Source organism: Nicotiana attenuata, unplaced genomic scaffold (genome assembly GCF_001879085.1).
Source record: "Nicotiana attenuata strain UT unplaced genomic scaffold, NIATTr2, whole genome shotgun sequence".
Lineage (NCBI taxonomy): Eukaryota > Viridiplantae > Streptophyta > Magnoliopsida > Solanales > Solanaceae > Nicotiana > Nicotiana attenuata.
The window spans coordinates 112,967-185,055 of NW_017671363.1; the positions used below are offsets into that span (position 1 = coordinate 112,967).

At 42.3% G+C, this 72,089-nt stretch overlaps 5 protein-coding genes across 6 annotated transcripts in view; 2 read left to right on the top strand and 3 right to left on the bottom strand.

Moving 5' to 3' along the window:
* Nucleotides 1-25,717: 25,717 nt before the first annotated feature.
* LOC109207801 lies at nucleotides 25,718-26,961 on the bottom strand. Its single transcript, XM_019370791.1, has 5 exons — nucleotides 26,791-26,961; nucleotides 26,604-26,732; nucleotides 26,286-26,495; nucleotides 25,971-26,168; nucleotides 25,718-25,750 (listed from the first exon to the last, which is right to left on the bottom strand). The coding sequence occupies exons 1-5, from the start codon at nucleotides 26,959-26,961 to the stop codon at nucleotides 25,718-25,720; spliced, it is 741 nt and encodes a 246-aa protein (XP_019226336.1).
* A 59-nt stretch (nucleotides 26,962-27,020) lies between these two features.
* Nucleotides 27,021-27,831, bottom strand: LOC109207802. The gene is made up of 2 exons (XM_019370792.1): nucleotides 27,704-27,831; nucleotides 27,021-27,561 (listed from the first exon to the last, which is right to left on the bottom strand). Exons 1-2 carry the CDS (start codon nucleotides 27,829-27,831, stop codon nucleotides 27,021-27,023), a joined length of 669 nt encoding a protein of 222 aa, XP_019226337.1.
* Nucleotides 27,832-27,869: 38 nt separating this feature from the next.
* On the bottom strand, nucleotides 27,870-28,292 carry LOC109207803. The gene has a single exon (XM_019370794.1). It carries the CDS (start codon nucleotides 28,290-28,292, stop codon nucleotides 27,870-27,872), a length of 423 nt encoding a protein of 140 aa, XP_019226339.1.
* A 39,871-nt stretch (nucleotides 28,293-68,163) lies between these two features.
* On the top strand, nucleotides 68,164-70,884 carry LOC109207805 (homeobox-leucine zipper protein HOX11-like). Of its 2 annotated transcripts, none has more exons than XM_019370796.1 (4): nucleotides 68,164-68,488; nucleotides 69,064-69,395; nucleotides 70,135-70,214; nucleotides 70,339-70,884. In XM_019370796.1, the coding sequence occupies exons 1-4, from the start codon at nucleotides 68,245-68,247 to the stop codon at nucleotides 70,667-70,669; spliced, it is 987 nt and encodes a 328-aa protein (XP_019226341.1). In that variant the 5' UTR covers nucleotides 68,164-68,244; the 3' UTR covers nucleotides 70,670-70,884. The 2 variants fall into 2 exon arrangements, with proteins under 2 accessions (XP_019226341.1, XP_019226342.1); XM_019370797.1 differs by having other exon boundaries at nucleotides 69,067-69,395.
* A 638-nt stretch (nucleotides 70,885-71,522) lies between these two features.
* The window catches only part of LOC109207804, a 4,760-nt gene continuing 4,193 nt past the window's right edge, over nucleotides 71,523-72,089 (top strand). The window contains exon 1 of the mRNA XM_019370795.1: nucleotides 71,523-71,528. Coding sequence (XP_019226340.1) covers nucleotides 71,523-71,528 — 6 coding nt within the window. The remainder of the gene's footprint in view (nucleotides 71,529-72,089) is intronic.

Genomic DNA, 72,089 nt, shown 5'->3' on the forward strand with positions numbered 1-72,089 from the left:
GCTCTTACCATGGCGAACTTGCTCTTATAAATTAGTCTAAGCATGCTTTATCCCGTACCCTCTTCCCTTATTTTAATTTTTAACTATCTGTTTTTTCTAAGCATTCACTGCTCTTTATTCTTGAAACTGACTAGTCGTTTTGTTTCCTTTTTGTAACTGTTTTTAAATTTTTTAAATGCTGTATTTATTTTTCCTACGTGCAAATACTTGACTACATGTTATTAATTGCTGCATAAATCATGCTCCGCATCATATTCCACTTGTGCGTCTCAAATCCTATAGCAACGGTTTAATGAGTGGTTGCGCTCTTCCTACTTAATACCCTTAAATCCGGAAAGGCTTATTTGCGATAAAACCAGTCGATCAGCGGTGTAGTCGATGGTTTCGTGCCTTCCCCACGAGTTGTCCGCTCGAGGGTACCAATCTAGAACCCCATAAAAACCTTACTCTGGTCGAAATTGTGCATGCATCATGGTCAAACCTAGTCGGATCAGTTATGTTGTCCGCATAATGATCCTTTAAGATAAGTCTTATCCAAAGTCCATCGAGTTTTCCATAATCCCAACGGACACAACCACGTTATGTGCATTAATTTGGAGAACTAAATGCCGATATGTTGATCACAAATGTATAAATAGTCGAGTCTGGTGGGGGTAAGGTCTAACCTTTTGTTTTACAGGAAATGAAGCACGAGGTCCCCAGATTCGGTATGGTTTGCAACATCCCATCCCTACTGTTAGATTGGTGGGAGGACCTTTCCTCAAGTGACAAGAAACATGGGAGGAAGTACCTGGGTAACTGCCCTCCTTGCTGTATATTGAGCCAAACAACAAACTGATCGAAGCTGCCACCTTATTTTGGAATAGTGAGAGGGTAGTGTTTCATTTCGGCGACATAGAAATGACACCACTTTTGGAGGAAATTGGAGGGCTTGCGGGTTTAGCTTGGGACAGTCCTGGGCTATTGGTACCAGAAAACCGTACGGGCAGGGGATTTTTGAAGATGATGGGGTTGAAGAAGAATGTCGACTTGAAGGAATCTTATGTACCTTTCGAATACTTGTACGAGAGGTATGGCCATAGAAAATCTTTCCGCACCTACCATGATGAGATCTCGCTCACTTCTCTGGGTCATATCCACCGCAGGGTATTTGTATCCATGGTGTGTTTCCTAGGCCTGATGGTGTTCCCAATGAAAAAAGGAAGAATTCACACTAGGTTGGCTATGGTTGCAAAAACTTTGATGGAAGGGATTAATGGACAGGCATATACCATAGTTCCCATGATCGTAGCCGACATCTATAGGGCTCTGGAGCATTGTCAAAGAGGGGTAAATCATTTCGAGGGTTGCAACTTATTGCTGCAATTATGGTTGTTGGAGCATTTCCAAAGGGGTCACTATCGCCAAGAATTTCCGCGGAGGGCCTGGAACGACCACATTTCTTTCCATCATCCCAAGCAGATGACTTATATTCCAGATAGATTTGCTCAGCCGGAAAGCGCTAAGGAATGGGTAGAGTTCTTCGGCAATCTAACCGAGGAACAGGTGCAGTGGATGGTTGAATGGTTCCCCACGGACGAGTTTATTATCAGATCCAGGGATGCTCCGCACTTGGTGTTGATCGGGTTGAGAGGGATATACCCATATGTCCCTATGCGAGCTATGAGGCAAGCAGGCCGAAAGCAGGTCGTACCAAGGGTTGTCAAGATGAGTCACTTCAGGGCAGACTTTCAAGACAACGACGTCCCCTATAAGGGCCAGGCTCAGCACATGTGGCACTGCAAGATTATCGTGGAGAAAAACATCGTCGAGCCAGACAGGTATCACGCAAGGTACGAGCCCCTCTACCCAGCATGGTTGGAGGATAGCTTGAAAGGAATGGTGACACCAGGGACCAATCGAGAGAACAGAATCATAGATGAGGAAGCTGAAGCTCAGGTTAAGTACAACAGGCTGCGCAAGAGGGTCCACGACTCTGAGAATGAACACCGACAAATACATGAGAGGAATGTAAGGTTGATCGAGGAGTGGAAAGAGATGGCAGTCACTTCCAACAGGAAACTAGAATATCTGGAGTGGGGAATAGTGGAGCTGGAAGGTAAGGTCATCAAGAGGATTGAAAATTGCCAGAACGCTGAAGGACCTGAAGGAGGACACTTGGCCAGAGCCTACTTGCTGCTGGTGCTGCGCGAGCTGGGAAATCTCTATGATGGAGTCCGAAAAATTGAATCTGGGGAAGGTCCTTCTGGGACCAAATAGGCTAGGTTTATTTCTTGCTTTTTCTGAAATGTAATAAGGCCAAGTGCCAGTAGTGACTCATTTTTTTATCATTATTTTTAGTGTCGTTTAGGGGATTCGTCTATTTTTACGTTATGAAATGAAGCATTTATTGGCATTAAAAGTTCTCCTAATCTACTTGTCGTTGGCCTACCTCGGGCACAACGAGGCTCCCAAATTAGGACGCGAATCTATATCTCCGTATTATATGTTTAAATACTGCAAATATTTCAGGATCCTCACTGACTTGTTACCTTTTTGTTACCGACCTCATCGGCATATCACACCAGATCCGGAGGCCCTCCACCTCCTCCTCCTCCAAGCAACACAAAGGGCAAAGGAAAGGCAAAGATGGATGATTTAAGTGGTATCCGAAAGGAAAATATTGAGAATGCGGAAACCTCTGATGGTCGTAGCACTCCGGCCCCAAATGATCTGGTTTTAAGGCTGGAGCAAAAGATATTGGAACTGCAAGGAGAACCTGAGCAAGTTCGCAACCTGGCAAACCTGTCGCTTACCCTGAATGTCCCTGACATCAACCAACAGAACGCCAAGAACCCAGCACCTCCTCAAAGCACACAAAGTCCTCCCGCACCAAATCAATACGCAACTCCACCCCAGAATTTCAATCCATTGCCAGCTCCACCGCAATAACACCATCAACCAATTCATTACCCACCAGCTACCACTTACCACACTCCCCAAAACACACCACCACTCATTCCTGATCCACAGAACTCCACCAATGACCACCACTACACCCACCAAAGCAACCCCATCTATGTGGAAACCACACCTCATCCTACCCAACCAATCTCCTGTACACCGAAAACTTCCGAAAAGGATTTGCTCATCAAAAACATGGTTGAAGAACTCAAGAAGTTGACTAGCCGAGTTCAAGGTGTTGAGGGAGACAGAGGAATAGAGGGTTTGAACTATGAGGACTTGTGCATACAGCCGGATGTCGAACTGCCAGAGGGGTACAAACCTCCCAAGTTCGAAATGTTCGATGGTACAGGTGATCCCAGGGTTCATCTCAGAACTTATTGTGACAAACTTTTCGGGGTCAGGAAAGATGAAAAAATCCGAATGAAGCTCTTTATGAGGAGCCTTACTGGGGACGCCTTGTCCTGGTATCCCAAGAAGTGATCTAATTGGGTAAGCATGGCGTCGGATTTTCATGGACCGGTTCAGGTTCAACACAGAGACGCACCGGATGTCTTCTACATTCAGAATCTTGAGAAGAAACCTACTGATACATTCCGTGAATATGCTACTCGTTGGAGGTCGGAAGCGGCCAAGGTCAGGCCATCCTTGGACGAAGAACAGATGAATAAATTCTTCGTCAGGGCACAGGACCCGCAACATTATGAGAGGCTGATGGTTATCAAAAATCACAAATTCTCTAACATCATCAAACTCGGAGAAAGGATTGAAGAAGGGATCAAGAGAGGAATGGTAACAAACTTTAAGGCTTTGCAGGCCACGAATAAAGCACTACAGTTAGGTGGCATATCGAAGAAGAGAGATGTTGGGGCAGTAATTGTAGCCCAGGGCCCAAAATCCCCGCTCGTCTATCAAACACCTCCACCCACATACCAAACACCTCCACCCACGTACCAAGCATCACCGCCCACATATCAACCCTCATCTCCCAAATACTTCCAACCAGCCTCTGTCCATCACACCTATAACTCCCAACCATCCCACTTCCAATCACCGCCAGCCCGTCAAAATTATCCGAGACCACGACCCAACTTTGACCGCAAGCCACCCAGATAGTACACCGCCATTGCTGAGCCCATTGACCAATTATATAAAAGGTTGAAAGTCGCCGGTTATGTCACTCATGTTCCTGTTGTGGCGTTAGAAAATCCATCCCAGTGGGTCAATCCGAACAAGACTTGTGCGTACCATTCCGGTATGAAAGGGCACACAACTTCTAAGTGCCGAACATTGAAGGATAATATCCAAACACTAATTGACAACAAGGTCATACAAGCAAAGGAGGCCGCACCTAAAGTCCGCAACAATCCCCTCCCTGATCACAGAGGTGATGGTATACATGTGATAGAGACAAATGAAGAATGGGACCCTGAGGAGTCGATCGGGCTTATTCGGGAAGGCGATGACTCTAAGGTCGCAGTCACACTCACCCCTATTGTGGTTCAGACTCAGGCACCAATCGAGGTTGAGGTAACTGCATCAGATCCATTCGAGGTAGAAGTGGCGCCGCCTGCAGCCACCTCTGCTCCATTTGAAGTAGAAGTGGTCACACCCTTCAGTGTGACAGTATCCGCCAAAACCCCGATTAAACTTAAAAGCAATACCCTGGGATTATGTCACCGAGGCTCGGCGGAAAGGGAAGGCCAAGGTAAAGGAATCTGACGTGGCACAGGGAATGACTAGGACCGGAAGAGTCTATACACCTAAACACCTAGGAGGTTCAAGTAAGGAGGCCACTGCTAGGCAACCTATCATTGAGACTGGGCCAGATGACCTGTGAAGGAAAGTACAGGCAAAGGAGTATTCTGTTGTTGACCACCTGAACAAAGCCCCTGCTCAGATATCTATCCTATCACTGTTGCAGAATTCTGAGGCGCACAAGAACGCCTTAATTAAAGTGTTAAGCGAGGCCTACTTACCCAATAACATCACCGGCGGAGAAATGGCAAACATGGTTAGGCAAGTACTAGAAAGCCATAAAATCATCTTCCACGAGGATAAGCTACCACCCGAAGGGCGGAATCACAATCAAGCATTGCATATTACGGTGCAATTTGAAGACAAGTTCATTGCCAGGGTCTTGGTTGATGGAGGTTCAAGCCGAAACATCTGTCCATTGGACACTCTGAAAAGGTTGGACAAAGGTTTCCACGAGATAAGGGTAGGAAGCATGAATGTGAAAGCTTTCGATGGGTCCCAGAGGGCCACGATCGGGGAAATCAGACTTTGCTTGCAGATGGGGCCAACTTGGTTCGACGTTGAATTCCAAGTGCTTGACATACCGGCCTCATACAACCTTCTGTTGGGCCGACCATGGATCCATGCTGCGGGAGTCGTGCCTTCCACGCTACATCATGTCGTGAAGTTTGAATGGAACCACCAAGAGGTAATCATTCATGGAGATAGAAGTAACCCCATCTACACTAGTCAGACCATCCCGGCCATTGGACATAGAAGAAGGCTAGGACGGTAAAACTACCATCACATCGAACGCGTCAATGTTGTCGAAAAGGACAAGTGGTGGAGTAACAAGATAGAAAGCATATTAGCATGGTCTGGTTATGAACCCGGCAAAGGATTGAGAAAGAACCTCCAAGGTATCACCAAACCAATACAACTGAAGAATCATGGTACTACCTTTGGGCTCGGATACCAGTACACATGGCAAGAGTACAGAAACTGGTCGCCTCCATGGCGCGGGCCATATTACCCACTTGAGCAGCCAGTGCCACGTCTGGAACAAGCTTTTCACCAAGCTGACACAATATGGGGGACCGCGAAAGAAGAAGCGCTAGTAGGATTGAGGAATTTGTCCTTGGAGGATGAAGACATGGATTGCAGTGCCATAATTGTGGAGGAGGAAGAAGAAGTCCTCACTATTCAGACTATGGAGAAGGGAGTCGTTCTCAGGAACTGGACAGCCACACCATCCCGAGCACACCGGGTCCCTGGGTAGCTTGGAAAAAATATACTTCTATAAGCCATTCTAGGCATTTAGGATTTCCCGTAATTTTGTTTTAAGTTTTATTTGTTTTCCAAAATGAATGCTCGATTCATCGAGCCGTACTTTGTCTGGATAACTTTTCAAGTTTTAATCAAATGAATTTGCTCTTTATTATTCACTATTATCTTTACATTTTTCTTTTCTACGGCATTATTATTACTTTTTCTGATGAACCGGTGACTGTGACATGTAATGAGGCAATGCAACATGAGGATAGTGATTCAGAGGAAGAAGACGAGATACTCGAGGAAATTGTCAGGGAGGTTGAAAATTTTGAGAATAAGCCTAAGTCCAACCTGGACGAAACAGAAGCACTAAATTTGGGAGACACCGAGACCATCAAGGAGACCCGCATCAGCATTCACTTATCATCAATAGAGAAGGAAGAGTACATTCATTTCCTAAAGGAGTATGAGGACATTTTCGCATGGTCATATGATGACATGACCGGTTTGAGCACTTCCATAGTGGCTCACAAACTGCCTACTAATCCCATGTGTCCATTAGTCAAGCAGAAACTCAGAAAGTTCAAACCAGACATGAGTTTGAAAATCAAGGAGGAAGTTACCAAGCAGATCAAAGCCAAGGTTCTTAGGGTGGTTGAGTACCCAACTTGGTTAGCTAACATTGTGCCAGTTCCGAAGAAGGATGGGAAGGTCAGAGTATGTGTTGACTACCGGGATTTAAACAGAGCAAGCCCCAAGGATGACTTCCCACTGCCGAATATACATATTTTGATCGACAACTGCGCCAAGCATGAACTCCAATCCTTTGTAGATTTCTTCGCGGGTTATCACCAGAACTGGATGGATGAAGAAGATGCAGAGAACACAGCTTTTATTACACCATGGGGTGTATATTGTTACAAGATGATGCCATTCGATTTGAAGAACGTTGGGGCCACTTACATGAGAGCCATGACAACCATCTTCCATGATACGATACACAAAGAGATAGAGGTATATGTGGACGACGTCATTATCAAATCCAAGAGGGCCGCATATCCCATAGCAGACTTGAGGAAGTTCTTTGACAGACTAAGGAGGTACAACTTGAAACTGAACCCGCAAAGTGTGCATTCGGGGTTCCCGCAGGAAAGTTATTGGGATTCATCATCAGTCGTCGATAGATCGAGCTGGATCCGTCTAAAGTCACAGCTATTCAGGAGTTACCACCACCTAAGAGCAAAAAGGATGTGATGAGCTTCCTAGGACGGCTCAACTACATCAGTCGATTCATAGCACAGTCGACAGTCATATGTGAACCATCTTCAAGATGCTGAGGAAAGACGCCAAAACTAGCTGGACAGAGGATTGTTAGAAAGCTTTTGATAAGATCAAGAAGTACCTGTCCACACCACCAGTCCTGGTCCCGCCAGAACCAGGATGACCTTTGCTACTCTATCTGTCTATATTGGATGGAGACTTCGGATGTGTTCTAGCACAACATGACGAGACAGGAAGGAAGGAGTAGGCCATATACTACTTGAGCAAGAAGTTCACACCTTATGAAGCACGGTACTCTCTACTTGAACGCACTTTTTGTGCTTTGACCTGGACGGCTCAGAAATTAAGGCATTACTTCTGTGCCTACACTACATACCTCATATCCAGGATGGATCCCCTGAAGTACATATTTCAGAAGCCCATGCCTACTGGGAAGTTGGCTAAATGGCAAATACTATTGAGTGAATTCGATATCGTCTATATAACTCAAAAGGTGGTCAAGGACAAGCATTGGCAGATCATCTTGTTGAAAATCCGGTAGGAGGAGCATACAAACCTTTGAAAACATATTTTCCTGACGAAGAAGTGTCGTTCGTAGGAGAAGACATTACCGAATCATACGATGGTTGGAGGATGTTCTTTGACGGAGCCGCAAATTTCAAAGGAGTAGGCATTGGAGCAGTTTTTGTATCAGAAACGGGTCAGCATTATCATGTATCTGCTAAACTCAGATTTCCTTGCACCAACAACATGGCAGAGTATGAAGCCTGCATACTAGGGCTCAACATGGCAGTCGACATGAACATTCAGGAGCTGTTGGTAGTCGGTGATTCAGATTTGCTTGTGCACCAGATACAATGAGAATGGGCCACCAAGAATTCCAAGATATTGCCGTATCTGCACCATGTGCAGGAATTGAGAAAGAGGTTTACAAAGATAGAATTCCGACATGTGCCCAGAATTCAGAACGAGTTTGTTGACGCATTGGCCACTTTGTCATCCATGATACAACATCCAGATATGAACTACATTTATCCCATTCCGGTAAGGATCCACAATCAGCCGGCATATTGTGCTAATGTCGAGGAAGAAGCAGATGGAAAGCCTTAGTTCCACAACATCAAAAGAATACTTATCACAAGGAGAGTACCCGGAGCATGCAAATCACACTCAGAAACGCACACTCCGGAGACTGTCCAATCACTTCTTCCACAGTGGAGGAAACTTGTACAGAAGAACTCCTGATTTGGGTCTACTAAGGTGTGTCGACGTGAAGGAAGCTTCTAAGCTACTTGAGGATGTACATGACGGGACCTGTGGCCCACACATGAATGGTGTCGTCTTGGCAAAGAAGATACTCAAAGCTGGTTATTTTTGGATGACCATGGAGACAGATTGCATCCAGTATGTCCGCAAATGCTTTCAATGTCAAGTGCATGCCGATAAGATAAAAGTGCCACCGAACGAGCTCAATGCAACAAGCTCACCTTGGCCATTCGCCGCTCGGGGAATGGATGTTATTGGTCCGATTTAACCCACTACTTCAAACAGACACAGGTTTATTCTGGTAGACATTGATTACTTCACAAAATGGGTAGAAGCTGCATCTTACAAAGCTGTAACCAAGAATGTCATCGCAGATTTTGTCAAGGATCGTATTGTCTGCCGATTCGGAGTTCCCGAGTCCATTATTACTGACAATGCAGCCAATCTCAACAGTGATCTGATGAAGGCTATATGTGAAGCTTTCAAAATCAGGCATAAGAATTCCACAGCCTATAGACCTCAGATGAATGGAGCCGTAGAAGCCGCCAACAAAAACATCAAGAAGATACTAAGGAAAATGGTAGAGAACCACAAACAATGGCACGAGAAGTTACCCTTTGCCCAGTTGGGGTACCGCACAACGGTTCGCACATCAACCGGGGCAACTCCCTACATATTGGTTTATGATACCAAGGCTGTCATCCCAGCCGAGGTGGAGATTCCTTCTTTGAGAATCATACAGGAAGCCAAACTCAGCGATGCAGAGTGGATTAGAAGTCGCTATGAGCAATTGGCCCTTATAGATGGAAAGAGGATGAATGCAGTACGTCACGGCCAGCTTTATTAGAATATAATGACCAGAGCTTTCAACAAAAGGGTCAAACCAAGACAGTTTGCACCAAGACAGCTGGTATTGAAGAAAATCTTCCCTCATCAAGACGAGGCCAAAGGGAAATTCTCTCCCAACTGGCAAGGTCCGTACATGGTCCATAGGGTGCTGACAGGAGGAGCACTCATACTTGCAGAAATGGACGGAGAAGTCTGGCCAAAACATATCAATTCAGACGCAGTCAAAAGATACTATGCTTAGATTATTTTACATTTCTTCATCTGATGTATTGAACTACGCTTGACCCGATTCCCGTTTAAGAGGGGATACGTAGGCAGCCTTATGGGTTCGGTCATATCATAATAAAATTTTCATTTCCCCCAAGATCAGAAACTGGGGCAGAATTTTGAGGAGGACCCTCAAAATTCTGGAGCAGGTCCAGCCAGCGCTAACATGTATCAGATAGTCAGAAATCAGTTAGGAAATTAGGGCAGAATTTTGAGGAGGACCCTCAAAATTCCAATATGAGAGAGTTGCAATGCCTCTAAAATGTGTTACAGTTGCTAGTTAATCTAAAATAATGTGATATTTCACCGTGTTTTAAGTAATAACTCTATTTTTCAATAATTGCATATTTTCGAAAACTCTATTTCCGTTACAGTCAGGTATCACCCAAGGGAACTCAAAAGGCTTTCAGAACGGAGCAAAGCAAAGCCAGCCAATAGAAGCACGAACCAACCTTCCCCCCACAAAACTTACAATTTTTCTTTGAACGCAGGCACATCTGACGTAACGATAACACCCGTGTAGCAAGATCGCTATCAATCACACAACATATCTCCAGCTAAGACATCTACCCTTATTTGCTTCTTTCTTTTTGCATGAGACTAATCCCTGTCCCGTATATTTGCATGAGGCAAATCCCTGCCTCCATATTTGCATAAGTCTAATCCCTGACTCCCTATTTGCATGAGTCTAATCCCTGACTCCCTATTTGCATGAGTCTAATCCTTGACTCCATACCTGCATGAGGCTAATACTTGCCTCCCCATTTGCATGAGTCTAATCCTTGACTCCATGAGGATTATCCCTGCCTCCATATTTGCATAAGGCTAATCCCTGCCTCCCCATTTGCATGAGTCTAATCTTTAACTCCCTGTTTGCATGAGTCTAAGCCTTGACTCCACGAGGCTGATCCCTGCCTCCATACTTGCATGAGTCTAATCCCTGACTCCCCATTTGCATGAGTCTAATCTTTGACTCCATGAGGCTAATCCCTGCCTCCACACTTGCATGAGTCTAATCCCTGACTCCATGAGGCTAATCCATGCCTCCATACTTGCATGAGGCTAATCCTTGCCTCCCCATCTGCATGGGACTAAGCAATGTCCCTCTTTGCACAAATATTGCTCTATTTTAGTACTATTCATTTAATTTTCGATCGGGCTAAGCTCTACCATCCATTTCACAAGACTAAGCCTTGTCTTGTTAACATCATACTATTACATATCATGGGCTAGAATATCGCCAATCTATCCAAAGGCGTCATAGTCTAAAGGCATCATCCTCATAGCCGGAAGACACCATGCCATGGCCTGAGGATCTCTCAAAATTGCATATCATTATTCAAAGGCGTCATGGTTCAGAGGCACCATTTTCATGGCCCGAGAACGTCATTTCATGGCCTGCGAATCCCTCACTAAATAATTCATGGCCCAGGATATCATTTTCTAAGGACGTCATCTCTAACCGTCCGAAGACAACTCTCATGGTCCAACGGGAGCTTGCATCATGTTTAAATTAATGCATACTATGCGCTTGTATTGCTTCTATCTGCAGGTAACCCGGCAAGCAACGGCTATCCTAGTAGGAGCGATCCCGCTCCAGTCCTCCCGACCATATCAAACCTAACCTCTTCCATAAAACCGTTCAACTATCCAGCCCTAGATGTTGCGTCCGTCCTTGAAATGACTTCATCGGTATACTTCGCCGACGAATCCGGAACTACACATGGCCTGATTCCTGTAAAACCAGGGATATGTAGGCAGCTCAAGAGCAGGGTGCAGCCCAATCACTCGAACCGTTTTGCTCGGTCAAAATTGGCCATCATTTCTTTACCCGAAAACTCTTTCATCCTTCCCGGATAACGAGGGGCAGCTGTTGACACCCAATTTTTCCCTATATTTTTTATATGCATAAATACCTTCAAAATAGCATATACATGCATATATAAGCACGTACAAGGGTTTTACAATTTTTCCCATGATTTTAGGAATTTAAGTTGATTTGTTTTCTTCCCTTTTATTCATAAAATCCGAATAATTATTTCCCATATTATTGTTATGATAATTTAGTCATTTAATTTCTATATTTATGCCAAATATGGTTAATATATTTTTTATATTACAACCCTCGAAGTGTTTGGCCCCTTGTTGACACTTTTCTAGGGCTCGGTATATTTCTGCAATGATCATCAGCACAAAACTGAATGGTTCTCCGTCAATTCCTTCCATTAGAGTTTTGGTGACCATAGCTAGCCTGGTATGGATTCTTGCTTTCTTCATTGGAAACACTATCATCCCCGAGAAACAGAACATGAAGACAAAGACCCTTTGATGAATATGCCCCAATGACGTAAGGGCGAACTCTTCAGGATAAGTACGGTAAAATTTGCTGTGACCGTACCTCTCGTACAAGTAGTCAACGGGAATGTATGACTCCTTCAAACATGTCAAGTCTGGATTTTTCTTTAGACCCATCATCTTGAGAAAACCTCTACCCTTGCGATTTTCCGGCATCAATAAACCCAGAGTTTCCCACGGTATACCAGCCAGTCCTCCTATTTCTTCGAGCAGGGGTGTCATCTCAATGTCTCCGAAACGGAACACAGACCTATCAGAATCCCAGAATAGGGTGGTAGCTTCTATGATTTTGCTGTTGGGTTGAATTCCCAAGAGAGAAGGTACGTTTACTAGGTATTTCCAGACAAGAGTCTGATCGCTGGAATGAAGATCCTTCCACCAGCTTAGCAGTTGGGGTGGATGTGGGTGACCATGCAGAATTTGGGGACTTCGTGCCTCATATTTCTGCAAGACAAAAAGGTTAGGCCCTTACCCCCACCAGACTCGACTATTTAGTATAAACAATTAGCATAAAAGCATTTTAGTTCTCCAAATAAATGCACAAAACATGGTAGTGTCCGTTCGGATTTGGGGAAAACCCAGTGGACTTTGGACAAGGCTATCTTAAAGAGTCATTATGCGGACAACATAACCGACTCGGCTAGGTTTGACCATGATGCATGAACAATTAAACAGAGTAAGGTTTCTATGGGGTATTAAACTGGTACCCTTGAGCGGACAACTCAAGAGGGAAAGGCGCGGAACCGTCAACTACACCGTTGATCGACTGGTTTTACCGCAAATATGCCTTTGCCGAATTTAGGGGGTGATAATATTGGAAGGGCGCAACCACTCATTATAAGCGTTGCTATGGTATTTTGTTTGGCACGAGTGGAATATGATGTTGAAAACATGCTTATGCAATAATTAGAACAAGTTGTCATGTATTTTCACGTTACAAAAGCAATAATTACAACAATTCCTTGTAATTTAAAAACAGTAGTAAAGGAAAGCAGTAAAGAAATAAAGGAAAGAAACAAAGAAACAAGTCAGTTTTTGCAGTAGGAGAAGGAATTAAATGCTTAAATGGATTAATCAAATGAAGACACGTAAGAAATGTAAAGTCACAGTGATAGCTTGAAATGGTAAAAGCTTAAAACATTATCCCGAGCTGAGTCGCCATGCTGTCGATGCCCCCTTTTCCTCGCAAAATCGGGTTTATGACATTTGGGAGGACAACTCGTTCCCTTTTGGGAATTGGGTTTAAGAGACGTGAAGAGTCGCCACCTAATGATTAATGTGCATTAGGACACTAAGAAGGGTTTTGTTTGGATAACCAGAGATTGGGTAAGGGCTTGAAATTATTCCAAGGGGAAGGTGTTAGGCCCCCTTCAGAATCCACTAGTAAGGTTCCCGGCCAAGCTATTGTTGTGACTTTAGGGTACAAATAATATATAGACAAATAAGGCCTCAAATAAGAGGGGATTTTCACATAAAGGTTAAAAATAGATGGAGTGAAAAGAAACGAAAGAAAAGCTGAACTTTGAGAGAAAAAATAGTTTGAGAAATTTGAAAATAAACAATGAAATAAACAAGTAAAAGAGAGGGGGGTCCTAGGTTTATAAATAATATGGATCACCCCACACAACACCCGGTAACCACTTATACACGTGGTGTTATCGCGTGGTCATCATATCCATATCTACCCTTTCCCACCCCGTTAAGGTATTAAACGCGGAATGGTCTCGTTTCACTTATTGCATGCTATTACCCGCCCCAATCCTAGTCCTGGAGGCATTTGGGACTACTAATCCTAAAGGGAAAGGGTATGAGATTTTATAGTTTTAAAAAGACAAAATTCTAGGGCGACAATCAAAACACATAGAGCAAATATGGGAAAGGCATTCAAACACACAAGGCTCAAACAGACCTCCTTAGATCAGAGAAAGCATATAGTTTAGCATGTCTTGCACGTACTGATTAGGGTCTGATTAAACTTAAAAGTTAAAGCAGGCTGATTTATCACATATTTTCAGATAAGAAGTCCGAGTTAGACCTGCCCGCTGGTTGTAATTAATAAAGACTGTTGCAGTTTATAACTTTTACCCTAAGGCTTGCCTAAGTGATAGACGAAAACCTATAGGCATGATGTCTACAGATTTCAAAAATAAGAAAATGAACTGATTACATGCTGATTTAAAGGGAAGTTGCTCGTTAAAAATGAATTTTAAGAAAACACGAGTTCTGTTGTTGGTAACGCATTATTACTGCTAAATTTAGACTCATAAGCGAGTGAGGCTATTCAGATTTTAATTAGAACCCCTATAGGCATGCTTTCTATGTGTTTGCCAACTTAGAACATTGTTATAGACATAGAAGAGTGCAGAAATCCTATGACATGATATCTAGGTGTTGCATTGTTTTACTTAAGGCCTATAAACACGTTTGCCTAGCGAAAAGCGGGTATGCAAGAATCAGAAAAGACCTATAGGCATATTCTCTACGTGTGTGTGTAGAAGCTATAGTCATAATATCTACATGAAAGTGCAGAATCCCTATAGTCATGGTATCTAAATGAGAATGTAGAGTTTCTTATAGACATGATAGCTAAATGAGATGCAGAAATAGTATAGGCATGATAACTACATGAAAATGCATAAGTCTTATAGGCATGGTCAGTATATGAAAGTGCAGAAATCTTATAGGCATGGTAACTATATGAAAGTGCAGAAATCTTATAGGCATGGTAACTCTATGAAAAACAATGAAATTAGAGATTCCTATAGGCAAGTTATCTACCCTTTTCATGCATAGTCACCCCTCCCTTTTCACTAAACATCCCCGCAGGTTTATCACAAAGTTATTACAGCCCAGAATGGAATAAGAAAAGCAAAATTACATCAGAAATTAAAAGTACAACCAAGGGGAGCCTAATTCAGGCTCCTTGTCTGAAACATGAGATGAACCAACACCAAAGATCCGATTTCAAAAGCCTTTCTCTCATTTGGGGTGTATCAGAGTTCCCTAAGAGCCTCATGTGGACTCCGGGCAGTGCCCACAACTGTGTAAAGCATGCAATTGAGGGTAAATACATAAAGGTTATTTAAGGACAAGGTCTCTGAAATGCACGGTTGTACAATTTAAGGAAAGAAAATCAATTAACAGCCAAGAAATCACAAGGTCTGAGATTTTGTATGAATGAACCAAGTAAGAAAGATGGAAAAGGTTTTCACTTAAGGAAAATCAATAAACAATCAATTAGACCTATTAAAAAGGAATTCTGAGTCAATCACTAGTTTGAAAACCTCTTTGAAGAAAGATTTATCACACATATAAAGCATACAGACACGTTTAAACATGAAAGAATTGTCATGCCAATCAGTAGAAGAGTCTAGTATAGAAGAAATTTAAAAGTTCAGAGTTGTATGTAAGAAAGAAGTTCAAACTTAGTTCAAAAACTCAAAAATTAGTCTGAGAGAGTCAAGGGTTCTAAAATAGAACCCTAGTTCAATCACATGACCAAACCTCGGCAGAACCCCAGAATTCTAGGGTTTCCACCTTGAATCAAATACAGAGATGAGGAAGCAAGTAGTCGAAACAGGCTTAGGGGTTTCTTTCAGAAACTCATGAGAACACATGCAAACACAGTAGAAAGAGTAGAAGAAACATGCTTAAGAAAGTTTTTTCTCAGAAAAAACCTAAACAAGGATCAGTAGAAAGAAAATATCAAAGAACACAGTAGAAAGGTATAGTATAGCAGAACATAGTACAAGAAATACCAGAACATAGTAGAAAGCCCATGAGAACATAATATGGAAAACATGGTAGAAGAAACACAAGCGTGGAGCATATAGAACACAGTAGAGAACATTCAAGAACGGAGTATAAAACTCAGTAAAAGACCACACAAGAACATGATAAAAGAAAAAGCACAAGAACACAGTAGAAAGCATGCGAGAACATGATATAGGAAACACATTGAGATAAACATGTGACAGCAGGGTATAGAGACACAGTAAGAAAACGAAATATTAGAAAGCACAGAAGAACATGTGTGGTAGAAAGGAAACATATGAGCACAGTAGAGACAAATACACACAAAAAAGGGAAAAGAAAAGTCGGAGAAACATTTTAAGCATTTCAGAAAACCCTAAATCGAAAAAGAATCGATTTTGAAAGTAATTTTTGAAAGAAAGTTGGGGAAACCGTTTGAAAACTCAAATAGAGCATGGATACACAACAGATCTAAGAAAAATCGGAGAAAACCTCGAATAGTTAGGGTTTCAGGAGAACCCTAAAATGAGAAAGGCTTTGAAAAGGTCCGATCTGAGTCGGAGAAGATCAGAATCAGGCTTAGAAGACCAGGATACGCCGGAGCAAAGTAGGAGATGGTCGTAGAACCTTGGATCGGTGGAGATCTGAACGAACACATTCGAGGTCAGACCTCGAACCTTCGAGTACCAAGCGTATAAGAGAAAAGGGAGGTGAGTTTAAGCCTCCCATAGCCTGAGAAGCCATGGATTCCGGTGGTTTCGAGGTTGGAGACGGTAGGAGACGATTAGGGTTTTGAGAACATTCGAGAGAGTTTGAGAGAGTGGGGTGTTTAGAGGCGGCTGATAGATGAGGAATGAGGGTATTAGGGTAGTCGTTTGGAATAAAAAAGGCAAGAATGAATAGGGGCCGTTGATCTCAGAGATCAACGGCTAGGATAAGAGGGGATCTGGGTCGGGTAGGTTTTAGTTGGGTCAGGGGCGGGTTAAATCGAAATTGGGTTAGCCCTTTTACGATTGAAATTGGGTTTTAATTGGGGGTTGGTTTGGGCTATAATTGAAATGAAACAGGGCTAGCTTTTAAATAGCCAGTTTTTCCCTTTTTATTTTATAAAAAATAGTAAGATAATTTCTGGAAACAAATTAAAGGTACTAAATTAATTAATAATATATAAATATTAAAATAAAAATACTGGAACCAATTTCATAATTATAAAATGCTATTAAATCTCAAAATAGGCTAAAATTGCAATTGTATGCAATTTAGCTTTAAAATTACTAAATAAATTTGTAAAAATGCGCAAAAATTACCTTAGCTATATTTTGGTACATATATAAGGATAAAATAAGTGAATCACCAAAAATGATATTCTTGGGAATAACCATTGGTTTTGTACTGTTAAAATAGGGCAATAAATTGGTTTAAAAATCTTTAAAAATTTGGAAAAATAATAAAACACTTGGACATGCTTATATATGCATATATATACTATTTTGAATGTATTTTGCATATAAAAAATATACAGGGAAAAATTGGGTATCAACACCGTCCCCTTCTCAAGTCATCTCCGGTGACTACCTTTCAACTCCTAAGCCTCCAATGGCTCCTCCATTGCCTTGCTCATCTTCTCTGAGGCCTTCACCAGCCCTGGGCCACGCCGACTTGTATCTAGGGTTGTTGTTTTGGCTGTTCATGGCTTCTTCGGTGTGATTTTGAGCCAAATCACACTATATTTGTTACGATCTTTGAGATTCTAAACAGGTTTTTCCGTTTCTATTTGGGTTTCCTTTGGAACCCTAACTTTCGTTTGTATTTCTTAGATCTGTGCTATTTTTTTCAATGATTCGAGTCTGTTCTTTCTATGTTTTACACCGTTCTCAAACCTCTTTTGCAAAAATCATCGATTGCGAATTGTTTTACTTTCTTTTAAAAGTTAGGGTTTTCGGAACTTTTTCTACACTCTGTTTAAATCAATTCTTCATGTTTAAACCTCTATCCTTTGCATATCTCAACTGATTCTGTGTTTTTCTCCTTTTTCAACTCGTCTATGTTGAAAACCCTAATTTCTTAGTCTTAACCTTGGGTTTCTGAGTGTCGTTTTGATAATATGTTCAGTTAATCTGTATGTTCCTATGATTTTGTGATTTTTGCCCTATGTTTGCTTGTTAGGCTTCCTAATTGTCGTTATCCTTGCCTATTGTGTGATTTTTGCTCACCGATGTTTCTGATTCTTCACTTCTCCTACCTGTATCATGCTTAGCCTACTAATTCAGACAATGTTCTACATGAATCCCTAATTTTATATGTGATTCTTGTCCTACCCGACCTCTTAGGGTTCTGATTTTTGCTTACCATGTGCTTGTTCTTATAGAGTGGTGCTAAATCAGTGTTATCTTCTATTCTTTCATCCTTGAATCTTTGCGATTGATCTTTCACTGATTCTGCATGTTATTTCTACTGATTATTACCTTGTAGAATGTTTTCTGACCTTATTCTATGGTCAATTATGCTATTAATTGATTGCTCAAGTCTTTCCTTGATTGAAGTGTGTTGAACCTGGCCTCTATTACAAGGTAAAAATCAGTAGAAATAACATGCGAGTACTTACCTTGATTTCCTGACTGATTGATTCTTAGTTCCTTAATTACTGGTGAACTTTGATTTTTACCTTATTTGCTACTTGTTTTCAACCTATAAATACCTTAGTCTTTCATTAACATTAGGGACGAACACTAGGTTCAAAACTATCTCTCATACTTAAAAATTTCTGCCCTCTCTCTTGTGCTACTTGCTACTGCTCTAAGTTAGCCGGCTGCAAGCCAAGGCTAACCATTTATGCTCTCTTGTTCTTTCAGTCTTCTCACTACTCTCTTTACTAGTATGTCCTAGTTTCAATTCAAAGTTCTAACAACAATATGATTCTCTCATTGTTTCAGCTCATCTTGTTTCTAGTTTGCTTCTATTTGTGGTTTTGTTGTGAAACTTGTAGTAGAGGGTTGCATTACTAGCATGTTATCATACCTTCCCTTCCCTTGAGGTCAGTATATTTCTCCTTCTGTTTGTTTCTGAGCATGTCTACACCAATCATCTCTTACTTGTTATGTGTTTACCACCATGAATCCCCAAATCCCTATCACCCCTCTATGTGGTTATGTTCTTCATGCCTGGTTTTGTGACTATGTCTGGTCAGCTGTTTCTGAGCATGTCTAAACCAGTCCTAGACCTTTACTGGGTTATGTGATTGCAGTCAAGTGTTCTATATATCCCAAACCCCTTGACCCCTGTGTGTGACTACTGAGTTTACTTGGTTCTGTGAATTGTCCCTGTATTAACCTATCCTAAGATGTGTGGACTTCTGTTCATTCCTTCAATCTCTTTTCATTCCTTCAATCTCTTTTCAAACAGTCTCCATTGCTTTACTAAATTACTTTCAAACAGACTTTTGTTTTAATACAGTTTTCTACTAAAACCTTTCAACTTGTGTCCATCACTTCTCACTCTACTCTTAGTCAATAAGTTTTGCCCACTCCAGTATATGTACTGCCTTGGGATCCTCTTGAGAACCCTCTGAACTCTGGCATACTGAGGTTGGCCTTTCCACACTGCACTTGTTCAATCTTTGGTTACTAAGTCTAGGTGTAAGCACTGCCCGGGATCCTTGAGATCCTTAGGGAACTTTCATGCACCTAGACTCTGACTTTGTCTATGGAATTGAGGCATTTAAGGCCATTGGAGGCTTTGGGAAATCTGGGCCTAATCGGAGGCTCCCTATAGAATAGCTTCTTGAGTTTTTATTTACTTATGTAATTCATTCATTGGTCTGTAATAACTTGTAAACAGATATTGGGGTATTTAGTGAAAAGGGTGGGTAGATACATGTTTTGTGGGGTAATTCGGGTAGAAATCATGCTCATAGGACTTTACTTTTAAATCTGTTTGCTCTACTAAGTAGAAATCATGCTCCTAGGACTTCATGTTTAAATCTGATTGTTTTTCCAATATAAATCATGCTCCTACGCCTTCATGCTTAAATTGCCTCCCCAAGTAGAAATCATGTTTATAAGGTTTTACATTCTGTCATGTTTAGAAACCATGCCTATAGGTTCTAAATAATCATGCCTTCAATCAGATTAACTGATAGATGCAACCTATAGAAATTAATCAAAATTATGTTGTGGCAAGTGTTTATGTCTGCATGTCTTAAAATTAGACTAACAAACGTAGACATCGTGCCTATAGGGAACCATATTTGAAATTCCGCCTATCAATCCAATTAGTCTAAATAAATCAACTTAGTCCCCGCCTAGTTCATTTCTGAATTTGTTTTATTAAGTATTTCATATTTCTTGAAACAAGTTCTTTCAAACTGCCTCAATCTCATTAGATATCATGCCTATAGGTATTAACGAAGTCTGTTTCAAAACCTGCTTTGTTTCTATACAAATGTGCTAATAAGCACTCCGCGTATAGGCAATCCCTTAGGGCGTTTTCAAAGCAAATGCATCTCTGAAACTGTTTCTATTGCTTAATGTTTTCTGATCCTAACAGGCTTTAAAAAATCCATAGGCAATTGCTAGGGTTGTAATTTCTGAGTCTAAAAGAGGTTGTTTCTGTTTTGCACATTCACCTAGATATCCTGCCTTAGGACATTGTCTAATGAAAGACCTTAACTGTGCTTGAGTCGTGCTGCTTATGTGTTTGTTTGGGAGGAAACTCTGAGCCTCTAATTGCCCCCTTTTACGTGCTGAAAGTCCTAAGTGTTTTGATTGTCACCTTAGAATTTTCACCTTTTAAAACCTTAGGGGTGCATCTAGAACCTCCTATAGGTAGAGGTCCTAACTCCCTCCAAGACCATTAAGAAGGGACGGGTAGCAGCACGCAATAGAAATCGTTGACCAAACACTCGCTTTGCATGACCAATAAGGGGATGGGAAGGGTAGATATGGATATGATGACCAGTACGCTAATGCCACGCGTAGCCCCTTTCCCGAGGAGTGATTACTGGGCATTATACTGATGTGATCCTATAGGCTAACCAACCTAGAACCTCCCTCTTCCCAAATTCTCTTTACCTGAAGCTCTACATTCCCTTTTTATGCACATAACCTATTTAAGTTCTTGTTTTATTGTTTGAGTTATACAATGCCCAACATGCTCTGCTTGCGATTATTTGCTTAAATTGTTTATTTTGTTAATGGACTAATTCGTAAGTGTAAGTTCGGACGGGACCCACAGTTGTGGACCAAGAGGGGTGCCTAACACCTTCCCCTCGAGGTTATTTTGAGCCCTTACCCTAACCTCTTGTAATGCAAACCAATCTAAGAGTTAACCGCTCTAGGTGCCCTAACGCACCTCAAAAATCGTTAGGTGGCGACTCTTCAAATACCCAATTCCCAATAGGAAACGAGTCGATCCCCCATGAATGTCGAAACCCGAACTTCTCCCCCCGCGAGGGAAAGGGCAAAAACAGGGGGCGCGACATCACTAACCCAATCACAAACAAGCCCTATATCAAACACCTATTAAATACCCACACTAGGATTGAACCACAACCCTAGCTAGAAATTTAGCTACTCATGAAAAATGAAGAATAAGATAGAATGTATAATAATTGATTAGAGAAAAAAATCTAATGTTTGGAAGCTAATCTAGTACAATATTACTCAAAGCAGTAAAGAAAAATGGCTAAGCGCTCTACCAAAACAAAACTTAACCTAAAAATGACAAAAATTTCTATTTATACTAAGCTGAAAATTTCTGACGAAAATGCCCCTGCGGAGGTTAGGCGGCCGCACAATTCTAGTGCGGTCCGCACTCCTTGAACTTGGACTTTGGCTGAGCAAGACTTCTACGAACCGCATAAAAATTACTGTGGCCGCGCTCTTGATTATGCGGCCACACAAAAATGGTGCGGTCCGTATTTCTTCTTAAACTTAAAGTTTCATCTCTCTGATCTTTGTCTTCTGCGGACCGCACAATTGTGAGTGCGGCCGCAATTGTCATCCTACGGCCGCACAATTATGGTGCGGTCCGCATATGTTCAGCTTGCCCAAAAACTAACTCTCTGAATCTCCTCTTCTGCGGCCGCACTATAATTGTGCGCTCCGCATACTCTGAAGAAATACTGACATTGTTTTTTCCTTGTTTTGCAGTTGTACACAGTATTGTACGGTCCGCACTATGGGCCTGTTTGCCTTGTTTTGGTCCTTGTCCACTTTTGACTCCTTTATGAGTTGATTTTGACTTCTTTGGCTCGTTTCCAAATATTCCTGCACAAAAGCACATTTCATTAGTTCTCGGGAATTCCTTTGAGCATTTTTGAGCTGAAACGCAAGTAAAAGAGAGCAAATATGCGGTCAAAATTCCTACTTATCAATACTATAGCAGAACTAGGAGCGCATTGCTATGGACTTCGTGGTAGGATTACCATTGACCTTGAGGAAATTTGACGTTGTTTAGGTTATTGTGGACAGATTGACCAAATATACACATTTCATTCTAGTCATGACTTCTTATACTTCAGAGAAGTTGTCTCAAATCTACATTAATATTATCAGTTCACGTGGTGTTCCAGTTTCTATCATCTCGGATAGGGGCACTCAGTTCACATTGCACTTTTTAGAGTTGTTCAGCAAGAGTTGGGTATGCAAGTGGAGCTTAATACTGCATTTCACTCTCTAGCGAATGAGCAGTTCGAGTGGACAATTTAAATCCTTGAGAATGTGTTAAGAGCTTGTGTTATTGATTTTGGAGGCTAGTGGGATAAGTTTCTACTATTGGCAGAGTTTTCTTATAACAACAGCCACAAGTCTAGTATCTAGATGGCTCCGTATGAGGCTTTATATGAGAGACGTTATTGTTCCCCGATTGGTTTGAGCCTGGTGAGGTTAGGTTGTTGAGGATGGCTTTAGTTTGTGATGCTTTGGAAAAGGTGAAGTTGATTTAGGAGAGGCTTCTTACACTATAGTCTATGCAATAGAGTTATGCCGATAGGAAGGTTCGTGATGTAGCTTTCATGGAGAGTGAGAAGGCTCTTCTTAAAGTTTCGCCTCTGAAGCGCGTTATGAGATTTGTAAAGAAGGGCAACTTGAGCGCTCGATATATTGGTCCATTTGAGATTTTAGAGAGAGCTGGTGAGGTAGCTTACAGACTTGCTTTACCATCCAGCTTATCGAGAGTCCATCCAGTAATTCATGTTTTCATGCTTCGCAAGCATGTCACATGTATAAGATTTCAGTTCAATGCAGTTGAATGAATTTGGCTTATAAAGAATAGCTGGTGGCCATTTTGGATAGGCAACTTCCGAAGTTAAGATCAAAAGAGATTGGATCAGTAAAGGTTTAGTGGAGAGGTCAACCGGTCAAGCAAGTGACTTAGGAGACCGAGCATGATATGTAGAGAAGATATTCTCATCTTTTTGACATTCCAGGTATGATTATAAAACCCTTCGAGGACGAACATTTATTTAAGAGGGGGAAATATAATAACCTAGCCGGTTATTTTGCATATTTCAGCCTCGTTACCCTATTTGATGCTTCTTATATGTTTATATGTTATTTTGTAACTTGAGGGGATGGTTTGTTTAGTTCTGAGAAGACTTAGGAGTGAATTGGAACACTTAGTTCAATATTGGAAGCTTAAGTGGTAAGAGTTTACCAAGACTAAAATTTTGAGTAAATGAACTCAGAATCGAAATTTTATGGTTTCCATAAGTTTGTATGGTGATTTCGGAGTTGGGCGTGTGTTTGGATTTGGATTCAGAGGTTGCTAGAAGGTTGGCTCTATTTGTCAAAAGTTGGCAAGTAGAAGAATTGGAGAGTGCTTAAGTTTGACCGGAAGTTGTCTTTGGTGTTATCGGACTCCAATTATGGGTTTGAGACCTTGGATAGGTTCACTTAGTTGAGTGAAACTTATGTGCAAAGTTTGGTTGTGATCCGGAACGTCTAAGTGTGATTCGGATGCTTTTGGCGAAGCTGGAATATTTGAAAGTTAAGAGATGGATTTATCTTCTATTGTCGATTTTAATGTTCTATATGGTGTTTCAAACCCTTGGATAAGTTTGGATAAGGTATTAGGACTTGTTGATATGATTGGATGGGGCACCTGTGTATATGGTTCCGAACTATTTTGGTATTTTTGGCATTACTGGTGCTGGTGTATCACATCTGTAGGGTTTGGTTCGCAAGTGCGATGTCGCACCTGTGGACAAAGGGGCACAGAGAGGCCGCATGTGCGGATGTTGTTAAACAGATGCATTGCCATGCCAGCGAGGATGTTTGTGCACCTGCGAGTCCAAAGATACTGCAGGTGTGTCGCAGGTGTAAAGGCTGGTTGTGAGAAAAAATCTCGTAGATGCAAGCATGAGCTCGCAGATACAACATGCCTGGAGACTTATTTATTCGAGGGTTAGCTCATATTTTACTATTTTGAGTTTTGGAGCTTTAAAGAGGCAATTTTGGAAGGTTTTCACTTCTACTATGAAGGCAAATGATTTCTACTTGATTTTGATTATATATCTTGTTTCCCATGGATTTATACACTTAGATTATAGAATTTGAAAGAGAAATTTGGGGTTTTGTTTACAATTTAATAGGGTATAATTTGGGGGATTAAGTACCGATTTGGATTCGATTTTAGAATTTAATCATATTTTTGGGCTCGTGGGGTTATGGGTAATCAGGATTATCCCTTGACTTGGGTTTTGATCATTTGGGACTGTGTTGACTTTTATTGACTTTTAGGTATTTGATTAAAGATTAAAATTTTATTATTTGGAATTGATTTATATAGCTTTATTTGAAGTTATTGAGTTATATTTGACTAGATTCGAGTTGTTTGGAGGTCAATTTGAGAGAAAAGCTAATTTTGGAAGGTTGAAGCTTACCGGGTGGAAGTAAATCTCTTGTCTATCCTTGTAAGAGGAAATTCTCTCCATATGTGATATATATATATATATATATATATATATATATATATATATATATATATATATATATATATATATATATGCTACTTTCTACTTGACTTAGGAGCCACATATATGCAAGGTGCCGATGTATATACGTAGCTAGGTTATGACCGTATCCGGCAGGGTTTAACTTGTGATAAGCTTGAATTAGATTACGTAAAATTATTATCCATGTTTCAATTGATTTTATGATTACGTTATGATACGTAATTATGAATTAGAAACATGCTTAAAGTTATGACTTTTTGTAAAGGGCATAAAGGATTATTTTGCCATGTTGAGCTTTACTATTAATTGATAGTCATATACTTGTCCAATTTGCTCCATGCTTTGGTGGTTATAAAGCTCAATATACTTGTGATAAATAATATGATTAGACTTATGCATGTTGAAATAGCTTATTGAGCCGTTGTGATAAATTTAATTACATGATTAGCCATAGACATTTAGCCATAAGAGCTTTTATCCGCATTTTATTTTTATGTCCGATGCTTCTTTATCATATTATTTCATACACATATGTATGAGTGAAGAATTGATTATTGTGAAAAATTGAGGATTTTGGCACTACGAATACTATGAGGGAATATTGATTATTGGATGATGATCATTAATTGTAAAATGATCAACGCTTGCATATGGATCCGTCCCTCCAGAATCAGGTGATTACCAATGTTATTTTAGGCGCTGTAAGTGTTGGCACTCAGATTTTGTGCTTGGTTTGAACACGTGGCCTATGCCAGGCACATGAATTTATGCTGTGAGGTATTGAGAAGGGATCCTAAGCATGCATTTATATATCTTAGATTCAGTCAACAACAGCAACAACAACAACAACAACAACAACAAACTCAATGCAATCTCACACGTGGGGTTTGGGAAGGGTAATGTGTACGCAGACCTTACCCCTACCTTATGAAGGAAGAGAAGATATTTTCGATAGACCCTCGGCTCAAGAATGGTGAAAAGGACACAATAAACAAACAGTGACAATGGCAAGGAAATAAGATAACAGAAACAAATAGCACATCATGTAATAGCAAAAAAACCAGGAATACGAAGCTATAAGAGAAGTGCGAAAACTACAAGCAAAAATGCCACATCCTCTGGCAACAAGAACTCGGAATAGGATAATACAAGACTAGTACTAATACTAATAGTACGACTAGAAGAGACTCTCGACTACCTGTCAACCCACAATGCTAATCCTCGACCTCCACACCTCCCTATCGAGGGTCATGTCCTTGGTAAGCTAAAGTAGTGCCTTGTCCTGCCTAATTACCTTGCCCCAGTACTTCCTAGGCCTCCCTCTACATCTCCTCTGACCCACCATGGTAAACCTCTCACATCTACTCATCAGGGCATAGGTGCCTCTCTTCTTCACAAGCCCGAACCATCTCAGCCTCGATTCCCGCAACTTGTCTTCTACAGGAGCCACACCCACCTTGTCCCCACTAACTTCATTCCTAATATGGTCTTTCTTGGTATGCCAACACATCTATCTCAACATCCTCATGTCTGTTACTTTAATCTTCTAGACATGTGATTTCTTGACCGGCCAACACTCGGCTCCATACAACATAGTCGACCTAACTACCACTTTGTAGAATTTGCCCTTAAGTCTAGGTGGCATATTCCTATCACACAAAACACCAGACGCGAGCCTCCATTTCAACCATCCCGCTCTAACATGATGCGTGACATCCTCGTCAATCTCCCTGTTCCCTTGAATAACAGGCTCAAGACATTTGAAACAATATCTTTTAGGGATGACTTGTGTATCAAGCGTCACCTCTGCTTCTGTTTCCTGCATCCCCACACTGAACTTGCACTCCAAATATTCAGTTTTTGTCCTACTCAACTTGAAACATCTAGACTCCAGAGTCTGCCACCATAGCTCCAGCTGATCGTTAACCCTACAACACGTCTCATCGATTAGCATTATGTCATCTGCGAAAAACATACACCATGGCACCTCCCCCAGAATGTGGCGTGTTAGCACATCCATCTCCAGGGCAAAGGAAAATGGCCTAAGAGCTGAAAGCTGATGTAACCCCCATCATCATAGGAAAATAGTCTGAGTCCCCTCCCACAATCCTTACCCGAGTCTTTGCTTCATCGTACATATCCTTAATCACCCTAGTGTACCCTACCGGAAAACCACTATCCTCCAGACATCTCCATAGAACCTCCCTTGGGACTTTATTGTAAGCTTTTTCTAAATCGATGAACACCATATGTAGGTCCCTCTTCCTCTCCCGATATTGCTCCATCAACCTCCTTACAAGATGAATGGTTTAAAACTAGTCGAACATCCCGGCACGAAATCGAACTAATTCTCCAAAATAGACACACTCTTCCTCACCCTCCTCTCCACCACCCTCTCCCACACTTTCATAGTATGACTCGGTAGCTTGATACGCCTGTAGTTATTACAATTTTGGATATCACCCTTGTCCATGTAAAACAAGACCATAAAGCTCCATCTCCATTCTTCGGGCATCTTCTTAGTCCTAAAAATGACATTAAATAGTCTAGTAAGCCACTCCAAGCCTACCCATCCCACAGCCTTCCATAATTCTACTGGGATCTTGTCTGGCCCAGTCGCCCTACCTTTACTCATCTTCCGCATTACCTCCTCAACCTCCTCAACCGTAATACGTCTAAAAAACCTAAAATCACGCTGGTTCTCTGAATTCTCCAACTCGATAATCATGATGTCCCTATCCCCATCATCATTCAAGAGTTTGTGGATGTATGCCTGCCACCTGCGCCTAATGCACGCCTCTTCCACCAATACCGTGCCATCCTCATCTTTGATGCACCTCTCCTGGTCCAGGTCCCGATCTTTGCTTTCACGAACCTTGGCTAACCTGAACAGTATCTTGTCACCGCCTCTACCCCCAAGTTCCACATACAGGCGTTCAAATGTTGTGGTCTTAGCCGTCGTGACCGCTAATTCACCTCTTTCTTAGCTTTCTTATCACATTACCTTGAACCTCTTCATTCCACTACCAGTCACCTTTGTGGCCCCAGGAGAAACCCTTTTTGTCCCCTAACACCGCTCTACCAGCTTCCCTAATACAATTCGATGTCAAGGTCCATATATTACTCGTGTCTCCACCACTTCTCCAAGCCCCCATATCTAACTTCTCCCCTAATGCCTGAGCTTTGTCCTCAGTCAAGGCTCCCCACTTGATCTTAGGTTGACCAAACACCCTCTTTTCTTCTTCTCCCTCTTAATCTCCAAGTCCATAACCAAGAGACTATGTTGGGTCCAAAGCCACTCACTCGGAATAACCTTGCAATCAGTGCATAAGCCTCTATCCCTCTTCCTGTAGAGTAAGTAATCAATCTGAGTCTTGGCCTCCGCACTCCGGAACGTGACCAAGTGGTCCTCCCTCTTCTGAAAACACGAGTTAGACAGCACCAAATCAAAGGCACTAGCGAAATCCAGCAACGAAGTACCACCTTCGATCCTAACCCCAAAATAGAACCCGTCATGCACATCATCATAACCCCTAGCCGACTCCCCAATATGGCCATTAAAATCACCTCCTATGAAAATTCTATCGATGTATGGAATACCACGCACGCGCCTCATCTAAATCCTCCCAGAATTATCTCTTGACCTCCTCTCCCAAGCCCGTTTGCGGTGCGTATGCATTAATCACGCTTAAAGTGATCCCACCAACCACTAGCTTAATAGCCATCAGTCTATCGTTCACCCTCTTAACATCAACCACCAGCTCCCTGAGATCCCTGTCTACTAAGACGCCTACCTCGTTCTTGCCCCTACTACCCCCTCCCCCCTGCACCCCCTAAGTACCACAGTTTAAACCCGTTAACCTCACGTGCCCTAGTACATATCCATCTAGTCTGCTGAACACACGTTATATTGATCTTCCTTTTCCGAAGAATCTTCCCTAGTTCTATAGAATTCCCTGTCAATGTTCCGATATTTCAGCACCGAACATGTACCCTAGCGGAGTCCTTACCCCCCTTACTACCCTAGCCCCCCGCCCCTGCCCTACCCGAGGATATGACCTCACCTTTCCATCACTCACACTGTCCACTCTAATCTAATGGATACTACGCTAGCACCACTACAACTTGCGGCAAGATAAACTACGCAAGAAGTAAAGTCTACTATATAAGACCCTTGTTATAGAAAGAAAATCAAAGCAAGTCCAAATGTAAACAAAAACAACTAAAGAATGGCAAGTCAAATTGGAAACAAAAGTCTAAGGCAAAATAATGGGCTGGCAGGCGAAACTAACAAAAACAAATATTAATTACTAAAGGCAAGAACAATAGAACCTGAATTAGTGCCGAGGATGCCAAGAAGCTGTTGAATGGAGGTAAAGACTTGTGTTGCCGGAGCCAATAAAACCACTAGTATTACACACCGGAGAGACTGCGGGGCTGCTGTTTACCCACGCCTGCGAAAGAGATAAAAGCGAAAAAAGAAGAAGAAAAGAGTGAGAGAAAGAGACGGAGAATGAAAGAGAAACTAAAAGAAAAAGTAAAGATTGGGGGCACTGGAGGGTAGCGGTACACGGACTTGCCGGAATCCGACCAGAGAAGCGTGAGAGAAGGAAGAGTAGAAGAAGGGGTAGATGACGCCTGGTCGGAGGCCCACCGACACCAATCACTACATGAATTTGGGGGGGAGAGGAGACGAGTACCGAGAGAAAGAAAAGGGAAGAAGAGAAAACAAGAAGGAAAGAAAGAGCAAGAGCAAGAGAACTTACCTATGTATGTCGGCGACTCAACGGGCGGCAATGGTGAGAGAGGTCAGGCGCTAGTGGAGTTGAATTAGGGCTTTGATTGTTAGAGAGATAGAGAGAGAGAAGAGCGATGTTGAGCTTTTTATCACAAAAAGTATTCCTTAGATTCATTCAGTAGTTTTTATATAGCTTTTGGTTGATGTATATCATGCCTTTATGCAAGAATGGAAGTATTTGATATTTGATTTGATCTCCTTATCTGGAAAGCATGCCTAAATTCTACACATAAGGTATTTTTGGCTTTCGCACCTATTTAATGATATCATGCCTTATTTCGTGCCTTACTAATGTCTTCACCTAATTATTGGATTGTTAGTAAAGTGTCGATGTCGACCTCTCGCCACTACTTCGTCGAGGCTAGACTTGATACTTATTGAGTACTGTAATTTTGTACTAATACTATATTTTGGTACGGGTTCTAAGGCTGGTAACAGTGGTATTCATCCAGCGGAGTAGGAGATCTAATGGAGACTTTGTGGTGAGTTATTTTACTTGATCTGATCCGCAGCTCATGGAGCCCCCCTCCTTACTTATCTATTTTTGTCTATCTATTTCCACTCCAGACAAACATTGTTGTTCAGTTGATACTTTACATTATTGTTAGATGCTCGTGACAATGCCATACTAGGTTTTTGGCATTGTTAGACGGTTATTGTCGTATTTAGATCCTGTCTTAAATACTCATATTTATGATATTAATTTTGTGTCTATTTCTGATTTTCTACAATTATCATGACACTATCAAAGACTTAATAATCTGCTTTCATTATAGTTTATTGAGTGTTGGCTTGCCTAACAAGTGGGTTAGGCGCCATCACGACCTTTGGTGAGATTTTGGGTCATGACACTTAATTATTTTATAGAAATTATTACTGTATTCCGCTAGTTCTAATTCCATATAAATATACCCATTAGGTTAACTTGAATAGGCGAGTGAGGACTCAAAATATTTTTTGAAAAATATTAACCTTATCAATTAATAAACAAATAAATTAATTAGTCAATTTAAGTGTAACGACCCGGCAGGTCGTTTTCAGAGTTAGAGCCCTGATCCCTATTAACTACTTCCCCTGTATCTATTTCTGCTATTGTTACTTGCCGGGAAGATTCAGTTTGAGTTTCGGAGTATTTTGGGACGCTTAGTCCCTAAATGGGAGCTTAAGTCTTAAGATTTGGACTGTAGTCGGAACTGTATGAAGACGACTCCGGAATGGAATTCTATCAATTCTGTTAGCTCCATTAGGTGATTTTGGGCTTAGGGGCGTGTCCGGATTGTGTTTTGGAGGTTCGCAGCTCATTTAGGCTTGAAATGGCGAAAGTCGAATTTTTAGAGTTTTGGACCGGTAGTAGAATTTTTGATACCGGGTCGGATTCTGATTCCGGAAGTTGGAGTAGGTCCGTAGTGTTGAATATGACTTGTGTGCAAAATTTGGGGTTATTTGGACGTGTTTTGGTTGGTTTCGGCATCGGTTCTCGAATTTGGAAGTTTCTAGTTCATTAAGTTTGGATTGGAGGGTGAATTGTGTTTTTAGCGTTGTTTGATGTGATTTGAGGGCTTGACTAAGTTCGTATGGTGTTTTAGGATTTGTTGGTATGTTTGGTTGAGGTCCCGAGGGCCTCGGGTGAGTTTCAGGTAGTTAACGGATCATTTCCGGAATTGTTGAAATTGCAGAACTGCTGGTGTCTGGTTTCCTTAATCGCGTTCGCGCCTTTTCCTACGCGTTCGCGTAGCGCAATTTTGGAGGATGATTTAATTGTTCTTCGCGTTCGCATGTTCCCGCTTGCGATCGCGGAAGTCTGCCCCCTCCTCCTTCGCGTTCGCATCCCCCTATTTGCGTTCGCGTAGTAGAACTAGGAGCGGGAGTTCTGTGACCATTTCCTCTACGCGTTCGCATTGTCCTATTAGCGAACGCTTAAGCCTGCCTTTCCCTCTTCCGCATTCGTGTGCTTCATCACGCGTTCGCGTAGCCCAGTTCATGAGCCATCAGATTTTCCTCTTCGCGATAGCATCTCATTTACGCGATCAGGATGTACAAACACCTGGGCAGTATTAAACATTTCAAAAATGAGGGTTTGGCCATTTTTATCAAAACTTGAGTTTGGGAGCTAGGATTTGGACGAGTTTTTGAGGGATGTTAAGAGATATCAATTGGGTAATGATTCTTAACTTGATTTTGGTTATATCCCACTAATCTATCCTTAATTTTATCATTTAATTTCGGATTTGGGGTGAAAAATGGAAAGAAGTGCTTCAACTAAGATTTCGAGTTTTGATTCGGATTTTGTCATCGGATTCAGATAATTCCGGTACGAGTGAACTCGTGAGTGAATGGATGTTCATAATTTGTTACTTTTATCCGATTCCGAGACGTGGGCCCGGGGAGGCTTTTTCGGTAATTTTTCCAATTTCTTACCTTAGCTTCGATTTTATTAGTTAGATTAGTTGCTTATAGCTATATTTACGTTATGTAATTGATTTGGTTAGATTTGGGCCATCCGAAGCCGGATATTCGTGGGAAGAGCATTGTTTCGGATTGATTGAGCTTGGTTCGAGGTAAGTGGCTTGCCTAACCTTGTGTGGGGGAACTCCCCTTAGGATTTGGTACTGTTTGATATATGAGTGCCGTGTACGTGAGGTGACGAGTACGTACACGGGCTATTTGTTGTAAAAACTCCGTTTTTCACTAAGTCATAACATGTTTTCTCCTTGTTTGAACTACACTAGCATATGTACTATCCTGTTTAGATTAGAAAAGCATGCCTACGTATTTTAACTGCCTATTTGAACTCTGTGCAGCATGTTTAGTGAAATTACCTGCTTTCTTTGTTTTGAACTTAGTCTAAACTGTGGGTTCTCTTGCTGTGATTGTTGTTTATATTGGTTGAGCTGCATATTTACTTTGGGACTACTGAACGGTATTTCGGGAGATCCCCCAACACTGCATATTTACTTTGGGACTACGGAACGGTATTTCGGGAGATCCCCCTGCACATTTACGTTTGGCACTACGGGACGGTATCCCGGGAGATCCCCTGTTGTTATCACCGTGTTCTGAGCTGTTGTTTTTCGTTGGTTCTATTCCAGTTAGATTTCCGTATTAACTTTTACTGTGATACTTCATTTTGTCTTATTTCATTATATTTATATCAGTAGGGTCCTGACCTGATCTCGTCACTACTCGACCGAAGTTAGGCATGGCACTTACTGGGTACTGTTGTGGTGTACTCATACCTTTTCCTGCACATGTTTTCCGTGTGCAGATCCAGGTTCATCGTACCAACCTCATCACTAGTTGCAGTTGTTGTTGCTTGTTGGAGACTTCAAGGTACACCTGCCCGCGCCCGCAGATTCTCGGAGTCCCACTCTATCCCCCTATGTTCATTTCTCTTTCTTCCTGTAGAGATGATGTATAGAACAGTTAAAAACTTCTTAGTAGCTTGTGACTAGCGAGTCTCCGAATTTTGGGTATTGTTCGATACATTTCCGTAGTGATAATTGTATATGCCGAGTAGCATTCAGTTGCTTATTAGATAGTTGTTACTGTTAATAGTTAATGTTCATGTTTTTGTTTCATTTCCGCAATGTATTAGGCTTACCTAGTCATTGAGACTAGGTGCCATCACGACAGTTCACGGAGGAAGCAATTGGATCGTGACATTAAGTGAATAATTCAGCAGAATTGGTAGCAGATCCATAACTCTAAAATATTTTCTCACTAATTTCAACCTAAGCTAGCCAACTTATTTCATTCGTTTGCTTATTTTAGTTGCTTATATTAAAATTCTTTCAGTAGTTTAATTTATCACAATCAACTTTTTTGGAAACTCGAATTGAATAAATAATTAGCATTAGTTTAATTTAGTAATAGTTAATAAAAAGTTTTGTACGAAATATCACTTTATTATTTGTCGATCACGTGTACTTATATGTTCTTTTGGGAGCAACGATCATGGCAAACACACTTCGTGATAATGGATTGTATCCTATGTTGGCAAGCTTTAACCACCCAGTAGACTGTGTGATCGCAACCCACCTACTGCTATCTCGGGCTACACCGTCCTTTGCACCAGCGCAAATTTTAAGTTTTAAATTGGTCTGTGTATAGGGTCAAATTTAACCCTCAGTATCTCTACGCCAGCGGGCGCGCCCAATGAGTGTACGCCGACCAACGTAGCGGGTACGACTCGGCCGTGAGGACGAAAGCGGCGTCGTTTAGAACTCAGCGTCTACACTAGAAAGACGTTACCTATCTCTGTCACTTTTTGATTCTTTCGAGGAAGGTCTTCTATTATACAAAGGAGACCTCCACATTGTAAAGAGGGATCTATCTGATCTAATACAACTCTCTCATTTTCTATCTTTCTCTCTCTATATCTCTACTTCCGATTAATATATCTTATGAACATACATTGTCATCCTTCTAACACTGGATCTACAACAAACATTATCATCTTTGCATCTCTAGGATTATTATATTTGTTTACGATTTACCCTTCCTCTATTTTTTTGATTGTTTTATCGCTTACAAAGTGCATCAACAACTTTTAAGCCAAATAATTTGGCGCCGTCTGTGGGGATTTCGAGAATCAAAACCATAGTATCCACCTAGAGATCAACCAACCACTATTCTCTACACCACTCAAAAACAGGAAATGGCCGAAAACAACGCCAGATCGAAAGCCATAATGGGTGTCACAACCAATCTCCTAGGTCCTCTCAACGAGGTCAGTGACGATGGCATCCTGAATGAAACCCCAAGCATCACACCAAGTGCAAAGATCTCTCCTTCCCCATCCGAAGGTCTGACGGTCTTACGCAAGGGAGCTTCCACATCTACAGCCACGGAAGCACCCTCCGCGGTCAAAGAGCTATTGGAAAGATGGCTAACAAGCGCTTTAAGTGGCTTGATTGAAAAGCCACCGCAAAGTAACGTCGTATTTACACCAACGGTAGGTACCATTGCTGCGGTGGGTGAACCAGAAGTTACACTGGTAAATAATAGACCCATCGAGACGCAAACCAACGATGGCACGCTAACAGCCATCTTAAAGAAGATGGAAGAAATAGAAAATGAAAACGAGGCACTCCGCGATCAGATGAAGGAACATCAAGAGAGGGTCAACAAGATCCCCGGTGCTCCCAAGTTACTACCAAAACGCGACGTAGGAAGATTCGTCGAACAACCATACACCGAAGAAGCTGCTCCTCACTCCACCCCTAAAACCTTCAAAATGCCTCCATACTTGAGGGTCTATGACGGAACCACCGATCCCGAGGACCACCTGATCCACTACGTCACTGCCGTGAAAGGCAATGACCTATCAAAAGAACAGGTACCTTCAGTACTACTGAAGAAGTTTGGCGAGACGTTGACAGGAGGGGCCTTAACATGGTACTCTCAGCTACCGGCTAAAGCGATATCAACGTTCGAGGAAATGGCGGATAAATTCGTCACAGCCCATGCAGGCGCGAAGAAAGCAGAAGCCAGGGTAAACGACATCTTCGCCATCAGGCAAAACGCAGGCGAGGGACTCAGGGACTTCCTGGCAAGGTTTAACAGGGTAAGAATGAGCCTACCAAATGTATCGGAGGGTATGGCAGTCGCCGCTTTCCAGAACGGGCTAAGCAGAAATGGTTCAAGGGAAACCAAGAAACTGCTGAGCCGCCTCATGAAATATCCCCCTACCACATGGGAGGAAATCCATAACGCTTATTGCGCAGAGGTGCGAGCGGACGAGGATGACCTAAACGGGCCGACCCAACGGTTAACAGCGATACATTCAGAAACGAGGAGAGATCGACGGAACGAAGGACGACGGGAACCACTCCCTCGTTCCAACAGAGAGCGACATCAGCCGTACACCAGATCCTCCCATCCTCCCCCAAGGCACATAGACGCACTACAGCGACACGTCGCCCCACTACGAAACGAAAGAGGTACGCCCCCTTTATTAACGGCCCATAACTTTTGTGTGTCTCCTTCAGAGTTAGTGTACGCACTGGAAAAGCTAGGCACCAAGGTGCACTGGCTGCAAAAGATGAAATCAGACCCTGCCACAAGGAAATCAAACGCCCTGTGTGAGTTCCATCAGGAACAAGGGCACATAACCGAAGATTGTATCGGCCTACGGCAAGAAGTGGTCAGGATGCTAAACCAGGGATACCTAAGGGAGCTACTCAGTGACAAAGGAAAAATAAACTTTGCACGCGGACGGGAACAGTCCCACGGACCGCCAAAGCCACCTTCCCCAACTCGCACGATAAACATGATTGTCGGAGGCGGCGACGAGGCAGCGATCAATCACGTCAAACTCGCCACCACACACAGGCTAAAGCGGACCATCGCCCACGAACGGTATGAGGACTTCGAAGATAGTATCACCTTCGATAAGTCCGATGCCGACGGTTTGTCTTTTCCTCATTATGATGCTTTAGTTATCACTTTACTATCGCTGATACGGATGTTAAAAGTGTCATGATCGATGACGGAAGCGGCGCCTGTATTATCCACCCAAGGGTCCTCATACAAATGGGACTCGAGGATAAGGTAATACCGTGCTGCATAACACTAACTGGTTTTAACAATGCAGTAGAACGGACGTCCGGAGAAATAGCACTGCCCGTCTTAGCAGGAGGAGTCACGCTGGAAACAACTTTCCACGTGATGAACCAAGAAACGGCGTACAAATGTCATCATAGGACGCCCATGGATACACGCCATGCGAGCGGTCCCTTCAAGCCACTACCAAGTGATCAAATTTCCTACCCCATGGGGAATATTCAGCATTCGAGGCGAGCCACGCACCGCACAATAGTGCTACAGAATAGCCCAAGACTGCGCCCACACCCAACAGCTAAAGGGGGCGAGCGCGGAGGCATAGCAGTTAGCCGTGTCGGGAACTAAGGTCCACCCTATAACGGACGTGATCAAAGACCCCGACATCGTGGAGGCCTGTAAGGCAACCGTCGAAGACCTCGACCCAGTCCAATTGGACAAAGTCGATCCTACAAAGAAAGCCTATATCGGGCAAGGTCTCGCCAACCCAAGTAAGTATTGTGAATTCTTAACTAACCATGCAGATTTGTTCGCCTTTTCCCATTCAGATATGCCTGGAATCCCGCGAGACATCGCCACCCACAAGCTGAATGTCGATCCACTACATCCACCCGTACGACAGATGAGGAGAAAATTCAACGCTGCTATCAACGAAGCGGTTGGTAAAGAAGTAGATGAGCTACTAGCCAACGGCACCATCAGAGAATCAAAATACCCCGAGTGGGTCGCCAACGTAGTCATGGTAAAGAAGAAGAACGGGAAGTGGAGAATGTGCGTAGATTTCACCGATCTGAACAAGGCATGCCCGAAAGATTCATTCCCACTACCCCACATCGACCAACTGATCGACGCCACTGCAGGGCATGAACTACTGAGTTTCCTAGACGCCTACTCCGGCTACAATCAAATCATGATGGCCGAGGAGGACCAAGAGAAGACAACTTTCATCACCCACCAAGGGACTTACTGTTACAAAGTAATGCCCTTCGGGCTCAAAAATGCGGGGGCTACATACCAGAGGCTGGTAACCAAAATGTTCAAAGAGCAACTCGGTAAGACTATGGAGGTCTATATCGACGACATGCTGGTAAAGTCCACAAAAAAAGAGGACCACCTCGACCATCTGAAAGAAGCCTTCGAAATATTGAGAAAATACGGGATGAAACTGAACCCCGAGAAATGCGCCTTCGGCGTGGCATCAGGAAAATTCTTAGGGTTCCTCGTATCACAACGAGGTATCGAAGTCAATCCAGATCAAATCAAAGCGATAGACGCAATACCAGAGATACTAAACAGCAAAAAGCAGGTGCAAAAACTGACCGGGCGAATAGCCGCTTTGTCTAGGTTCATCTCACGGTCCTCGGACAGATGCCACAAGTTTTTCAGTGTGCTAAGAAAAGACAATGGGTTGCAATGGAACGAAGAATGCATCGAAGCTCTGAAGAAATTAAAGGCGTACCTATCTTCACCGCCACTGCTAGCCAAAGCTGACCCAGGCGAACCACTGCTGGTGTATCTGGCCGTGTCCGAGGTTGCCGTCAGCGTAGTCCTAGTCCGCGAAAATGAAGGTACACAATCTCCTATTTACTATATTAGCAAAACCCTAGTGGACGCCGAAACACGGTATCCACACCTTGAAAAATTAGCTTTGGCATTGGTCGTAGCTTCACGAAAGCTCCGACCCTACTTCCAATGCCACCCCATAAAGGTCGTGACGACCTTTCCCTTGAGAAGTATCCTACATAAACCTGAGTTATCGGGCAGACTCGCCCGATGGGCCATAGAGCTTAGTGAGCACGATATCTCGTATCACCCAAGGAGCGCCATCAAGTCGCAAGTACTTGCCGACTTCGTAGCCGACTTCAGCGCAGAGATCTTACCAGAAGCGGAATTGGAGGCGCGCCCTGCCCTCTCTGACGCCGACCTGTGGACTCTTTACACTGACGGCGCCGCTAACGCCTCGGGATCGGGACTGGGACTCGTTCTCGAGGTCCCCACGGGCGAAACAATTCGCCAGTCCATACGATGCCCCGAGATGACTAACAACGAAGCCGAGTACGAGGCTGTTATTGCAGGTTTAAAACTAGCCCTCAAGTATGGAGCTCGACGACTCATTCTACATTGCGACTCTCGGCTCGTGGTAAACAAGGTCACTGGGACTTACCAAGTCAAGGAGCAAAGGCTGCAAAAATACCAGTCGGAAGTCCACAAGCTAATGACCAAGTTCGATGAGTGCCGCTTCGAACAAGTCCCGAGAGCACAGAACGTGGAGGCAGACGACTTAGCAAAATTAGCCGCGGCAACTAAGAACTTCAACAAAGAAAGCGTGGTCACCCTCCTCCATTCAGCCGTCGATCACCATGAGGTACTCTCTTTAAATCTGACTTGGGACTGGCGCAACCAATTTGTATCCTACCTGGAGGATGGAACACTCCCACTCGACAAAAAGGAAGCCAAGAAACTACGCGTACAGGCCGCCCGTTATTGCATAATAAATCGCGACCTCTATAAAAGGACGTTTGGAGGACCCCTCGCCAAGTGTCTAGGGCCGCAACAAACGTGACCAGTGCTCGAAGAGGTGCACGAAGGACATTGCGGTGCCCATACGGGCAACCGCGCCCTCGTGCGCTGCCTGATACGGGCCGGCTATTACTGGCCCACCATGAAGAAAGATGCAGCGGAATATGTCTGCCGATGAGAACAATGCCAAAAATATGCCCCCATGATACACCAACTGGGAGAACCACTCCACTCTGTCACTTCCCCGTGGCCCTTCATCAAGTGGGGAATGGACATAGTCGGACCCCTACCAGCGGGGCGAGGAAAGGTACGATTTCTATTAGTTTTAACTGACTATTTTTCTAAGTGGGTGGAAGCAGGAGCGTACGCCCAAATACGCGAACAGGAAGTGATCGCCTTCATTTGGAAAAACATTATATGCCGCTTCGGCATCCCCAAAGAAATCAGTCGCGACAACGGACGACAGTTCATCGGTCAAAAAATGACCGAATTCTTCGAGAAATGGCGCATCAAGAGAATACTTTCCACGCCATACCACCCTGCCGCCAACGGCCAAGCAGAAGCCTCCAACAAAACAATATTAAACATACTAAAGAAAAAACTCGAGGACGCCAAAGGGCTATGGCCCGAGCTGCTACCCGAAGTATTATGGGCATACAGGACCACACCCAAATCCAGCACGGGGGAAACACCGTACTCGCTGGTCTACGGAACCGATGCGGTCATACCCGTCGAAGTCGGAGAACCAAGCCTAAGGTATTCACACACCAGCGGAGCAGAAAATGATACAAACAGACTCCAAGACCTCGACGAGACCGAGGAAAGAAGAGAAATGGCCCATGTCAGAATAATAGCCCAAAAGCAACAAGTCGAAAGATACTACAACAAGAGGGCCAAAATAAGACCACTCAAAGTGGGAGACTATGTCCTTAAAGCAAAGACATTGGCATCCAAAGACCCGAGTGAAGGGAAGTTGGGCACCAACTGGGAAGGACCCTACAAAATCACAGCAGTAGCCAGCAAAGGCGCATTCCAGTTGGAAACAATGGAAGGGAAAACGCTCCAGAACAACTAGAACGTCGCTCACCTCAAGTATTTCCACTTCTGAAAGGCGTCCCCCGAGTCGTACTCTTTTTTCCCTTACCCGAGTTTTGTCCCAATTGGGTTTTCTCGGGGAGGTTTTTAACGAGGCGACAGAGGGGGCACCTGGAGATATTTGAAAGAAGTTTATCATATCAACCTCTCCCTAAAACATCCAGGGCGACATGATAAAGGGACTGGACTATCTTGATCTCCATTTGTATGAAAGGCTACGGCCGTTTGCATCTCCAATGTATGAAAGGCTACGCGCCATCTTGATCTCCAATGTGTGAAAGGCTACGCGCCATCTTGATCTCCAATGTATGAAAGGCCACGACCATTTGATCTCCAATGTATGAAAGGCCACGGCCGTTTGCATCTCCAATGTATGAAAGGATACGCGCCATCTTGATCTCCAATGTATGAAAGGCNTGTTGTGATGTATAGTTTTCAAATTTACAGTTTTGGAGGAACAAATTATACTACATTCAGAATTGGTTAATTGGGAATGAGATGAAGTTATTCAAATGGGAAAGATAAGCAATAAATACATATAATATCTTGACTTTCACATAGATGCCGGGATAGAACTTAGTTATAGGTTTGAATGCGAGGATATGGCTCTCAGATTGCGCATAAACTAAACATGTAGGTACATGCTACTCACCTTAATTTCAATTTTTTTTACACAGGACAAACACAAGGCCTACATCAAGTGCTACTCAGTTCACATGTAAGAGTATATTCTCATGATTTCTCACAAGATACTAGAGTGTTTGACTAGGTGTTTGTTCTTTTCACCATAATTTAGATCTACTAAGAGGGTATCTATGAATTAAATAATCAAGTTCAGCAGGGAGTGCAAGCACTATGATATATATACACGTGCTATGGTGAGGGACATTGAAGCCAGGCACCCGTATAGTGTTGATTGATTTTGTGTGTGTGATTATGTGGGTAATCGAGTTAGGCATCCTGAGTGTGCTGAGGTGATAGTATTGGAGGATATCGACGTGAAATCATTAACTGGACATGCATATTTGACATGTGGGCATAGAGATGTATTTTCCTCATGCTAGCTGGTAATTGAAATGTTCTTATCCGTGTTTNTATAAACTTATAAGCATGCTTAAAACATACTCCCTCCGATCCAAAATAAGTAATTTTTTGGATGTTTTCACACAAATTAAAAAATCCACCTTTTAGCATTAATTAGTAATGAAATTGACTATATTAACCTTTACTATCTCACATAAACACTCCTAACACATATTCCAACACCATTTACTTCAAGGACAATGTAGGAAAAAAATAATTAATGCATTCTTGAAATCTGAAAAAATCACTTATTTTGGACCACAAGAAAAAGGCCAAAAAATCACTTATTTTGGACCGGAGGGAGTAATTTAAAACTCAAAATATTCAAAAGTGAATCTTATAGAAATGTCCGAAATAAGTCTCAACTTACTAACCTCTAACTATTAATCATAAACTTACCAAAAGTAGCCAAGCACATATAAAAATTGAAACCCCAAATAAATTAGGTTTTTTCTCTCCAAGAATTAAACGCAAAGATCTCCTTCCATATTTTAAGCATGAACAACAACATTAGATGCAAGACGGAAAGGAAATTTCATGAATAAGATACAAATAAGGTGATGATATATATATATATATATATATATATATATATATATATATATACACACACACATACAACATTCCAAAAATCTAAGCAAAAGAGAACCCTTTTCAATGGGCATGGTTGAAATTCATTGAAATTATATAGATGAGTCAATATACAAAATTTGATGAAAATTGGAGGTGATTTAGACTGATTCGGTATCAAAATTCGTAGTTAAAATCGAGTCCAAAAAATCCTTCTGCGACACATGTATCAAACATGTATCACGCATGTAGGTATACATGGATATACATGTGATACACATTTGATACAAATATGATACATGTTTGATACACAAGTGATACACATCATTTTTTTCATGTTCACCTTCTACTTCGAATTTTCAATTCAAACCACTTCAAAACTCCACCAAATCATCCCAAAACTAAGATTCAAGCTCCTTAAGATGTACCCAATCTATTCTAATAACACCCACTTAAAAAAAAAGCAAAAATTTGACCTTTTTTGGATACAAATAGCAATTAACTAATATTAGTAATATTTGAATAATATTACGAATATATAATAAATTGATTAACTTTTGTAATAAGCTGCTTATAAATGGACATAAATGATAGTTTCCTGTTCAAAATGCGGTCGAATTGTTACCTGGAAAATATTGCAACGTACCAAAAAATATATTGAAAGACAAAAGCAAGTTAGTTGACGTCATTGGATGCCAACGTATATTACTGGTAGTTTTAAGTTCAATCGCAGTTTTATGATAATTTGAGTCATGCTAATTGATATATTATATCATCTGTTTTACTTTATATATTTTACTTTCCTATGTAGTCTGTCTAAAAAAAATATAGTATTTTTTTTTATATTTAGTAACTCGTTCACTTCAAAATTTCACACGGTATATTTAAGATCAAAAATTCAAGAGTATTTCGGTACATAACACATTATAAAGTTTAAGATGACAAGATTAAAAAGTCATTTTTACTTTTCTTAAATTTCATGCGCTAAGAAATATAAATTGAAATGGAGAAGATACTACTCCCTACGGTTTACATTAATTGATTTTTTGGTTGTTTTGGCACGTATTAAGGAATCCATCTTTTAACATTAATTAATAATAAATTGACCATATTAATCATAATTTGTTCTCAACAAATACTCCTAGACTCTTTACTTTAAGAGCAACTTTGTATACGGTAAAATCATGTGTCCTCGATTTTGTAGGCTCGAGGGCTCGCATCGAGGAACAAACTCGATATGGGCCGGGCTCGAGCCCGAGGGCAGAATATTATACTCGAAGATTGGATTGCTCAATGAACACCGGGGCCGAGTACGACCAACCTCGAGATGATACCGTTATGATTTTATAACAGAAAGAGCGAGATTCCCTCCGTTGGCCCTAAGATCATGGCGTAAATTCCGGAATATACTTGTACGAGTTAGTACGGATTTGTACTAGACGGTTAGACAGTTGTTCCAATAAGATTCTTTACTGTAAATAGAAATGTACCTTATTTAGAGTTTCCCTACTATATAAAAGGGACAACAATCATTTGTAACGCATCATTCAATCATTGGCAAAACAATATACTCTCTTACTTTCTTGCTCATTACTCTTCAGAGTTGTCTCTTAACTTTATTGTCCTTACTTTACTGTTCTTGTTGACCTACTTCGAGGCCATCATAGCTCGAGGTCAAGATTTGCTTAAGCACTGGTTTGATTCAACTTAATTCTTTAACTTATACGCTTGATTTCTTGATTATTAATTAGTATTAAATCAAATCACGTATCTTTAAAACTACAAATAAGTTTAATTGTTACTCGTATTTCGAGGTAAACAGTTTGGCGCCCACCGTGGGGCTGAAGATAATAGTGATTATTTCAGTACTGATTCTGATAACACACGTTATTTTTCACACTTGTTCTTGTCAAGAATTTTTATTCTCAGGTTAAAACATGTCAAACTTACAAAATGCACCCGTACATGGCGATGATGGTCTAGGATTTCACGGGGAAAACAACAATGTAATTGCTCCGGGAGCCGGTGTAGCATCGATTAACCCTGGGGAAGTGCCGATTGTAGAACCAGTCGATGTCAGTTCACACATTGCTTTGGATGCGGACTTAGGCGCAGACCCCGGGGGTAGTGTACGCAGGGAAGTCCGATCTGGTGGCCAAGGAACACAGGGTATAGGAGATGGGGGAGTTAGCCTCCAAGTAATATTCGAGATGCTACAATCTCAACAGGTTGTTATCGCTCAGCTTCAAAGTCAGCATTAAACTCCAAGTGTGGTCGAACCAGAAGTCACTCGCTGAACTGAGCCGGTGCCAGAAAGATCGAATGGTAATGGCTCGCGGATTGATCCCACGATTATGAGGATGCTCGAGGAACTTACCAAAAGAATCGAGTCAGGGGAGAAAAAGATTGAGGATAATGACAAAAAAATGGAGACGTATAACTCCCGTGTTGATCAAATATCGGGGGAACCCCTGGTCTTGAAAGGTTTGGATGCCAAGAAATTCGTACAAAAGCCATTCCCTCCGAGTGCGGCTCCGGAGCCTATTCCCAAAAAGTTCTGTATGCCAGATATACCTAAGTACAACGGGACGAGCGATCCTAATGAACATATCTCGTATACGTGCGGGATCAAAGGAAACGACTTAAATGACGACGAGATCGAGTCACTTTTATTGAAAAAATTTAGAGAAACCTTGTCAAAGGGAGCAATGATTTGGTATCATAACTTGCCACCGAATTCCATCGATTCATTCGCTATGTTAGCAGACGCCTTCATAAAGGCACACGCCGGGGCTATAAAGGTTTCAACAAGGAAATCGGACGTTTTTAAGATAAGACGGAGGGGCGATGAAATGCTAAGAGAGTTCGTATCCCGATTTCAAATGGAGCGAATGGAATTACCACCTGTCTCAGATGATTGGGCCGTGCAAGCTTTTATGCAGGGGTTGAACGAGCGGAGTTCGATCGCATCACGATAGTTGAAGAAAAATCTGATCGAGTATCCAGCTGTGACTTGGGCAGATGTACATAATCGTTACCAATCGAAGATCAGGGTCGAGGACGGCCAGCTAGGAGCCCCCTCGGGTTCAGTTCATCCAAATAGATTGGCAGTTAAGGCCCCGAGGTATACAAACAGGGAACTAAGATCAAATAGGGAACGGTATCAGCCATATGTCGCAGATCGAAGAAACAATGATTCGGGGCGCAATCCTCCTCGGAATGATCGAAGAAACGATCGAGGACAGAATTCTCGGGCACTTATGAGTAAGAATGGTTTTGATAAACATACCGATCCCGCAGAAGCACCTCGGTTATCGGAGTATAATTTTAGTGTCGATGCATTGGGGATCGTATCGGCTATTGGAGCGATCAAAGACATCAGGTGTCCCAGACCTATACAAACCGGTCCTTCTCAAAGAAATCCAAACTTCATGTGTAAATACCATGGCACACATGGCCATAGGACCGAAGACTGCAGGCAGCTGAGGGAGGAGGTAGCTCGATTGTTCAATGAGGAGAGTTTCACAGTAATCGAGCTAAGAATCACTTCAGAGAAAGAGACGCAAACAGAAAAAATAAGCAGGAAGAACCGCAACATGTAATTCATATGATCGTTGGCGGTGACGATGTTCCACAAGGGCCTATATTAAAACGCACCAAGGTGTCAATTACCAGAGATAAATGAACTCGGAGTTATGTCCCCAAGGGCATCCTATCGTTCAATGACGAGGAAGCGGAAGGAATTTCCCAGCCGCACTATGACGCCCTGGTAATTTCTATTTTGTTAAATAAAATTCAAGTTAAACGTGTTCAAGTGGATCCAGGTAGCTCAGCAAACATAATCAGATCGAGGGTCGTAGAGCAGCTCAGCCTGCAGGACCAAATTGTGTCTGCATCTCGGGTCTTAAACGGCTTCAACATGGTAAGCGAAACAACGAAGGGGAGATAATCCTACCAATAAACGTGGCCAGGACCATCCAAGATACAAAATTCCATGTTATTGAAGGCGACATGAGATATAATGCACTACTCGGGAGGCCATGGATCCACAACATGATGGCAGTACCGTCGACCCTTCGTCAGATGATGAAATTCCCAACAGTGGATGGTGTGAAAACAGTATACGGGGAACAACACGCTGCAAAGGAAATGTTTGAAGTCGATGAGGTGACACCGATACCAGCGCATTCAACCTCGGAAAAATCGAGCACCAAAGATAAGCAGACGGCCAATTAGCAGTTACCGTCCCCAGCCTCGACCGAATCGGAGAAACAGGTAATCGAAGAAGAAGAAGAAGAGGAGGATTTCCTTACCCCTCGAACTTTCGTTGTTCCCGAAGAGTCAGATGCAACCAAGTCAACGGTCGAGGAGCTGGAATAGGTCATATTGATCGAGTATATGCCCGAGAGAAAGGTATACCTGGGAACGTGGTTAACCCCCGAACTCAGGAAAAAAATTCATTCAATTTCTTATCGATAACATGGATTGTTTTGCTTGGTCCCATTTAGACATGACGGGGATCCCATCGGAAATAATAACATACCGGCTAAGCCTCGACCCCAAGTTCAAACCAGTAAAGCAAAAAAGGAGGCCCCAGTCCGAGGTGAAGCATGCATTCATAAAGGATGAGGTAACTAAACTTCTTAAAATAGGGTCTATTCGGGAGCTAAAATACCTCGAATGGTTAGCCAACGTAGTTGTATTCCCTAAAAAGTGGAACAAACTTAGAATGTGCGTAGATTATAAGGATTTAAGCAAGGTATGCCCTAAAGACTCCTTTCCACTGCCTAACATCGATCGCATGATCGATGACGGCCGGCCACGAGATCCTTACCTTTCTCGACGTCTACTCTGGGTACAATCAAATTCAGATGAACCCGGAGGACTAGGAGAAGACCTCGTTTATCACTAAGTTTGGAACATACTGTTACAATGTAATGCCGTTCGGGCTAAAAAAATGTTGGAGCTACATACCAACGCCTAGTTAACAGAATGTTCGAGGAACAGATAGGTAAATCAATGGAAGTTTACATTGACGATATGTTGGTTAAGTCCCTGCGCGCAAAGGACCATTTAACTCATTTGCAGGAAACATTCAAAATCTTGAGGAAGTACAACATGAAGCTTAACCCGGAAAAATGTGCCTTCGGGGTCGGTTCGGGCAAGTTCCTCGGCTTCATGGTATCAAATCGAAGAATCAAAATCAACCCCGACAAGATCAAGGCCATCAAAAATATCACTATCGTAGATAGTGTGAAAGCCGTACAAAGGCTAACGGGACAGATAGCCGCCTTGGGCCGATTCATTTCGAGGTCATCAGGTCGAAGCCACAAGTTCGTTTCCTTACTCAAAAAGAAAAATGATTTCGCATGGACCCGGAAATGCCAGCAAGCATTGGAAGAATTGAAGCGATACTTATCGAGCCCACCTCTGCTTCACATTCCGAAGGTAGATGAAAAGCTTTACTTATATTTGGCAGTGTCCAAGATAGAGGTAAGTGGGGTACTAGTTCGAGAAGAGCAAGGTACGCAGTTCCCTGTCTATTACGTAAGTCGTACTTTAGGAGATATTGAAACTAGATACCCACACTTAGAAAAATTAGCACTTGCTTTAATAAGCGCATCTAAAAAGCTAAATCCATATTTCCAGTGTCACCCAATATGTGTGTTAACCACTTATCCTCTCCGAAATGTTTTGCATAAGCCCGAGTTATCAGGCCGATTGGCCAAATGGGCAGTCGAACTTGGCGGGTACGATATCAAATATCAACCCCGAACGGCCATCAAGTCTCAAATCTTAGCTAACTTCGTGGCCGATTTTACACCAACCCTCGTACCCGAAGTGGAGAAAGAACTTCTGCTAAAATCGGGTACATCATTAGGGGTATGGACCCTCTTCACAGACGGTGCCTCGAATGTGAAAGGGTCCGAGCTCGGCATCGTTTTGAATCCGCCTACAAGTAGCACTATTAGACAATCTATCAAAACTTCTAGGTTGACCAATAATGAGGCCGAGTATGAGGCCATGATTGCAGGTCTCGTTCTAGCTAAAAGCTTGGGGGCAGAAGTCGTCGAAGCCAAGTACGATTCTCTGTTGGTGGTGAACCAAGTAAACAAAAGCTTCGAAGTCCGAGAGGATAGGATGCAAAGATATTTGGACAAGCTACAGGTAACCTGCACCGCTTAAAAGAGTCGACTCTAGATCATGTGCCTCGAGAACAAAATAGTGAGGCCGATGCACTTGCTAACTTGGGGTCATCAATTGAAGAAGATGATATTATCCCAGGGACAGTCGTCCAATTATCGAATATTTGAAAAATGGAAAACTCCCATCGGATCATTAAGAGTCGAGGGCTCTACGAACCAAGGCTGCTAGGTTCACATTGGATGAAGATGGAACATTATACAAGAGGACGTTCGATGGACCATTGGCAGTATGTTTAGGGTCGGGGACACCGATTATGTTCTACGAGAAATCCACGAAGGCACTTGTGGGAATCACTTGGCGCCGAGTCTTTGATTCGTAAAATTGTTAGAGCAGGGTATTACTGGGATAGCATGGAAAAAGTAAGGAGTTTGTTAGAAAATGTGATAAAATGTCAAAGGTTTGCACCGATGATTCATCATCCCGGAGAGCAACTTCACTCAGTCCTGTCCCCATGGCCATTCATGAAATGGGGAATAAACATCGTCGACCCTCTACCAATGGCCCCAGGTAAAGCTAAATTCATTTTGTTTATGACTGACTACTTTTCTAAATGGGTGGAAGCATAGGCCTTCGAGAAGGTCAGAGAAAAAAAAGTTATTGACTTTATCTGGGACCACATCGTGTGTCGATTCGGGATACCTACTGAAATCATATTCGACAGCGGCAAACAATTCATCGGCAGCAAAGTAACGAAGTTCCTCGAAGCACACAAAATAAAAAGGATCTTATCAACACCGTATCATCCGAGTGGAAACGGGCAGGCCGAGTCGACAAACAAGAATATCATTCAAAACTTGAAGAAAAGGTTGAGCGACGCTAAAGGGAAACGGAGAGAAGTTCTGCCCGAGGTTCTTTGGGCATATCTAACGACATCGAAGTCCAGCACGGGGGCAACCCCATTCTCCTTAGTATATGGCTCCGAGGCCTTGATTCCAATCGAGGTCAGGGAACCCAGTGCCAGATTTCGACACGCATCGGAGGAATCAAACCACGTGGCTATGAATACTAGCCTCGAGCTATTAGATGAAAAATGAGAAGCGCGCTTGTTCGGATGGCCGCGCAGAAGCAAAGAATCGAGAGATATTATAATAGAAGGACCAACCTTCGACACTTCGAAATCGGGGACTTGGTTCTAAGAAAAGTTACCCTCAATACTCGAGATCCGAATGAAGGCAAACTAGGCCCAAATTGGGAAGGACCGCACCGAGTCATCGGAGTTATCGGAAAAGGATCTTACAAACTTGGCACGATGGAAGGCGAACAATTGCCAAACAATTGGAATGTATCATTACTCAAACGATATTACTGCTAAGGTATGACTTTCTCTTTTTTACTCCATTTGTATTTAAGACTAACTCTTTGCAGATGTTCGATCAAAGACGTCGAGGGCACCTTTCTACACGAAGAACTTAGGTTTTAAAGCACGCGTTGTATTCTTTTTCCCTTAGATCGGTTTTTATTCCAAACGGGTTTTTCCGGCGAGCTTTTTAACAAGGCAACAACTATGTGCTACCTAGGGAGAATTCAACAGTATCCAAGGCTTCTTTTCAATCAACCTCGAATACTGGGGGGGCATCACCCTCGAAGGTTATATTTTCGAGAAAAATACTTCGCTCCAAAAAGGACCTCAATAGCAAAACGTTGTAATGGGTCAAACGGTTAGATGAACCGTGTCTGTGTAGAATAGTCGAGCCCCCATGGCAAAACATGTATGCATGTTGAATTATTCAAAGAAGCATTCTTTCTATATCAAACACTTTGTGTCCCAAAGAAATTTGCTACTATACGCGCTCCATACTTTTGATTCTGCGAGAAACGGCTCACCTCGAATACTCGGGGACTGTCATCGAGAGTCAACACGCTCGAGTTGTCTAAACTCGAATTTACAAGACCTCAAAGAGGCATCCCTCGACGCAAAGGCCAAGGCCATCATACTCGGGGACTAACATTTCGGATAAGTTCGAAATGTTCTCGGGAAACAAGTCCAAGAGACACACTCGAAGGCTACGGCCATATTAAAGGCTCCGGCTGAAATAACGCGAATCAGAGACATCTGAATTCCGCTATAAAAATAGGCCTTCGAATTCTCAGAAAATCGGTTAAATAAAGGCTACCCTCGGCACAATAATCAAAAGGCTTCGATAAAGTCAGCCCTCGAAAAACCTTATGAGGTATCAAATTATTCAAATACGAACTTGTGCTAAGGTACTAAAAACAAAGGGTTCCGATCAACACCGAAACCTCAAAAAACCCAATGGGTAAAAAATGCATAAATAAATTTTTACTAAGTCTTCTAATCCGAAAAGGGAAATATTAGCCATCTCTTAAAGGCCATAATGGCCCGATCTAAAGAGCCTAAGGGCTAATACACTTAGGGTTTGAGACCTTGTTCATACCCGGTCCGAACCACCCAAGGGTTCGATTATCCCAAGCCTAAATAAATAAAAGCTTGATTATGGCTCGGGGACTTACTATTATCCGACACGAGCCCGTAAGGGTCTATGCCCAAAAGTTTGAACCTTATTCGAACTCGACCACGGCAATTTCGAAGAAAACATCTGAGATAAAATCTCAAACACACAGTTCAAAGAATGAGTCATTACAAGAATTTTATAAGATAGGAAACATCGAGAAAATATTCAAAGAAATTCTTCTTTTATATACTCGGAAAAAAGATATATACAAGAGACCGATAAAAGGTCTTAAAAAAGGTAAAATACAGAAAGAGAAAGGAAAATCCTATTTATGCCCAGGGCTGGTCTCTCCCTCGAGAGCAGCTTCCTCTTCGGGCCTAACTTCATTATCGGACCCGCTTTGGCTGCCTTCATCGTCGGAGGAGACGAGAAACTTGGCATCGGCTTCGAGCGTTTTTGCTTGGGCTATCTCCTCGGTGAGGTCGAAACCTCGAGCATGGATCTCTTCGAGGGTCTCCCTCCAGGATTGACACTTAGCCAAATCATTGCTCCGTTTCTCCCGGTTGGAGGCTTCTCTTTGTTCCATTTGAGCAGCCTCAGCATCCCTTAGGTACACAGCAATGGTTTTTTCAGCTGTGGCCTTCGTCTTCTCGACCTCGGCCCTGGCTTCAGCAATCTCAGCCCCAGTTGCAGCAAGTTTGGCCTCGAGCTCATCGATCTTCTTGGCCTGGGCTAGATTTTTCACTTTAGCACCACGGAGCTGGGTCTCAACCGAGGCCAGTTGGGCTAGAGCAGCCTCTTTCTTAGCAGCAAGTCGGTCCATATTTTCCTTCCACTGGTTGCAGTCGGTCTTAACTTGATCGACCTCCCCTCGAAGCTGCCCGATCATCTCCAATTTTTGCTGCAGCTGAGACACTGAAGTGTTAGCCTCCACAGTTAGGTCAAGTAGACTATACTCTTGCAAAATGATGGTTACCTGCTTGTCCAGCTCGGCCTCGTTTTGACGAGCTTCGGCCAAGTCTGCCCGAATGTCCTTAAGCTCCTCCTCCTTTTTGCTGCAAAGGAGCCTCAGGGCCTTCCCTTCTGCCAAGGAATTCTTGAGCTCGACCTCACATTGGCTCAGCTCGGCCCTGAACCTGGTAATGGCCTACGCACAAAAAGAGATATCAGTTAGGGTAAGGGAAGAAGAAGAAATTGCAGCAATAAGAGTTAATGCTTACCCGAGCAAAAAGACGGTGATCCTCTTCGAAGAGGGTAGATGCGTCGTTGATCGACCCCAGTAAAGCAATCCCGGAAAGGATCTTCTTCACCGGGACTCCGCTTGGGTCAGGCGTTTGCAGAGCTTGAGCTTCCCTTATTGCCTCCTCAGAATAAGTTGGTAGAGAAGGAGAGTGACCTATTGTCATGGCCCCGAGTATGTCGCTCGGGGCGCTCTGTTCAGATCCAAGTATCTCAGTACTTGTCCCCTTTGGTGTTCTTGTTGGAGGCGAAGGGACGATATCGACCTCAGGTGATTCGGGGGCTTTGCCTATGCCTTTCTTCGGACCCTCTTCACACGAGGCAGGGTTTCCGATTCGGAGGGCTTGACGGCTTCGACTGGCTTCCTGGCTCGGGTCACCAGCGCCGATTCTTCGCCCTCGTCTTCTTCTTCATCATTTAGTTGATGGACTGAGTCTACGTCCACGTGAATGAGTTTCCTCCTTGGCCTTCGAGTAGGGGCCCTCATGTCTTGGGGGTCTTCGGGTTTCGAAGACCTTTTTCTCTTGTTATCTTTCCCCAATTTTGGAATTGAGGACTCGGTCTCTTTCCCAGGCGGGGCTGGACTCATTTCGGAGGAATCTCGAATACCTACATGAATGAAGAACAGGTATGAGTAAGGTGACATCTCAGGTAAAAGGGAAAGCGTCAAAAAAAACTTGGGAGAAGGACTTACCATGGTGTTTGGCCTCCCATTTTCCCTTCGACAAGTCACGCCATTTGCGCTCATCATACGAGGAGGTCGCTGCTAATTTTTGTACCCAATCTTCGAGGTCGTGGATCTCATGGGGAATCCAAGCAACCACCACAAAAAAGTAAAGGCATCACACAATGCGATAACGAAATATAAGAAGACACTGGGAAAAGGACTTCACTTACGATCGTGGTTCCATTTCTCTGGGAACGGCATTTTATCCTCGGGGATGACGTCTGAGGTCCTCACTCACACGAACCGCCTCATCCAGCCCCGGTCCTTATCATCGTCATTGCTAGCGAAGAAGGCCTTGCTCGATCGGCGTTGGAGCTTGATCAGCCCTCGGAAAAGCTGAGGCCGATACAATCGGATGAGGTGGTTGAGGGTGAACTCTAGCCCCTCGGCCTTGCTGGAGAAGTAACGAAGCATAGTCATTATACGCCAGAAAGAAGGATGGATCTGGCCGAGGGTGACTTGATATCTTTTGCAGAAGTCGATCACGACTGGATCGAGGGGACCCAGCGTGAAGGGGTAAGTGTAAACACTTAGGAACCCCTCCACATGATTGGTAATGCTCTCCTCGGGGTCGGGGATCTGTACCACAACCACGTCCCCCCAGCCACAATCTTTCCACATGGCCTTGATGTGCTTCTCCGTTATCAAGCAAACATACCTTCGATACATGTTCGCATCGACCAGGAATCGCAGGGGGATTTTCAACTCTGAAGTCTTTCTTTATAACGCAAGGGCTGGGAATGATCTCATGAAGGGCCGGCGCTTTATCACCGGCCGGCGGGGAAGAGGAGGAGGAAGCCTTCTCTTATTGAGGAACTGTTTTGGAAGTTATCGCTGTTGATTTGGATTAGTAGAGGCAGAATTAGGCGGAACTTGGTGTTTTTTCGATGCTAAAAGGAATCAGGTAATGGGTAAAGAAAGAGAAGAGATGAAAAGAGGGAGAGGTAAAAGGAGTCTGAAGGCGGTCTGAAGATTGAAGTAAAGTTTTTTCCGAAATCCAACCTTGCATTTATAGGCAAGCGGCGATGATTCAACGGGGCTAGTGGCCGACCACCACTGGAGAAGCATTTAATGTTTTGGGGAAGCGAACCGACGGGACGTTTCAGTCACTTCGAGCGCCTACGTCACGGGAGTGACATCATTATCAAGGACTCCGGAAAATCGAAGCTCAAGTCGTTTCTTATCATTTTATTCTAAGAAACGCGGGGACTATCTGTATACGGTAAAATCATTTGTCCCCGATTTTGTAGACTCGAGGGCTCGCATCGAGGAACAAACTCGATATGGGCCGGGCTCGAGCCCGAGGGCAGAATATTATACTCGAAGATTGGATTGCTCAATGAACACCAGGGCCGAGTACGGCCAACCTCGAGATGATACCGTTATGGTTTTATAACAGAAAGAGTGAGATTCCCGCAATGGCCCCAAGATCATGGCGTAAATTCCGGAATATACTTGTACGAGTTAGTAGGGATTTGTACTAAGCGGTTAGACAGCTGTCCCAATAAGATTCTATACTGTAAATGGAAATGTACCTTATTTAGGGTTCCCCTACTATATAAAAGGGACACCAATCATTTGTAACGCATCATTCAATCATTGAAAAAAGAATATACTCTCTTACTTTCTTGCTCATTACTCTTCAGAATTATCTCTTAACTTTATTATCTTTACTTTACTGTTCTTGTTGACGTACCTCGAGGCCATCATAGCTCGAGGTCAAGATTTGCTTAAGCACTGGTTTGATTCAACTTACTTCTTTAACTTATACGTTTGATTTCTTGATTATTAATTAGTATTGAATTAAATCACGTATCTTTAAACCACAAACAAGTTTAATTGTTACTCGTATTTCGAGGTAAACAAACTTAAAAAAGAAAAACTTAATTTCTTATCAATATCTAACAAAAATCAAATATTATGGACCATAAAAAAACTAAAAACTCAACTAAAATGGACCGGAGAGAGAAATAAGCAAATCTTTTTGGGGATCTTTTACAAATACCCATCCACCATAAACTATTTACCCGCTCCTATCCATAAAAATTTTTCCCTACCCTTTTTTTTTTAGCCAAGCCATGAAGCCAAACCGGGCAAAGTCAAGCCAAGTCATACCGAACCAAGCCAAGCCGAGTCATGCCAAATCAAACTAAGTTAGGTTAGATAATTGGATTTAACTGAATAGTTATATATTATAAATAATTTTCCAATGAATAAAAAGGAATAATTATTTTAAGCTCAATTGGTTTGTATAAATTGCTCCTTTTTGAATACTTCTAGAAGTAAAGTTTGGCCGTCCTCTATCCCTCTAATCATGAATGAAAAATATTTTCGTACTCCCTCCGTTTCAGTTTATGTGAACCTATTTCCTTTTTGTCCGTTTCAAAAAGAATGACCCCTTTTTAAATTTGGTAACAATTTAGCTTAAATTTTCAATTCTACCTTTAATGAAAAGCTTTTATAACCACACAAATACTCTGGGCCCCTTTTTGATTTGTTTAGGACCACAAATTTCAAAAGTCTTTATTTTTTCTTAAACTCCGTGCCCAGTCAAATAGGTTCACATAAATTAGAACGGAGGGAGTATTTTATTTCTTGGAATCACAAAACGTGGTCTGTTTGTCTGCTGGAGTAAAACATATGGTAGGGGAGAAGGGGAAATTCATAGTCAAAATCCCGTGTTATTTCCGACCAAACTTTTGGCTACCTTTTAAAATGTTTTTTTTATACCTTTTAAATGTTTACGCACACCATCCAACACCAAATAGGGTTAGTTCCAGAAGTGAGTGCTTTAATTTCGCTAGTATTAGACCTGCGCAGCTCCTTAATTGTTGGTTTTGAAAAAGTGTAAGGGCTTATTTGACTTGTAATTATTAATTAATTAGGGAAAATTGGCGTGCTTCCTCTCTCTGTAGGTTGTGGTTTGGTAACATAAGATTGCGATTTAAGCAGTCAGTCATTAATCCTATTTTCCTTTTAAATTGTCAACTATAATCGATTTCCTCGAGCTTCACGCCTTGATAGATGTACTAGTTCCTATTTCACTTGATGCCGAAAGAAGCAGGAATTGGACACAGGTCTTATTTTATTTTTAAAAAATCTAACAAATTTAGTTTACTGACTAATTCCCTAATTCTCATTTCGTTTTGTTCCGTTTATCTATCAACATATATTTGACTGCTATATATATAAGTGTATGGGGTTGAATTTGACCAATCACGTCCTATCGTCAACATGACCAACCACTGAATGCTTACGATACAATACGAAGGAACAACCCAGGGGTAAGAGGAGGAACGACCTCGACCTGTCATCGGCTCCGCCATAGAGTATACTGATTTTGTCGTTCTCATGACTCACCTTAGATCCCCCATTATATAAAGGGGATCCGAACCTTGTAATAGAAAAAACTGGGAATAGAAAAAACCGATTCTCTCTCTCTGATCTTTATCATTCTCTCTCTTTTATCATTATTACTGTCCCGATTATTGAAAGAATCTTAGGGTTTATTATCTTCGACTACGATTTACCCCTTCATCTCTTTGATTGATTTGCTTAAAAAGAGCTTAACATCTTTTGAGTCAAACAATTTGGCGCCGTCTGTGGGGATTTCTGTAGTCGAAATCATAGTTCTCACCTGGGATATCAAAAGCAACGATCTCTATCCTTCGCACTCCATAGAAACCGGCGATGGCAGAGAAAGAAGCAAGGTTGAAGGCGATAGCGAATGTCTCAAACAACCTCTTGGACTCCCTCGACGAAGCCGGTAGAGAAGATACCGAGAATATAACACCAAGAGGTACACTGGAGGGGGAGATCTCACCCTCTATACTCGAGGATCTGACAATCTTGCGCGAAAGAGGAACTCCGACGTCCACGGTGAAAGAAACACCTCCAGCAGTCAAAAAGCTGTTAGAGGAGTGGTTGACAAGCGCTCTAGACACCATGCTTGAAAAAACCCCTCAATGAAATATCGGAGATTCGACGGCGGAAATCGCTGCTGTCGCCGGCGAGCCAAGCACTGTACGAACAAGCAACACCTGCACTATCACCGATGCAAGTGATGGTGCACTCACGACCATCCTAAAGAAAATGGAAGAAATGGAAAACAAGAACAAAATGCTTCGTGACCAAATGAAAGAACACCAGGAAAGGGTTGACAAAATACCCGGCGCCCCTAAGCTGCTGCCAAAGCGCGATGTGGGAAGATTTGTCGAGCAACCGTACAGTGAGGAAGCTACTCCCCACCACATCCCCAAAACCTTCAAAATGCCACCATACTTGAAAATATACGACGGGACCACGGATCCAGAAGATCACCTGATTCATTATGTCACCGCGGTAAAAGGCAACGACTTGTCAAAAGAACAAGTGCCATCCGTGCTGTTGAAAAAGTTCGGTGAAACTTTGACAGGAGGAGCATTAACATGGTATTCTCAGCTACCAGCACGGTCGATATCAACATTCGAGGAGATGGCAGATAAATTCGCTATCGCTCACGCAGGAGCAAAGAAGGCTGAAGCTAGGGTCAACGACATCTTCGCCATCAGGCAAACGGCGGGCGAAGGACTTCGGGACTTCCTGGCCCGATTTAACAGGGTAAGAATGGGACTGCCGAATGAATCGGAAGGAATGGCGGTCGCAGCCTTCCAGAACGGGCTAAGCAGAAGCGGGTCGAAGGCGACCAAGAAGTTACTCAACAGACTCATGAAGTACCCTCCCACCACATGGGAGGAGATCCATAATGCCTACTGCGCCGAAGTAAGAGCAGATGAAGACGATCTCAACGGTCCAACCCAACGACTAACGTCAGTACAGTCCGAGATAAGGAGAGATCGACGCAACGACGGACGAAGGGATCAGCTCCCACGCTTCAACAGAGAAAGGCATCAGCCCTATGTCAGAACTCCTAATCCACCTCCCCCGAGGCATACAGACACCGTGTCACGACATATCGCGCCCCTTCGAAATGAAAGAGGTATGCCCCCATTATTATCTGCTCATTACTTTTGTGTTTCCCTTTCAGAAATAGTGTACGCACTAGAGAAGCTGGGCACGAAGGTGCAATGGCCACAAAAGATGAAATCGGACCCAAGTGCAAGAAGGTCAAACGTACTCTGCGAATTCCATCAGGAAAGAGGACACAAGACCGAAGACTGCATAGGTTTACGACAGGAGGTGGTCAGAATGCTGAACCAGGGATACCTGAAAGAACTGCTCAGCGATAAAGGAAAGGCTAACTTCGCCAGAGGGCGTGACCCATCTCAAGGACCACCCAGGCCACCGTCGCCGGCACGTACCATACAAATGATTATCGGTGGTGGCGACGACTCGGTGATCAACCACGTAAAGTCCACCACCACGCATAAGCTGAAGCGTACAATCACTCAGGAACAGTATGATGGCTTCGAAGATAGTATCACCTTCGAAAAGTCAGATGCCGACGGTTTGTCTTTCCCTCATTATGATGCTTTAGTCATAACATTACGCATAGCTGACACAGATGTTAAAAGAGTCATGGTAGATGACGGAAGCGGCGCGTGTATTATCCACCCGAGAGTTCTCATGCGAATGAAGCTCGAGGAAAAGATAATACCACGTTGCATAACACTAACGGGTTTTAATAATGCAGTAGAGTAGACATCTGGAGAAATAGCACTGCTAGTCCTGGCTGGGGGAGTCACGCTAGAAACTACCTTCCACGTCAAGGACCAGGAAACCGCTTATAATGCTTTCATAGGACGCCCATGGATACACGCCATGCGAGCCGTCCCCTCAAGATTCTATCAGGTAATCAAGTTTCCCACCCCGTGGAGAATTTTCAGCATTCGAGGCGAGCCGCGTACCGCCCAGGAATGCTACACGATCGCCCAAGATTGCACGCATACCAAACAGTTAAAAGAGGCAAGCGCGGAGGCATAGCAATCAACCATGTCGGGAGCTAAAACCGACCCACCAGCAGAGTCATCATAGACCCCGACGTTGTAGAAGCTTGCAAGGCAACTATTGAAGATCTCGACCCGATACACCTGGATGACGCCGACAATACAAAAAAGGCTTATATCGGACACAACCTCTCCGAGCGAGGTATGTATCGTGAATTTTTCACTAACAATGCCGATCTATTTGCCTTCTCGCACTCAGATATGCCGGGGATCCCGAAAGACATCGCCACTCATAAGTTGAATGTCGATCCGCTTTATCCGCCCGTGCGGCAGATGAGGAGGAAATTCAATGCCGCAATCAACGAGGCGGTCAGTGAAGAAGTGGACAAATTACTGGCTAACGGCTCCATCAGAGAATCGAAATACCCCCAATGGGTCGCTAATATAGTCATGGTCAAGAAGAAAAACAGCAAGTGGAGAATGTGCGTGGACTTCACCGATCTGAACAAGGCATGTCCAAAAGATTCCTTTCCATTGCCCCATATCGACCAGCTGATCGACGCAACAGCGGGACACGAACTGCTGAGTTTCTTGGACGCCTACTCCGGCTACAACCAAATCCTAATGGCCGAGGAGGATCAAGAGAAAACAACTTTCATCACCCACCAAGGGACTTACTGCTATAATGTGATGCTATTCGGACTCAAGAACGCGGGGGCCACATACCAGAGGTTAGGTACCAAGATGTTCAAGGAACAGCTCGGCAAGACAATGGAGGTCTATATCGATGACATGCTGGTGAAATCGACCAAGAAAGAAGACCATATCGGTCACTTGAAAGAAGCCTTCGAGATATTGAAGCGGTACGGGATGAAACTGAATCCGGAAAAATGCGCCTTCGGTGTAGCCTCAGGAAAATTTTTGGGTTTCCTTGTGTCACAACGAGGCATCGAGGTCAACCCGGATCAGATCAAGGCCATAGACTCAATACCTGAAGTACTGAACAACAAGAAACAGGTACAGAAGCTGACAGGGCCAATAGCCGCCCTATCAAGGTTCATTTCACGATCCTCGGACAGGTGCCACAAGTTCTTAAATGTACTGAGAAAAGATCATGGACTACAATGGAACGAAGAATGCATCAACGCCCTGAGGAAACTGAAAGCATATTTGTCCTCACCACCCCTGCTCGTCAAGGCAGACCCAGGCGAAAGTCTGCTCGTATATCTAGCGGTATCCGAAGTCGTCGTTAGCGCAGTCCTGCTCAGCGAAAATAAAGGTACACAATCCCCCATTTACTATATTAGCAAAACCTTAATATATACCGAAACAAGGTACCCACACCTTGAAAAACTGGCTCTGGCACTGGTCGTAGCTTCGTGAAAGCTTAGACCCTACTTTCAATGTCACCCCATAAAGGTAATAACAACATTTCCCCTAAGGGGCATCCTGCATAAACCTGAGCTCTCAGGCAGACTCGCCAAATGGGCCATAGAGCTCAGCGAGCACGACATAACGTATCACCCGCGAACTGCCATTAAGTCACAGGTACTCACCGACTTTGTCGCCGATTTCAGTGCAGAAATTTTGCCGGAAGCGGAACAAGAGGCCCTTCGTGCCTCCACTCTTACCGACCTTTGGACCCTCTATATTGATGGAGCCTCGAATGCCTCGGGATCGGAACTGGGACTCGTCCTCGAAGTCCCTACAGGTGAAGTAATTCGCCAGTCCATACGATGTCCCGAGATGACTAACAACGAGGCCGAGTACGAGGCTGTGGTTGCAGGTATGAAGTTAGCACTCAAATATGGAGCCCGGCGACTCATCCTCCACTGCGACTCTCAACTCATCATAAATCAAGTCACCGGGACTTTCCAAATTAAAGAACAAAGACTACAAAAGTATCAATCAGAGATCCACAAGCTGATGCCAGAATTCGACGAATGCCGCCTCGAGCAGATACCTAGGGCACAAAACATTGAAGCAGATGGCCTAGCCAAGCTAGCTGCAGCCACCAAAAATATCAACAAAGGAAACGTGGTCACTCTCCTCCATTCAACCATAGATCACGTCGAGGTATTCTCCTTGAACTTAACCTGGGACTGGCGCAATCGCTTTGTATCCTATCTGCAGGACGGAACACTCCCACAAGACAAAAAAGAAGCCAAGAAACTCCGAGTGCAAGCTGCCCGATACAGCCTGGTAAATCATGACCTCTACAAAAGAACGTTCGGCGACCCCCTCGCTAAATGCCTCGGACCCCACCAAACAAGACAAGTATTGGAGGAGGTGCACGAGGGCCATTGCGGCGCACACACTGGGAACCGTGCCCTCGTCCGATGCCTCATCCGCGCCGGCTATTACTGGCCTACTATGAAAAAAGAAGCAGCAGACTACGTCCGGAGATGCGAGCAGTGTCAAAAATATGCCCCCATGATACATCAAGCGGGAGAACTCCTCCATTCAGTCACTTCGCCATGGCCCTTCATAAAATGGGGGATGGACATAATCGGCCCCCTGCCGGCTGGATGAGGAAAGGTACGTTTCCTTTTAGTTTTAACTGACTATTTCTCTAAATGGGTGGAAGCAAGTGCGTACGCCCAAATACGCGAACAAGAGGTCATCGCTTTTATATGGAAAAATGCTATATGCCGCTTCGGCATCCCCAAAGAAATCAGCTGCGACAATGGGCCTCAGTTCGTCGGAAAGAAAACGACCGAGTTTTTCGAAAAATGGCACATCAAGCGGATACTCTCCACTCCATACTACCCAGCCGCCAACGGTCAAGCCGAATCTTCCAACAAAGTAATATTGAACATATTGAAAAAGAAGCTTGAGGAAGCTAAAGGGTTATGGACCGAATTACTGCCTGAAGTACTATGGGCATACCGAACAACGCCAAAGTCCAGCACGGGAGAAACACCATATTCACTGGTCTACGGGACCGATGCAGTCATACCCGTCGAGATCGGGGAGCCAAGCCTGAGATACTCCCATGACAGCGGGGCGGGTAACGACAAAAATAGGTTACAAGACCTAGATAAAGTCGAAGAACGGAGAGACATGGCCCATATAAGAATGATAGCCCAGAAACAGCAGGTAGAGAGATACTACAATAGAAAAACCAAAGTAAGATCACTCAAAGTTGGCGACTACGTCCTCAAGGCCAAAACACTGGCATCGAAAGACCCAAACGAGGGAAAATTGGGAACCAACTGGGATGGACCGTATAAAATCACAGCAGCTGTCGTTCCAACTGGAAACAATGGAAGGAAAATCACTCCAAAACAGCTGGAACGTCGCCCACCTCAAATACTTCCACTTCTGAGAGGCGTCTCCCAAGCCGTACTCTTTTTCCCTCACCCGAGTTTTGTCCCGATTGGGTTTTCTCGGGGAGGTTTTTAACGAGGCGGCAAAGGGGATACCCCGTGGATCAAAAGCGCAATTCATCACCTCGGTCCATCAACACGGTCTCTAGACCGAAGTAATGAAGGGACTACCCTAGTCAGTCTCCATTGTATACGCAGAAGTCGATCTCCATTGTATAAACAGAAATCTCCATTATATGAATAGAAGTCAATCTCCATTGTATACGCAGAAGTCGATCTCCATTGTATAAGCAGAAATATCCATTATATGAACAAAAGTGTCGATCTCTATTGTATAAACAGAAGTCGAATCTCCATCGAAGCAAACGTCCTAACGGCTAAGGCCATCGACAATGGTTCGACCTCGACGGATACTACTTCGACGACAGTCGAAGTAACGTCCTAACGGCTAAGGCCATCGACATTGGTTCGACCTCGTTCGAACCACGACGGATACTACTTCGACGACAGTCGAAGAAACGTCCTAACGGCTAAGGCCATCGACATTGGTTCGACCTCGTTCGAACCACGACGAATACTACTTCGACGACAGTTGAAGCAAACATCCTAACGGCTAAGGCCATCGACATTGGTTCAACCTCGACGGATACTACTTCGACGACGGTCGAAGTAATGTCCTAACGGCTAAGGCCATCGACATTGGTTCGACCTCGTTCGAACCACGACGGATACTACTTCGACGATAGTCGAAGCAACATCCTAACGGCTAAAGGCCATCGACATCAGTTCGATCTCGTTCGAACCTCGACATCTTCTGAAAGGCAATATCCTCGAAGATTAAATATAAAACAAAAACAACAAAAAGGGAGAAGCAACAAACAGACGAAGCGACAAAAACAAAAGTTTATATTACAACAAAAATTATTTATATTCGTCTACACGAACAGATTTTGGTACACCCCACAGCCAAAGAAGATGCGGAAGCAAAATATACAAGCTTAAACTAACTACCACCCACTGTGGGATAAGCGTCCTCATACCACGAGTCTAAGTCAAGGCGATCGACAGCCTCGGAAGCAACATCCTCCCCATCGGGAGAGTCGGGGTAATACCCACATAATTCACGAGCTGGGCGCGCTTTAATTTGCACCACCTGAACCTCCGCCTCCGTCGCTTGACCCTCTGCGTGTAAAGCTCTGTATACATCAAGCCGAGCCTCTGCATAGACCCACATCTCATAGGCACTACGATGCGGGCCCCGACCAGACGGGGGACGAGACGAGGAGGGCCAAGAATGGCATTCCGCTTCCTCAGATCTCGGAGGGGCGACTTGCCTCTGCAACGCGGTCAATTTGTCGGCATTAGCACTCAGCTCGCCCTTAAGTCTGTCGATTTCCGCCATTCTAACACCAAGCTCGGCGGTCAGACTAGCTACCTTCTGCTGCAAGTCGGCATTCTCCGCAGCCACCCCTCGATTCAATTCGAGTTCATCATCCTTCGCCCTGAGGAGAGCCTCCAGCTCACTATTACGAGCAACGGCCCTCACTAGCTCCCCATCCGTCTCCTCCAGTTCCGCCCCCTACGTTCCAATTGGGCCTCCCTCTCCTTAAGCCCCTAGCGGAACACTTGGAACTCGGGGTCCTGTCGATAGAGATCAGCCACCGCTTGATGCTTAGCACGGCATTTTCGATACTTTCTCAACATCTTCTTATAGAGGTCCGTCCTCTTCCGCTCATGACGGTCCCTCTCCACCTCCAGGACGAGGGTCTGGGAAGAAAAAACAAGAGTAAGCATATTTCCATACCCATCCTACAATAAGCAAAGAAAAAAGTAGTAAGGTGATGAAACCTACCTGTAAAGCCATGCCGGCAACCTTCCGAGACAGCTCCATATCGTTCATCGCCCTGAGCATCCCACTCTCGGGGGCGGCGCACAACAGGGTAAGCGACGATGCGACCTGCTCGCTATTCAGCAACAAGTTGCAATCCCTAGGGATTGTTATATGATGGCCAGATCCATCCGTCGCCGCCTCCACACGGGTGTGACAACCCAAAAACTCGTTTACGTCCTCAGGGGCAACATCGGAACCCGACTCATTGGCTCCACGTCAGGCACACCGACGTTAGTCGATGAACCCCCCTCAGCGGGGCGCACCGAACTAACCCCTGGGCTGACTCTTTCCTCATGTGCTGGCCTCCCCGATCGGATAGCATCGGCCATAAACATGGGCGCCGGGGCCGCCCGAGATGTTCCACCATCGTCGGCTTCAGTAGCCACCCCTTTTCCCATCTCTAGTCTTCTCCTTTTTCTTTCCGGCGGCTCCTCACCATGAGAAGATTCGTCGGCGGGTTGTGGGGCCGATGTCAACAAAGTCGGCTCCCATATAGCCACAGCCGTGGGCGTGGCTCCCTGATGGGGTGTAAGAGAACGACCCTCCCGAACAGACTCGCATAGAATATCTCGAGCGTCCGCAGCTGTAGTAGGACGTACAGAAGCAGGGACTGTCGCCTTCTTCCTAGAAGCACCTCGACCTATGACCACAAAATCACGGTTAGGAAAGGCCGTCTAACCGACAAAGCAAAATCAGAAGTTTACCTGAAGAAACTTGAGGGACATAACGTTGTATGAATGCAGGCCAAGTTCGGGTTTCCTCCGCGTGAGGAAGCAAGCTGGCGACCCAGCTCCTTAGACCGGCAACGGGCTGGGGCGGACGGGCCATGGCTGTAATATAAAAGTTAGAACTGCGATAACAACATGCAAAAGAGAACTTGATGAACTACAGCACTTACGTGTTTTGTTCCATCTTTCTGGAAATCCGGTAGGGTTGGAGACCATATGCTCGGTCCTGACAAAGAAATATTTGTGCCAGAATTTACGGCTTGGCCGGTCGTCGTTTCCAACCACCAACCCCTTTGTACCACGAATCCTTAAGTGCACCATGGTCCCTCTAAGGAAACCGGCTGTAAATAAGTGCAAGAGATGATGAACGGAGATGTCACATCCGGCCAAAGCTGCATATTTAGTCAGTAGCAGAAGCACCTTAAGCGTGTACGGCGTGAGCTGAGCCGGGCATATGTGATAGAATCTGCAGAATTCCTCTGCCAAAGGAAAAAAGGGAAGACCGTAGCCTATCAAGAAGGGGTACTCGTAGAAGGCACAATAGCTCGGCCTGTGAACGTCAACGTGATCCTCCCCCGCTGGAATCATCTCTACGTAAGCTGGAATGCCGTATTTTGCGCGGAGGTCGTCCAAGTGGTTCTGTCCCGTCTCAGAACGCACCGGAACCAGAACTGCGAAATCCTTATTGAAATCACACCGAGGCGAAGAGTGCCTCGGCAACAAAGCTTCTACCGTCAGAGGACTGACATCCTCTTCCACTTCCACCTCCCCGCTATCGGAGGAGGGAAGCACATTCAACGGAGCTACCTCGGGAACCCTTTCTTTGGTACGGCGAGATTTGGGCATATTTTCGTTCGAAAAAGATCACGCGAAAAGAAATGAGGAAGAAGAAAAATCCCTGGACAAGAACGAAATGTGCAGGAACGCGAAAATCAATAGAGGAGGGCTGGGAAAGTTCTCAGGAATGACCAAAGTTCTTCAACAAAATTAAACCCTTCCCCTATTTATAAGGTTGGGTGGCGCCAGAATCGAGGCGTCAGATTTCAAATCGGCGCGGGAAACTAAGTGCCAAAGCGTCCGTTCTCTTCTGCCTCGAGAATACGCGTAATGATGACACATGCGGATGCTGACGCCACCCAAGGCAAAGTGTTTTACTTCAACGTTCTAACAGGAATGATTGCCGTCTCCCACCAGTCACGTCGAATCAAGTCAACAAGTCAAACTCTCCCTGACGGAAACGTTGATTCCGCCCATCGAGGACGGATCTCGTTGCGACCCCGACGGGCGGAGGGACTAACTGTATGGGGTCGAATTTGACCAATCACGTCCTACCGTCAACATGACCAACCACTGAATGTTTACGATACAATACGAAGGAACGACCCAAGGGTAAGAGGAGGAACGACCTCGACCTGTCATCGGCTCCGCCATAGAGTACACTGATTTTGTCGTTCTCATGACTCAGCTTAGATCCCCCATTATATAAAGGGGATCCGAGCCTTGTAATAGAAAAAACTAGGAATAGAAAAAGTTGATTCTCTCTCTCTCTGATCTTTATCATTCTCTCTCTTTTATCATTATTACTGTCCAGATTATTGAAAGAATCTTAGGGTTTATTATTTTCAACTACGATATACCCCTTCATCTCTTTGATTGATTTGCTTAAAAAGAGCTTAACATCTTTTGAGTCAAACAATAGGTAAATCGGTTGATTCATTTATTTTTAGTTTGACTTTAAATATGCTAAAATCATATAAATAGTACCATAAATTATATTTTTCTGATATCAAAAAGATAAATAATACGTTTTATAATGTTATTTAATATTCGCTTAATTTTAATCATAGGAATAAGAATTACCATGCACATATGATATGTGTAACGCCATTTTGTAAGCTTGACCTAATTGTGCAGCATTTTGAAGACTTACATGGTTAATACCATGAGCTTGCAATCACTGTTTTGCTTACTTCCTAACAACAATCTACCGATTTCTCAACCTAAATTTTCTATTTATTCAAAAGTATATAAATATTACTCAACTGTTAATAACACATTGTAAACACTAACTAGAAACACGAAAATCTAAATATAAATAGTACCATATAAAATGAATGATAATATAGAGACAATAGCAACCTACCTAAAGATCCATTATAAACGAACCATGTCACTAAATAAATAAAAGTAAATTATGTGACATCAGACACGAGTGAATTTCTAATCTTTTTGCCTTTTGGTCCGCTCTCTTTTTTCTTTTTTTTTTGGCATTGTACTATAGAAGACAGATTTGGCGTTTATATACTTTCATTTCATGCATGTCTTTTTCCTGTTTATGAGCTATATAATTTATAAGACAATCTCAATAACATTTAAAATCATGAAAAATTATTAGTGATGATCATTACGCGTTAAGTTCACATGCAAAAATAAAGTGTGGTAGTAATAACAAGCTGGATATACTAATGAATAATGATGGTTTGGCCATTATTGATTGATTGTATAATTATCCTTCATTATGGCTATAGGCCGGCCCTCGAAATATTTGCTTTTCACCAAATTTTCAACTTAATGAACTGCTAACCATGTACTTGATAATAAGATTTTGTTTGCTTTTAAGTCATTCCTATTCGTCTCTGAGATTGTTAGCCATATAGTTAAGTATGGTATACTACTGTCAGTGAATTAAAGTGTTATTATACATTCCTTCTACTATACGTATAATTGTTGGATTTCTACAACTACTTTCTACAAAGTTTTTGGATATCTTCAGGCATGGAAAGATGCATATAATTTTATACCGAGAGACAAAATATGTAATTGTAGACAGGAAAAGACTATTTGAATGTCGGTTTTAACGAGCATGTGCTTTCATTAGAACATCTCCAACCCTCCCCCGTTTCTTTATAATGGGGGCAACTTTTACCATAATGGAGCTCAAACCCTCCTCCATTTTTGCCTCCAAAATGGGGGATGAATAGTGCTCCTCCATATATGGGGGGACACTATTCATCTCCCCCATTACTATTCATACATATTTATTATTATTTTATTATTTAACTCTTTTAATTTATCACTTTATATATACCTAATTATGTTTATGTAATATCTTTATAATATTAATTTTACATCTTAACTTCGGCGTATAATTTTGATAAATTAATTTTTCGTGCATTTATTGTTTTTATGGAAAATTAGTTAATTTCATTATAAGTTATAATTGTACAAAAAATATATAATCATCTCAAAAAATGAATGGTGCAAATATAAAATATTAGATGTTGCTAAAATTGAAAGGTGTAAATATAAAATATTAGATGTTGCTAAAATTGAAAAGTGAAAATTAAAAATACATTAAAATTGGAAATACATGAAAATTGAAAATACATTAAATTAAAATACATTAAATTAAAATACATAAAAATTGAAACTACGATAAATAGCATAATAACTTAGTAGGGAGGTATGCCGTTTCCAGATACACCAAAATTATTATAGTATTTTGCACTTCGTAAAGCATTAATAGATCATTTATGGGAGAATACTAGAGGTTGAAGTTGAATATCTATGTAGTATTTCGAATGAATTTTATCGTTATGTAATATGTATTTAATTAATCTTGTATTGCAACGATTTCACTTTTATTTGAATTAATAGTTAATTTATAATAATTGCTTACAAATTATATTATTTAAATTTATGGAATTATTTTAATGGAAATTACAAATTAATGAAAATAAAAGATGGAAGAAATTAAAAAAATAAAATTGAAATAAAAGATAATAATATAATATAGAAGAGGGAGAAAAATATAAAAAAAGAATATTCTCTTTTGGGGGAAAAAATGGGGGAATAGTTGGATTAAGTTGTCCCCAAACGAGGAATTTTGGGTACCAAAAATAGGGTAAAGGTTGGAGATGCCCTTAGAAATCTGTATAGTGTCTGTTTCCCCTGTTCAACTAATTANTAACGCATACTCCAATATTATTTACTCCAAGGGCAATATAGGAAAAAAGTAATTAATTCATTCTTGAAATCTGAAAAATCACTTATTTTCGACCACAAATAAAAGGCCAAAAAATCAGTTAGTGTGGACCGGAGGGAGTACCATAGTGTACTGTAACTACACTATTGCCTTTATTTTCGAACTCTCACTTTATATATATATATATATTATATATATATATATACTATATATATATATATATAAAGTTTAAATACTGTAATTCAGCGACTCTAATTCAGAGACAGTATCTTTGCTTTTCTCACGCTGTGCGTGTCATAGGTATGTTATACTTATATGGATTCACGTGCGCTCTTCAATGAGTATTTTGTCGGTCAATTTTACTTTTTGCCCAAATCCAAAAACCTAAAAGAAAAGGCTTAGCGTCCTACTAGTAGTAGTATTAAAAGTTTATTGGACAAAGCCATCTTTTAAATTGTCTCCTTTTTCTTCCATTCTTCAACTCAACCAAATTCCACATTTTCCTATTCTCTTGACAATATCTTTCTCTCTCTCTAATGGAGTTAGCTTTGAGCTTAGGAGGGGATACCCAAAAACCATTTTCCTTTCTTGAAAAATCTACTAATAATTCTTCATCACATGATCTAAGATTCTGCATGGGTTTAGGAAAGAGCAATAATACTCATGAAAATGAAAATAATGGAGGAAGAAAAATATTGCATCTTGATCTTCTGCCTCTTTCTGCAGTTCCCCTCAATCAAATGCCTTCACAGATTCCTTTCCCTTGGCTCTCTCAAAATAGTAAGTTCTTTTCACACCCCACCCTCTTCTTCTCCTTCATCAATAGCAAAAGCAAAATTTTCATCAAAGGAATTCAAAAAATTGAAAAAGTAAACACGCAAAAAAGTTAAGCGAATATTCAACACCTTATGTATATACATGGAAAAAAAAAAATTAACCTCATATATGTAATATAATTTTCAACGAAGGAGTTTCCGCTGAACCCCTTCTGCCCACCATGCTCGACTCTATTGTACTCTTGTGATTTGTTTCTCTTTTTTCTTTTTCTTTTTTTAGTTTTTGTGTTTGTGGGGAAGCCGGGAATTAAGAGAAGGATATATAGGGAGTTATATAATTTGTGTTGATAATCTTGACTATCCTTATCTGAAAAAATAATATTTTCTTTAACTAGCGATTAACCAAATAATGAATACCTAGTGTAAATTTTAATTAGTTAGGCTAGTGAATCTCTGATACATACACTAAAGCATAAAACCAAACATACAACAACAAAAAAAAACTCCGAAGGGTAATTTTTTTCTATTAATTGTGTAAAGATTTGTGCATATCTGATGTTTGTTACTGGCTTGTTTTAGTAGCAGCTGAACCGGGTTTAACAAATGGAGCGGCAGGAAAGGTGTTGGACATGAACCGGCGGCCAATAATAGTGGCAGAGGAGGCTGAAGAAGGAGCAGACCTCTCATCTCCGAACAGCAATAGCGCAGTCTCAAGTTTTCAGATGGAATTTTCATCAATATACAGAAATGGAATCAGCAGATCATTAATAGGAAAGAGAGATCATTCTGAAGGAGGAGTTAGTGATGAAGATGAAAATAATAATGGTTTAGCTAGAAAAAAACTGAGACTTACTAAAGAACAATCTGCTTTTCTTGAAGAAAGTTTCAAAGAACATAACACTCTCAATCCTGTAAGTCAATCTTTATCATTATCAAATCTTTTGTTGGTCAAAAAGGAAAGAAATCTTTTTGAGCTAAACCCTTAACAACCAAGTTGATCAAGAGATTTGTTCCGTCTTAGAAGAGTATATCAATAAAATATTTGGTAAAAAGTTACTCTCCGTTAAATAATATTTGTATGAGTATAAGATTTTTAAAATTTATGATATTAAATATTTCATATTGTGTGCCTACAAAAGCTTGGGTAAGATGAATAATTTAATTTTAAAAGGGGCTAACAAAAAATATTATAAACTGGACCAAAGGAAGTAACAAATTACATTAGCAAAAGATTGATGTTTGATATTAATACCCTCTCCTCACTTATATGGCACTATTACTATGCGGAGACAGAGGGTCTATTGGAAACGGCCTCTCTATCTTCATAAGGTAGGGATAAGCTCTGCATACACGCTACCTTCTCCAGACCCTACGATGTGGGATAATACTGTGTATGTTGTTGTTGTTATTACTATGTGGAGAATCAAAGATATTTTTACCACAATTTCTTAAATATTTGTTAAAAATTTTAAATTTATCACTTACAATATATTTATGTAGTCTTTAAATATGGAAAGGAGGAATATTTTTACCGAGTAGTATTTATCTAGTTTTTTAATAATTATGTATTTATTTTTTTCCTAATTTATGAAAGTATACGTACAGTACTGATATTGTTCTCAATTTGAAAAGAATTTGAACATTTTGCAGAAACAGAAGCTTGCTCTGGCAAAGCAATTAAAACTTCGTCCTAGACAAGTAGAAGTTTGGTTCCAAAACAGAAGAGCGAGGTAAGCATTTAATTTCATACTATCCAATTTAAAAGGAAATTTTCTTGTTAATATTAGAAGTAAATTTTACTACTAGTAATTATTGTATTATTAATTGGTGCATTTATAAATTCAATAATGGCAGGACGAAATTGAAGCAGACAGAACTAGATTGTGAATATTTAAAAAGATGTTGTGAGACACTGACAGAAGAGAATAGGAGGCTACAAAAAGAGCTTCAAGAATTAAGAGCTTTGAAATTTTCCCAACCTTTGTACATGCAACTTCCTGCCACCACTCTCACTATGTGTCCGTCTTGTGAGCGCGTCGCCACCACCACCGCCGCGGCCGTCCCTACAGCCGCTGCCACGGCCACGGCCGATGCCGACGCCACGAACACGACGCTTTCTTTGGCAAAGCCCAATCTCTTCCCATTTCCACCTGCACAAGTTCATGCTCCTCAGGCTGCTTCATAAGTTTGCAAGTTTAGTGACCCATAGTTAGTTTTGTACATAATTCGGATTTTGACATAGGTCATGATTCTTGGTTGTGATTTGCCACTAATGATTCTTTTTTATTTTCTTTAATTAATTATACTCTACTGTTTACGGTGAGCTTTGAACTAAGGATGAAGTTTGAGAAAGTGTAGTTTGACTAGGAATTTAGATGATAAGGAAAAAGACTTGTTGTATTGCTTGATATAGTTTTTTGGAGAAGTTGTGGGAAAAAGAAGTTATATTTGCATTAGTATTTTTTTTTTTTTTCATATTGTTAATTAGTCCAAACTATCATATAGGTTTTGTTTAAGCTGTGTGCGCCATTTTCTTGCAAAAATATAATTTGTGATGATTCTAATTTTGGGACATGATCTACTATAGATACTGTTTGAAAGTTGAATTAAATTACTAATATCCTTAGTTGTAGGATTTATTCAGCATTTTATTTTACAGTATCAAACAGGTGGGCAACATTACTGCTGAAATAAAGGACGTGTTAAAAGGCATTTCACAAAGATGTTAAAATCACATCTGCCTCGCTTTGTTTACTCATAATTAAATACAGTAAATCAGAAAATAAAATGACTATTTGATCACATAAATCTGAATTACTTATTTTCTCAAGTATATGATAGATGTTAGCTCTTTCATCGGTCTGTTAAATTAGAGATCAATATTCGGGAACACATACTATATAGATAAAAGATCATGTTTATTATCGGAAAACAAGTTAGATTTCTCAAAAACCATGATAATAATTTTTTCTTGAAAGAAAATGCTTTCCGGATAATAAATGTCATAGCAAGGAAAATGAGGACTCTACACCATTAATATGAAGGTACTTATATTTACGATTACCTCACAAGTTGCGGATGATCAACATAAATGTATGAAACTTTTAGGAAAACAAATTATACTTTTATAAATCTATGCTTGTCGCTGTAAATCTTGAAAAGAAATTACTTAGCACAATAAATGGCATAGCATGGAGAATAAGGATTCTAAAAGGTACAAGATACAGTTTCTCAGAGATCAGAAAATTCAGGAGAGTTTTGCATCTATACAATTAATATTAGGGTATTTATATTTATTATTATTACTTCACAAGTTATGGCTGAAGTTCAACATAAATGCAAGTTCAAATTTATTCCTAGTCTGAAATCATTGAAAGGCGGATGAGCAAATAAATCCTTATCCCACCTCCAGGCTCCCCACATAAAATAAAATTAAAGAATAGAAGAAAAATTGTTAATAAGAAACTTACACGATTTAGAATTAATGAGTTTCGAATGGGTGCGATTTTATAATATTTCTGGATACACACACACACATACATATATATATATATATATATATATATATATATATATATATATATATATATATATATATATATATA

Bases quoted from the DNA above. Each gene is read 5' to 3' on its own strand.
- LOC109207801 (XM_019370791.1), bottom strand. From the start codon at position 26,961: ATGGAGCAATATCGGGAGAGGAAGAGGGACCTACATATGGTGTTCATC. The intron at 26,733-26,790 runs GTAAGGATTGTG...GGGTTACATCAG, and splicing joins ACGATGAAGCAAAGACTCGG to CTTTCAGCTCTTAGGCCATT. The intron at 26,169-26,285 runs GTAGTTAGGTCG...TGGCATACCAAG, and splicing joins AGGGCAAATTCTACAAAGTG to AAAGACCATATTAGGAATGA.
- LOC109207802 (XM_019370792.1), bottom strand. From the start codon at position 27,831: ATGGGGGCTTGGAGAAGTGGTGGAGACACGAGTAATATATGGACCTTG. The intron at 27,562-27,703 runs GTAGTGGAATGA...GATACTGTTCAG, and splicing joins TGGGGCCACAAAGGTGACTG to GTTAGCCAAGGTTCGTGAAA.
- LOC109207803 (XM_019370794.1), bottom strand. From the start codon at position 28,292: ATGAGGCGCGTGCGTGGTATTCCATACATCGATAGAATTTTCATAGGA.
- LOC109207805 (XM_019370796.1), top strand. From the start codon at position 68,245: ATGGAGTTAGCTTTGAGCTTAGGAGGGGATACCCAAAAACCATTTTCC. The intron at 68,489-69,063 runs GTAAGTTCTTTT...GGCTTGTTTTAG, and splicing joins CCCTTGGCTCTCTCAAAATA to TAGCAGCTGAACCGGGTTTA. The intron at 70,215-70,338 runs GTAAGCATTTAA...CAATAATGGCAG, and splicing joins TTCCAAAACAGAAGAGCGAG to GACGAAATTGAAGCAGACAG.